General features: G+C 42.0%; 2 protein-coding genes across 3 annotated transcripts; both read right to left on the minus strand.

Moving 5' to 3' along the window:
- Positions 1–1,268: 1,268 nt before the first annotated feature.
- On the minus strand, positions 1,269–5,066 carry PHLDA1 (pleckstrin homology like domain family A member 1). The gene has a single exon (XM_048938585.1). It carries the CDS (start codon positions 4,973–4,975, stop codon positions 4,505–4,507), a length of 471 nt encoding a protein of 156 aa, XP_048794542.1. The 5' UTR covers positions 4,976–5,066; the 3' UTR covers positions 1,269–4,504.
- A 2,826-nt stretch (positions 5,067–7,892) lies between these two features.
- NAP1L1 (nucleosome assembly protein 1 like 1) lies at positions 7,893–39,848 on the minus strand. Of its 2 annotated transcripts, none has more exons than XM_048938536.1 (15): positions 39,718–39,848; positions 26,117–26,149; positions 25,414–25,502; positions 22,983–23,085; positions 20,542–20,683; positions 20,016–20,096; positions 19,642–19,767; positions 19,076–19,147; positions 18,287–18,426; positions 17,056–17,201; positions 16,941–16,960; positions 16,034–16,156; positions 15,061–15,093; positions 14,654–14,704; positions 7,893–12,900 (listed from the first exon to the last, which is right to left on the minus strand). In XM_048938536.1, the coding sequence occupies exons 2-15, from the start codon at positions 26,131–26,133 to the stop codon at positions 12,865–12,867; spliced, it is 1,179 nt and encodes a 392-aa protein (XP_048794493.1). In that variant the 5' UTR covers positions 26,134–26,149; positions 39,718–39,848; the 3' UTR covers positions 7,893–12,864. The 2 variants fall into 2 exon arrangements, with proteins under 2 accessions (XP_048794493.1, XP_048794488.1); XM_048938531.1 differs by having other exon boundaries at positions 19,642–19,770; positions 39,718–39,847.
- Positions 39,849–72,089: the final 32,241 nt, after the last annotated feature.

The following is a 72,089-nucleotide window of genomic DNA, read 5'->3' on the forward strand; positions in this document are numbered from 1 at the left end:
TTATAAATCAATGCAGATTTCATCCTATCTTTCTTTGGATCAGGAAAAAAAAGACTTGAGAAAACCTTTTCAAAACAATATTCTCCAGTAGGAAAATAATGGCCCCTTTTCTAGGTCTACTGCGCACACACAACGGAAGTGTGGGCAACCTTACTTCCCATCCTTTAATCACAACTTAAAATGGAGAAACGCATCTTCTAATACCCCTTTGTAAAGGCATCATCGACACAGCAACAGGAACTGTGGCAAATAATGAAATTCTTGTTCCACTGTGTTTGTATCCTTTTAGAGATGCTTATTTACTGTTGTCACAAGGGACATCTTTAAAAGCGACAGTGGGCACTTGAGTAGGCAATAAAGCCAGGGATACTTAACTGCAAGCTTCTCAAAGCTGCTGACAATCAGTGTTTGTGAGTTTTATTCTTTAATATTTGATCCATAAGCAATGCTTGAAGCTAAAATACCTATAGTTCAGATGTTTACTAAGGAAAAAGAGAATCTTCTACTTATTACAATAACCTTCTTATGGCAGAGGCTGCTGACATATATCCAGGGAAGGCAAGCAGTACCAGTGAGCCCAGGTCTATGTGCTCACTGGATAACTGAAATTAATGTGCTTTCAGATAAGGCTCAGAAACCAACACCTTTTGCAATTCAAACATACCGCATGGGAGTCAGAGGCATCAGAACAGCCACAGTTCTGCAGAGGGCCCAAAGCAGCAGCAGCCACCCCACATTTTTCTCTTTGTACCTCATTTCTTTTCACACAAAGCTATAAGAAAATGTGTCACTGGTAGGAAGGTATACCCAAAGTCGGAAGCGGTCTTTTGGACTACTTTCAGGTTACTTCATATTCAATCACAACACTTCAGATGCATAAGGAAAAGGCAACACAGCACGTGTAATGCTTCACTTTAGGTTCCTGCTGTTCTATGAGGTGAGGCACTCATGGCTTAAGATTATGAGCCCCAGAACCGTATTCTTAAGGTCTGTTGCGTGTGCATTGACTTTGAGGCCAAGTAGACAGTGCAGATTACTTAAATTGGTGGGACTGGGTGTGGGTGATCACATCTCACGCAGCAAGAAGCGAGTCTACAGCTCAGAGCCTCATAACTGAGCTATGTATAGTGGCTAAATGATCAGATCTCTTCACAGGTTTTTAACACAGGTTAAAAGCATTCCTTTTTGGCCCTAGGACACAAGAAAAGCTTAGGTCAGACCTTAATCATTTTTAAGCAAGAAAACAGCCCGAACAACCACTCATCCAACACAGTGAGAATTCTTTCAATAGATACCTCTTTATTTGAAATGGAATGCATCTTGAAAAATATGAAAAATAAATCACATCTCTCAGAAATCATTTATGAGTCATATTTACACACAAGTTTTTTGATGACACTGACATTTCTGCTCACAATAGGTTATGCCAGAAAATGTTTGGTACATCGCCACAGCTATAACCCAGAAGCTGGCATGCGCGTACCACGAGCCATAAGAGAGGAATTACTTCAGGATGTCACAAGGACCACATCCATTCAATCGTTCTTTTTCCCCCCAATTTCTATATTTCCTTGGTACAAAACAGGCACCACAGCTTGAATTTTCTTGTTGAATCTTGCCCCTCAGCCACTCTTTTCGTTTTTAAATAAAGACATACAGTTTCAACCTTCTGATTGACAGCTGCCAGCAATTTTGTTACCCATACCAAGCATTCTCCCATTCATGTTTTACTAACCAACTGTTGTTTAATCTCTAAGAAATTTACATCAACCATACACTGTTTGTGTGCGTTCGCTTGCTTTCTTGTAAGGGGATAACGACTTTTTCTTGCAAATAATCTCCAGAGATGGCTATTAGAGCCTTTTCCTACGAGGCGTGACAGACAGTACTTAACCGTGCAGCTCCAGTGAAGACTGTGCAGTGGAACAGAGGGAAGCCAAAAAAGCACAACTATCTCACTGCATAACATCAAACCAGTTCTGGGTCTAAAATGGCTATCAGCCACGGGCACTGGAGAATTTAGAGCATGAGAAAGCGATGGGGCTGACGACGTCAGACGATGCAGCCTCCTTAATGCTGACACGGCCCAAGCCACACGATGCAGCTGTCCCTAGGGGACCCTGCCTGATCCGCTTCCCTTTGCTTTGCAGCAGGAATGGAGTCGCCAGGAGACACTGGGTGTCCTTGGCCCATTGGTTCAGGCTGAGACACAGGCGCAGCCTGAGGTGGGTGCTGTGATGTGACTGTCTGACTCTGGAGTTTCACAACGGCAATGCAGTGGGCAAGGGTAACAGGCAAAAGTTTGTCAGTGAACTCAGCAGTCCAGATGGCTTTTGGAGAGCATCCTTCAAAGCAACTTAAAACAGGAAGCCTGAGGTGAAAGACAACATCGACCTTGAACCATCAACCTCGACATTTTCAATTTCCTTTGCTTTTTCAACCTTCAGTCTCAATCACATCACTGAAATTGTCATCTTTCATTTTCAAACTACAAACATCTCCAGAAGAGCAGTGAAATTTCAGCTTCACAACGGATCTATGGACTTCGGTGAAACTCTGATGTTCTACGTTCACATAGAATATGGCTACCTGCCTCCGCCAGAGAAATGTGCATGTCTCTGATCACGTAGGAACGTTTTCCATCATGTACATTTATTCTTCAGGAGGCTAACACATTTTAGTAGGTGAGCTACCAGCAATATGTCTATCTGGAAAGGTAGATTAGTTGCTCAGTACACCGTAATTAATGACTGAAGAGAGGAGCCAAATTACAAATTACAGCCTATTTTTAAGTCTCCAACTAGCTCATTAGAGAATCCCCTCGCAGCTCTAACATCCAAGCATTAGCAGAACGATAATGGCAGATGTACAGAGATGTGGAAATTGGCTATTGTGATTGCCAAGACAGCGATTCTAATCCTCGAAGATGCAGGGCACCTTCGACTTCAATTAGACCCCAAGTGACAGCTCTGTTAGGACAGCTGTAACCTGCCCCCTCAGCTTGGCCACAGTGTTTTCAAGGCCAGCGCAGGGCCAAGCACAGAGGAGCGGCTGCAGAGGAGTAGGCAGGACTCAGCACCAGGTCTGTGTGTCTGGGGATGCAACCTGCACACCTGTGGCAAGGGATGGAAGAGGAAAACAGTAAGAGATCACCATTTGCTCCATATGGGGCTGAGCTGGAGCTGAGGGTGCGCAGCGGGCCCTAAAGAACCACTTTGTACAGCAGCAGGTTCTGATTTCTCCATCAGTGTCAGCTCAGTTTTGCCTGTAAGCGATTAGAGAACAGCTTGCACCATGAGACTGCAGGGTTTTACAGACAGACCACGTCTCAGTTACACAAGCAGAGAAGTCCTGGATGCACGGCTTCAAGAGATCTTGTTTACGTTCACGTTTGTAAAGGGCCTCGCTGCTGTTCTCCTCACACATCAGTTACCACCAACAACCCTGTGCTGCTCCCTGCTCCCCAGCTCAGCCCCACTGCACAGCACCCAGGGCCGGCAGCTCCCCACAGCTAGCTGCCAATCCCTATGGGATGCACCTTTGTTCTCTAACTTCATGGCTTTGTCAGCGCCTATAGAGGCAGGTCACACATCTCTGGCAGCTCTAAATACTAATAGAGCAACTTTCACCTTATGGAACGGTGACCAAAGTAATCCATTTGATCACTACGACATATAGAGGATGAATTTTAAACTAGGGGCTGCTTTAACGCAAGACATTTAAACACTGCCATGAGAATCCAACCAAGGTGGAGAGCCTGCAGCACAGATGGAGCCCCAGGAGCTAAGGGACACTCCTAACGCTCCCCAGCAGCCTCAAAGCCAGGTAGAGCCCGGCTGTGACCCCACACCATGGAGATGGGGCTGGGCCCCCCAGCTCATGGACCCATCAGATGGGTTTCACCTCCCAGCAACCAACACCCGTGACTCTTGTAGAATAACCGAGCGTGTACAGAGCGTTGTTGTTGGCCACCGCACGTTTATATGTTTTGAAAGAGAATTGTTAAATCCTAAATCCTAATTTTCTTCTCATTGGAAAGAAGAGCGCGGGTTCCAGCCACGTTCCAACCACGCACTGCATGCCCCGTGTTTGCAGAATACAGTGTATTTCGGGCACAAATGAAGAACTCTTTCTGCCAAATTGCGTGCGGCCAAACTACACAGAGCTTCCTCAGGCAGCCAGCACATATACATCGTTCTTTGCTTTGCTTTTTGGCTACGGCCTACATTCAGAAATGCCTTGCAAAAACAAACAAACAAACAAACAAAAAACCCCACAACCTAATAAATAAAACACATTAAAATAAAGTTACAGTACATCACGTCTCCCCGAAGTCCCGTCACACCCGAGGCTCCGTCCCGAGGTCCATAAATAAAAGGGCTGAAACGCTTCGGGGCCGCGCCCGGCTCCGTCCCCAGACGCCGCGCTCGGTCCCGCCGCGGTCGCTGCCCCGCGCAGTGCGGTGCAGCAGCGCGGAGCGGCTCGGGGCGCCGTGCCGCCGGCACTAGGCGGAGTTGGAGGCGCTGCGGAGGCGCGGGCCGTGGGGCTGCTGCGCCAGGTGCTGCTGCTTCTGGCGGGTGGAGCGCACGGCCAGGATGGCCTGGCGGTTCTTGTACTGCACCATCTGCAGCGTGATCGCCGCGTTCCAGCCCTGCTCCTGCGCGCATCGAAAGTCGATCTCCTTGCCCTCGGCCATCACCACCGTGAAGTACACGTACTTGCCCTTCCGCTCCACGCAGTCCACCGTCTTCATATTGGAGAAGTGTAGCTCCTTAATCTTGGCCGTGGGCTCGGTGCTCGGCGCTGCGGGCGGCGGCTGCTGCTGCTGCTGCGGTGGGGGCGGCTGCTTGGGGGGCGCGAGGAGCAGCCCCTCCTCGGTGAGGATGCAGCGCTTCTTCTTCCAGAGCTGCAGCAGCCCGTCGCTCCTCTTCTCCAGCACGCCCTCCTTCACCGCCTTGCAGCCGCTTTCCAGCATCCTCCCGGCCGGCGGTCCGCAGGGGCAGCGCTCGGGGCGCAGCCGGCACCAGCCCAGCACCCTCCGTCCGGCGCCGGCCGCGAGGCGCAGCGCCCCGGCCCGCAGCGAGCGCAGCGGCGGCCGCCCGTGGCGCGGCGTGGCGGGACCGCTGCCGGAGCGGAGCGGAGCTGTGGCGGAGGGCTTCTCCCGCCCCTCGGCTTTTGAGCGCGCCTTTCCCACCCCAGAGTGACACCCAGCGGAAAAGGCGGCCCCGCCGGCAGCGGAGGAGCCCGGCACCGCCCCGACCCGCAGCAGCCGCCCGGGAGCCCCGCGCCCGGCCGTGCCGCCCCGCAGCGACAGCGACTCCGCGGCTGCCGGCTGAGAGCGACGGCCGAGCGCGGCCCCGGGGGAACGGTACGGCTGCCCACCGCCGCGGGCGGGCGGCGCTGATTGGAGGCCAGGAGCAACGGCGCCGGCTGCTAGCAGCACCGCAGCATTTACAGCCACCGTAACGTTCGACAAAGCAGAGCCTCACACACAGCCTTCAGCGTTGTTTTAGTAACGAGCTGATCTTGGGGCGGGAGAAGCAGCTTACAGGAGGTACGTAGTGATGGAGGATATATATGATTTACATTACTTGCACGCATCCCTCTCACCGCCCCCACCTCGGGGAAGCCCCGTACTGGCAAACTTTGACAACAGACAACAAATGAGTCCGAATTAACAAAGAGAAGATTCTTTTTTCTGATTGTTGTTACCACAGATCTTCATAGTGGTTGGATTGCTTCTCCGTTCCTTGAAACCACGTGAGTAGAAAAACCAAGTGACCTACAGCAAGCCTTGGGTATCAGGCATAAAAATCAAAAGCTATGTAACTGAAGTTAGTTGACGACGCCACCATAAACTGAATGCTGGAAATGGTGTGTTGCTGAACATAAGGCCATTAAAATAATACACAAAAGCAAAAATCAACTCCCCCTCCTCACACTGCTCTTAGCAGGCACAAAGCAAGTCCCACATTGCACAGGTCCATAGGAGCACATTGAAAAAAACTCACTATTAATGATTGTATTAATGGAGTTTCTCTCTGATAAAGCTCTTTAAAGTTTTCTTCTGCATATCTTGCAAATTATAATCATTTCCTCTTGAAGTTCAAAGTTAATTTTGATAAATTGCTGAGAGGTAAACAATTAAGGTAGTAAAAGCAATTAAAATCAACTCTTCTAGCTGTTTTTATCTTTCCTGTGGTAACTAGGAAGAAAGTCAAGTCAGAAACAAAGGTAACACACTGACCACAGTTCCAACAAGGGGTGTGTGCTGTAAAGGTCTGCTTAACTGGACAACAAGTGCTTCCTCCTTACAGCTCAGTATGTACACTAAAAATGGAGTTCATCCTCACCAACCGCCTTATGGTTATTGTAATGGAGGCATTACAATACATACACGTTAAGAAGAAGCAAGCATCATTTGCAGTTGTCTCAGTCTGCAGCTCATTGCCACCTGAACCCAAATGCCCCATGCAAGGATCTGCACTTTCAGCTCCTGCTGCTCACACACACACACACAGCCTGCATGGAGCAAGAACTACCAGGCTTCTCATGTGCTTTGCATCTACTTTTCTCCTGTCACATGAACATGGACTTAGTTTTGAAACTGTCAAACCTTAACATACAATCAGTCTTATGTCAAGCTAAAATGTATTCATCTACATCAAATATAAAGGCACAGGACATTGAACTAAACCCACAAAGCACAAGCTTCTAACAATTCCCCTATACATTTCATTTACAAGTGATAGTCATTTGCTTCCTAGCAAATGCCCAAGCCCATAGTACAGAAACTAGGGCCAGAGCCCTACGTATTATTTCTGCAGCAGGCATTCAGGAACTTCTCCCCTGCAACCACAGTATTTAAGTACATTAGCACAATCTCTCTCATTTTTATTCGAGTGGTATCACTTTTGTTCTCAGTGCCAGTAGTAATCGGTAATTAATCAAAGGGGAAAAAATTGAGATGGGTGAAGAAGGCTGAAGAATTTCATCAACTATGTAGGAGAACAGGACTGCATTCATTCCACCTCCATGGTATAAAGTTCTCAGTTCCACTGAGGTAAGTGATGAGTGTCAGCTTTTTAACCCAGCTCTAAACACTGATGGACATACTCTGCTGATGTAGAGACTCACAACCATTTATTCCTGGTGAAATTCACCTCAGCATGTGGATCAGAAGTAAACATGCAAAACATCCATTTCAACTTGTATTCTCTATGCCAACAAATATTAACAGCCATTTTAAATACACTACATTTGACCAAAAAAACACCAGAGCAGTCAGAACTTGAGGGACTTGGGTTGGAGGAAACACTGACAGAGTCCCATGGCAAAAAGAACAGTTTTATTGTGCAGAATTTACCAAAGGATAACAAATATATTTTTCCTACATGGAATTCAAAACAGATCTTCCCGAAATGCTGTTTCTTTTAACTCGTGTTTTGAAAACCCACATTCAACATGGTTAAACCCACTAAACACCCCACTGAGGTTTTGATTATCTTTTCTTTAAACGTTTTCAATCCATTGCAATCATATCACGTGTTCTGGATCTGCTACCTTTCCTGAAGTTCCACTAAATACTATGTTTGTTCTGCATTGCCCAATTAGAGAAAATTCTTCTGGAACAGCTGGTGCACAGATGCCTCCTACTGTCAAACCTGAAGTACTGCCATCTGAAGGAAAAAAAAATCTGAAAACCAGCCACTTTTCCTTGAAAGAATCTACATCTAAGATCCACTTATTCCTGATTGTTTCTTTGTTTACATACAAAGTTAAGCAGTGGTAACAGGGATGCTTGGCTGTTAGGTATGCTTGGTCTTCTGCATGATAAACTTCCTGACTTAGAGGCTCAAGCAGTGTGTAAACTTCAATGACTCTCGCTGCAATTATTCTTTAAAGCATGGTGCTGTGTTGGTTTTGTTTTTTTTTAACCCTCAGGCAAGATAAAAACTGTTTTGGGAAGTCACTGTGAAAGACTAAGCAGCCTGTAATTTTAGTGTTCTCCTGGATAACAGAACTGCAGAGAGCAGCAGCACTGTATCAACTATCAACTCTTAATTTTAGAAGGATGTGAAATGCACATGGAGCGATAACCCTCAACATCATTCCTTCTATTACACAGAAGTAAATAGCTACAGCAGCAAAAAGGGAAACCTAAAAGCAGCATGAGCCAGACACTGCTAAATGGAAGGAAGACAGAATAGCCTACTGTTGAGAAACACGTGACAGATGAAGTGTAGCAGTATGCCACTAAAACGATTAGACAATAAGTGGTTACTTGGGAGCTTTTTTTCTGACCTTTACCATCTCCAAGTTATCTTCCAGGAACTTCCTGCTAACAGAACACTTGGAGCACTGAGTGTGGAATCTGGTGGCAATCTCTTACGAATTCCATCTCACTGATACCTGTGCACGCCTTACAGAGTTCACAAACTGATAAAATATTGACCAAAACTATTCACTGTATTGCCTCAGGCCTTCACATTCCTTACAACCCATAGCAGTATCTAGACACAGATCACCAGCACTGCAGCTGCTCAGGCCTGACTTTTCCAGAGCCCCTTCCAATCCACAGTCAGCTGACTTCCAAACATGTCACAAAGTGGTAAAACACATATTAGAGAGCAAAACCAGATTGTAAGAGGTTTAAGTGACATGAAGAGTCTCAGATTTGAGCACCTAGCACTGGGTAAAATGTGCCGTGCATTTAGAACAAAGTCTGCTTTTCATTAACACTAGGATTAAACATCAAGCTTGGGTGTAAAGTTGCAACACTTACTTGAACATAAAAAAGTACTTCAAACAACAGCTAAATAAAGGAGGAAGCAGAAGAGACCACTCTTCCCATCTCAGCACACCGTATTTAGGTATTTAGGTTAGATATTTATTAAAACAAAAAAGCTCTTCTGCCAAACCCTCACACTCTATGCACACCCACTTGTAGTGTACATAAGGAGATGCAAATGCAGAGCAGCTTTATCTTTTGCTTGGTGTGCTCCATGCTGCCCTGCGCTGCTTGTTCTAGTTTTCCTGCCAGAGCTGAAGGATGCAGAAGGCTAACATGTCCAACAGAACATTTAATAAGTGACGAATGTGGAACTATCACTTCACTCGGTTATGCAGACAAGCTTCCAATTCTTGATCTGAGAGGGCACAAAAGTGGGACTTCCCACTCTAACAAATGGATTTATTTGCTTTGGGTAAGCATTAGAAAGTAGAAGTCACTACTTTGACGTCTTCTTCAAAGTTTGAGAATCTGTGCATCATGAACAGAACTGAGCAGTTCAGAAGTGAAAGCAAAGGCTGGGTGAGTGGCAAACATTTAACTAGCCTGTACAAGAAAAGATTTTGACAGGGTTGTACCCTAACTGAAAGTAGCTACGTTAGCACAGAATGAAGCAGGAACTGCTGTAGAACTAAATCCATCTCCTCAGAAACATGCACAGCTCAAGCTCCAACCAGCTGGCCATCAAAGCCATCATATAAAGAAATGCCTTAATTATCAGACTGCCCAATGCATACCAAGTACAGCATTTTTGTCACTGAGAAGAACACAGTGCAGTTCTCCCATCTAACACAAGGTATCTGAGAAACAACCACTGCACAGACATTTCTGAATAGAAAAATTACCGTTAGACATACAAACTGATGATTAGCTCTCATGCTCTACTAATTGATGAACAAAGTCTACAACAATGGGACTCAACAGAGAGGAAGTTTAAATATCAGCTTGAAGGCAAAGATGAATATGTTACACTCCTGCAGTTTCTTACATTCTGTTGTGTTTTTTTCACTTAGCAATTAAAACCTTAAAAAGTTAAGCTACTTGCTATATAGCTTGGGAAACACTGGTTCCAATAATCCAATTAAGAAATCTAAGCTTATCATGCTAGTTATAGAAAAGTTCAGTAAGAAAAGTCAGATCCTTCAGAGTAACTTACAGTTGCCAGAAGTATAGAAACAACGAGCAGCAGCTTGCTTAGCGATTAGAACTAGACAGAAAACCCTCATTGAAGTTCTAGTGTACTATTGCAACAACTCATCAAGAAATTCAGTTTCTGGTGACACATTTTCCTAACCTGAAATAGTTAGGTAACAAGGTAATTCCTGAAATACTAAATAAATAGATTCTCTACAGCTGGTATAAATCCACAGGAAGTGACAAGAACGAGTCACAATCATTGCAGAAAGTTTAACGTTCCTGCTCCATATTGCCTTTCAGAACTGCTCAAGAGGAGTGTTGTTGATCATGAAACTGTGTGAAGCATCAACACAGTTAACAAACCAATACCTCAGGGACTGGCACCTCAACTTGAGCCCAAGCACTAGCTAGCCAGTCTAGAGACAGCTTACCAGAATCTGCCCACAGACACGCATTCATAGTTCTGGATTTTGCAATCCATGGATGATCCTTAACATTTAACAACTCCTCTTTCCAAATACTGTATCATATTGCATAAGATATCAAATAAGAAAACAATTTAAATACAAGCCACATTTCATATGAACAACAGCTTGAAGTGTGCTGGAGGACTTCCTACAGCACTTTCTCCACCTGGGAGACTGTTGCCAGATACTGTTAGAAAAATGGGCTGGATTTAAGTAAGGACTTTAGATACTTTGGTCTAGAAGTATGAATCCCAAAGCCCTTCCTTAGTAACTGCTAAATATCAGTTTGGTCTCTGCCTACCCTGAAGTTCAAGCTGAAACAACCAGTAGTTGGTTTTCACTTGATCCTGGGAGACATTCAAAGAGACAAAGATAGCCAAGTGAAACACCTGGCAGCACCAGTGTCTCAAAGGATAAGCACATTCTATCAGGACTAATGTTATCACAAGACCACAACCACATCTACTTTAAGACACAACAACTAGAGATACTGTTGTTCGCCTCCTATTATTATATTTTCCTATGCTATGATGTATAGGTTATCAGAAAAACATCTAAAAGCACAGCTTTCGCATTTGTTTTCTATACAGCTACAGATAACAAGGGTTCCTTTTCCCATAGGTATCTGGTGAGGAGAAAGATGACATCTGACAAGGATTCTGTAATTAATCACCATAGTATTCAAGACACCAAGGAATAAAATAAAATAACAGTTTTGAGCACACTAGACCATCCTCCTTTCAAAGGGGCTGAGGATTAAGAAGAGCACTTGAGATAAGCTTCATTACATATTACCTATCCTCTAAGCAAGAAACTTGCAAGATTAACATGGCCTCCACAACTTCATCCTGACATAGCAGTTTGCTTCTTGCTCACCCTGCTCTTCTCAGTCCCTTAACTCTTTATGCCTACCTCATTATATTAGTGGCAAAGAGTAGCTACTGCAGAAACACATCCACAGCTAGCTGGACACTTCACTGTCCTGAGGACCTTCCCATTCTTCAAAAAGTTATCTGCATACTTGTTTAAGTCAGAACTTCTACAGCTACGTAATGAACAAGAATCTAGAGTACATGAGTGTCCTTTAGACTGGAATAACTTGCATGAAAGATATCAGTTAATAATCTCCTCAATCTGAATGCATTTAAATTCACACTGAGAACACATAGAGACAAAACTAATAAGACAGGTCTAGCACATGGTTCAGCTGACAGAGAGCATCCAGGATAGACAACAAATGAATCAAATCATGCAAACAAAGTGAACAGAACATTAGGTGAGGAAGGAAGAACTCCTTGGGGTCTGGTTCCTCCTCTGTAGATGTTTAACACCAAGTTCAAATTAGAATACAGCCAGATGTTCTAGCAGTCTGTTAGGTTACAAAGTAGATTTTGTTCAGGACAACATAGCTCTGTCTACGCAGGCTGGAAATCCACACTACTTTCTTCACTCCAGATTTCATGCCAATATTCCAATTCTCTATTAGAATCAGGCATGGCAATATCCAAGTCCTTCATTAGATCTAGCCCCACTTCTAAGAACAATTGTCTTCTCTAAATGGCAGTGTTGACCAACCACTGAAACATGTAGATCAGATTCACAGGTATCACACTGCAAGTAAAAAATATGGATCAATATCTATCCAAACTACTGTTTTTAAGATGCTGTAGAACTTTTCAATAATTCCCAATTTCAGTTTTAGCACAGTGAACTAACTGCAGCATGAGATACGCCTTATCAGTTTACACATGCAAAACACACCATAATAAAACAAGACTAGCTTCTGAAAATACTAGGTTTTATTCACACCCCGTGGTAAACAATAACCTTAATATGATGGCTAGGTTTCTTTTGTAGATCACTATGTCACATAAAATACAAAACCCATAGCATAAACAAGCTGACAGGTATGAATGTTTAATGTGGTCTCATTGGAAATTAAACAAGTTATACTAGTCTTCTCAAGTAGTCAAATTCAAAACGCATCATCATCTCCTAGTTAGTACAAGTCACTGCCATTTCTATAACAAAGTAATGAAGGCACAGCTAGTGCAAGCAGACTTAAACCCGTTCAGACTACTGGGCTGAAAAAATACTTTGGTTGGTTCTTCAGGAGAGAGCTTTCTCTAAACAAATATTGGTCTCAGTTAACAGTTCTGATAATCTTCACAGCTGCAGTCTAATAGCTACATGACAAAGACTTCACAAGAACCAAACTATGTAGCAATGAATTAACATTCATGCTTTAGGGGATTTACTGCATTCTACATATTGGCAGAAAATTATACTGTTAAAATGTTAGGTAGATTGAACCTACATTTTAAACTGGTTCTTATGTGTTTGATTCCATTTTTTAACAAATTGGTTACTTAATTCTACCAAGATACAAAACATAAGGCTGTAAGTAACTAATAGTTGTGTTTAGGCTATTACAGTGCAGGTAATCCTCAAGGCCACATACACACTGCTTCACTGCTGCTTGCATTCTGCTGGGTTTTGATCCTTCTGTTGAGGGGGAAAAAAAAAAAGGAAATATCAGCTTACAGATGTCAATACTTCAGGAATTATTCAAATCGTTAACATACTTCGTCAACTTCCAGCAGTCAGACTTTTCTTGCATCTCTTCAACTGAGCTAACTGTCCAATATTACTAGTACCTTTACATGTGCTAACATTCACAACACTTTTTTTTGTGTATGCGCATTGAGAATAAAAATCTGTTCAGAATCAAGCACGATGGTCATACTCTGAATGACACTGAAACTAGACAAAGGGCAATAAGTTGTATCAAACACTGGCACAGAGACATCCACACCTTCTAAACAGTTTGAAGCAAAAAAACCCACAGCCTTCATTTTGATTGACAAGGGCACAGCCTTACTTCAGATCCAACGTACAGGAGCGCAATGAAACAAAAATCAAGGTATGCTCTTAACACTCAGGAAAGATTTTTTGAAATAAATTACAGTTGCTAGAAAATTTTCAAGTAGATATTACAAACTCTTCTGCAGTGAAGCAGGCAATCAGCAATACCTCACAGTAACATGGGAATTTATTGAAAGGGCTTTTGAGGGTGAAGAGTTGCAAGTTTTTGTTGATTGCTATTTTCAGACTGCAGTGCTTTCATGAACTCATCTAGTTTCCAGTCTGTGATTAACTTATGATTATCTATTCTTTCCAAAACAGCATAGTACCACTACTGTCTACCTCTCTACAAGCCTACAGCAGTTCTCTCTGAAACTGAGCATACAATCTTGCCCTCAGTGATACAACTTGCAAAAACAGTTGAAGTGTTAGAAATCAGACACCCAGTTTGCAGCAGTTTCATTTTGATTCCAGAACTATATTGAACTGGAATACTCTACTGCAGATGAAACACCTCCAACAAAGTCATACATTGTTATTAGTAGTTCCATAGCCCACATCTTTTCCAGTACAATGCTAGAACTATGGTACTACTACTTTCAGATAGAAGTATTCCTACTGAAAAATATACCGCCTCTAGATTAGAAATGGGAAGGATATTTTGTAGCACACTTTCAACTTAGCTTGACTTTCTGACTATAGCTTTCCCTTGACCATCAGATGCTTTCAGCTGGTTAAGGATGCCTTCCCCTCAGCTAAGAGAAAGCTCAGAATTTAGTTGCTCACAATCACTTTTCCAGTGAACTGAGCTTAACTACTCGTTTACTCTGACCGTTAAACATGAAACACAGCTGCACATTGCTCTTAGTTGCCCACATTCAAGTGCTTGGTTGTAGATGCATTCCTGAAGTTTGACATATGTAGCCTCAAGAAATACAGGCTCACTATCATCTCACTTGAGGAAAAAAAAGAAAAAAAAAAACCCACTCCAGCACAGTACAAAAACCAGATTATGGCAAGTTCCCCAAAACTGAGCGTTTATTACTTGTACTTTTCTGATTACTAGTAAAGAACACTTACATTACTGAACTAAGCCAGGAATCTGCTCCAAATTAACAAAAAACTGAGCTTGATAGATTTCAGCATTCAAAGTAAAATGTCACTTCACAGAAAGTTTCTTAGTGAAGGAACTTCAAAAAACAAACAAAAAAAAGAAGTTGCCTTACACGTATTAGACCATCAGAACTAGAACCAAAAGTCTCAGCCAAAAAACACTTACTGTAAGAGCTATTAAATGTTTCAACTAAAACTTGATATTTAACCTTCATTAAATAACAGGAATATGAATGCACATGCACACTTTCTCTTGTGAAACATTCTCTTAATTTCTTACTTTTGGGTCAAAATCAGGATCATTTTCTTCATCTGCTTCTTCTTCCCCCTCCTGAAAGAAAACAGTTGTTCATATTTCACTGGCTTATCCACATTCAGCTTCCCAAGCCATCCTCAAGAACTCTGATGAAGTTCTACTCTGAAATACTTTCACTACCACTTCAATTTATGCATACTGACCCTCTACAGCACATTTTTCGACATCAGTTACAATTTGATTTGTAGTATTATTTTTCTTGCTGTTTTGTTTGTAATATTCGCTCTGGATCACAGAATACAAGCTGTTGCATCTTACATTCATAAGTATAATTTAAACTTGCTTTCACAGGATTTAAAAAAATAATGGAACTTATTCTACACAGGCTACAGGAGAGAAGATATTTAAATCAAAGCAATCTGTCAACTTACCTCATCATCTGCTTCTTCACCCTCTTCATCATACTAAGAAAGAAAGAAATAGTTTTGACTGTCATAAACGTAGTCATTACAGACATCAGTTCATGTAAGATAACTTAAGTTGATGCCAGAAACCATACACACAGTACTATGCTTTAAGAGAACATCCTATATTTGACTGATTAGAAATAGCTTTATGAATCAGAATGAGTAACATTCAATCTCAAACTATGCTCAGGCAGAGAACACTTCCTGCCTTGCATTCCTTACATACAACACTGGAAGAGATTACTGAACTGGTAATACCTCTGTCCAACAAAGTGTCTTGAACTACAAAGCAGTCCATACAGTCACTTCCATCTTCTACCCATCAACTGCCACAGTACTGGACTAAAGGTTACCATTCTAAATTCTAAAAATTCAGCTCAATGGTTGACCTAGCTTAGCTGAATCAACTCAATAGATTTAGTAAATTTGTCAAGTTCTTGGGTTCTGCAGCTTGTTTTTCAGCTTTAGCTTCTTTAATGCATTGAATGCTTTTGAAGAACCTGCTTTCAAAAAAAAAATTTGCTCCCATTTTCTAAAAAGCCCTCCTGAAAGTCTGAAGCTCAAGAACTTAGTAGCCATGTAGGTATAATAAACAGGCTGACCAGCTACATAAGTAGACTGATTTGTTCTCTAGCAGCTCATTTTTCTATCCAAGTATTGTGTACATCACTCTAGGAATGACTTGTACACAAACTTTTATTCAGACATCACTTTAAGTGGTCATCTATTAGTACTTTTGCCACAGAACTCTGAATTCAGTACTTGGAAGATTAATTACCTTCATGCTGTTCTTTACATAACATCCTAGGAAGTCTATCTGAAACTAAAGTTAATACCTCCCATTCTAAGGATACTAACAGTAACTTTAGGAGTCAGAAGTTAACAAAAAACAAGCAACAGTATATAGAGGCTTTTAGCACAGAAGGACATTACTTACATCATCATCATCATCTTCAATAGCTTCTCCTGTGAAGTACAATACTGATCGGGGGACAATACGTTCACGTAAGAAATGACCTATCTCAAAGTCTGCAGCAAGGATTGCCTCAGCATCATCATCCTGCATAAAACAATTTAATGTTCTAAATCATAAGTTGATAATCACATTTGACTGCAATTTATATTTAATACATTACTGTAATGTATTACATTAAACATTAAAACATTACATTACATTAAAACATAAACATTACATTAAACAATACTGTAATAATAATACATTAATGTAATACATTACATTACAATAAATACATTTGACACAAGCTGTACAAATTTTGATGTGGACAGATTTACACAAATCCCCATCTCATGAGTTTTTGGTTCAAGGCAATTATAGAATTGAGACTGTGAGATCAACTTTTATACTTCAAGCATTTACACACATTATGGAGTTCAGAGTTTGCTGCTTCAGCAAACTTAGCCATACAAAGCCCTGGAGTTTAAGTTTCCTTCTTGCTCTACATAACTTAAACCATTTTTCTACTTAAATGTAATATCACCCATAGATTTTCAGTTTGCATGCACAGCATTAAGAACTAAATACTAACCAGGTTAAACTTTCTAAGTATCTTCATGATTCTCATTGATCACCCCAATGTACAGCATTTGCACACCTAAAAAATGTTCTCTGCCACAATAAGCTGTTAAAGTGAAATGAACTGGACTTTACCATCGTTCTAACAAAGAAAGACTATTTATCTATTTATCACAAACGTTCCCAAGTTAAGTTAAAACTGAAACAATTTAAATTCCCAAACAAATCTCAGAAAGCACACTGTATATAAGTGCCTTTCACTGGTGATTCCCTCACCCCCAAACTCTTCTGATAAGACAACTCAACTTACCAGGTCTCCACTTTCAGGAACTGTGAGGAAAAAAAAAAGAAGAAAGAAAGGAAATAAGTGAATGAATTATATACTACATTTAAAGTTAATGTAAATACACAAATATTTTATTTACCTTCAGGAGGACTAAAGAAGTTAAAGAAGGAGTCATTGGAAACAGTTTTTGTCACTGTTCTAACTGTTCCACGACCCTTGTGTTTCTGCTTCTTTTTAATTGTTTTCAAAGTAACATTCTTGCCTTTTTTCCAGTCTATTTGGCAGCTGGGGAAGAAAGAAGAAAGGTTGTAGCTTAGAACATCTCCGCTTTCTACCAATACTTACAGAAACTCACAGTTTTAAGGAATACACTGAGCATGAAATATCAAGGTTATTTGCTGTTTACAGAGAAAGAATCATACCCACAGGCTTGACTGACACTGTATTCTGGGAAAAGGTAAATGCAGTCACAAAAATAAAGGTGAAGGCATTTCTTGACTAGATCTTTTACAGATTCAAAGGAAAGAGGTGAGTTGTTTAAGGATAAGAAGTTGCTGTCTTAACATTCCCAGTCATTGCTCTGCATAAATCATTTTCAGAAAGGCAGAATCATCTCACAGGCACCTCTGCCAGGAGATATGCTCTTCAGTAACAGTCCGAATTATGGGAGTTTGATCAAATGTACTCAAGCAGACTAATTCCTACAGGACATTTGTAGCAAGGTATTACATTAAGTGACTGGGAAACAAAGGGGAAAGCATCAGTCAGTATCAGTAAGAGCACAGTACTGCATGGGTAAAACCAGCCCGAAGTGACAGTGAGATACTCTAGTTGTTACTGCTCAGAAGAGTGTTCACAATGGATATGTGCAGAACAGACTGAATAATCTAAGGAATTATAGCTAATTTAGAACAGAAGAGACCACCAAATGTGACATCTTCAAAATCATGAGAAAATTGGACTTCGATATGACTGTTCTCTACTTCTACTAGAAGAATACTATCCAGCTTCCAATTCAGCTTCAGTTGTTGCAGAACACAATTTGCAAAGAGTATTAAATTTAACTGTATGTATATATAGATGCTATTTATGAACTTACAAATTGCATCAATGTTTAGATTACAAAATATATAGTTTTTTCATATTTCTATATTACATGATAAAAAACTGAAATTAGCACTAGGTGGATACATGAGGAATGGAGTCAGATGTTTCAAACTAATGGGAAGTTAAAAGATGGCAGTTTTCAATAAGTTTTAACCTCAAACTTGAGCCTAGCTAGTTACAATTCACTAGGTAATTAAAAGCTTACTCTTGGATAATGAGGAAGAAACCGTTACATTACCTTGTGGCTATTCATTAGCACTTACCCTGTACAACCCATGATTTCTGGTCCATCAAAGGAAAAGGGATCAGAATCATCTGGCTCTGATCTCATTCTATACGTCTTCGTCAACACTTCATTTGTGAAGTAGTCATTTGGTTCAAAGTGAAATTCTAATGTGAAACTCTTAAGAAAGAATTGCAAAGAGACAACATTAGAAATTAAAAGTATGCGTTGCTAGATTGCTAAATACTTGAAGATCAAAATCAAAAATAAACATGCAAATGAATATGTCCATCTCTACCAACTCTGAAGTGGTGCATGCACAACTTATCCTAGCATTTGCTGCCTATATTGTGTAGTAAATATTCAGATGCTTACACTTACTATGCTGATCTCATGTCACTGGTTCAAGCAGTACGTTAAGAAATGAGCACAAGATCTCACATCACATACAGACTTCCTGGTGCTACTTTCCTGATTATAGAGATACACTATTTTTATCTTTGCAAGTTATTTGGTCTCTAGAAAGGAAATTATATTCTCTTATAGTAGTTATACAAAAAGTGCCTCAAATTCTCAAACTTTAAAGGTAAAATGAACTAATCAAATACTAAGGTCAAGTTATTAACTCATTAAAATCCAAACGTTAAGTTTGAATTCATACAGATGGTACTTCAGAATTAGTCTCTGTACTGTTTTACACGGGACAAGAAGCTAGCTACACATTTCTCAGGATTGCCATAAGACAACTGCTTATAACAGACCGTGTTGTTGATACACAAATACAAGCCTTAAGATAATGCAGAACTCTTGTTTAGTAAATTAAACTAACCATAGGCTGTCCAGCTTCTGAGAACTTCACTTTTATATCTTTTAAGTGTTTCAGGATAGGTTCATCATGTTCCTGTAAATAAAATGTTAATGAAATTTTCATAAGATTTGTACGCAGAATTAAGACACGGCAGAGATGAAAAGGTATATTTAGAACCAATGAATCTCAACAAGAACCTTGTCCAAGTACTGAAATATTTTGTTCCATGAACATGACCAGCAGATGGCAACAACAGCAGCTCAGTTTTCACTGCAGCTCACAGCTTAAATCTCATGCAAACTAAATACAAATTTTAGCAATAGTACATATTTCATGCAAATACTCCTATATATCTTACTAATGGACTGTCTATGCAAAGTTGTAATTTCAACAAATAAGAACAAAATAAGACGACATTTCAGAGTGCTCTCTGCTCTGAGTTGAATAAGTGACCAGATGACATCCAAACACTGGCTCAAATTTTACTCTCCAGAAGACAAGTACTGTAAGTGTTTGTTCTCCTTCCTTGGAGAGCACACTTGATTAAATACTAAAGCAACATCAAAGCAATCTGATCTACTACCTACCTGAACCATATCACTGAGCAAGTCCACGTTCTTAAATACTGTCAGCCAAAATTCAGGAATTCCTTTAGGGTCTTCCTTTTCTTCATCTTTTTTTTCTTCTTCAAGCTTGGCTTTCTCTTTCATTTCCTCCTTGATAGAATAAAAACATTAATTTTTCTAAACTTTAAAAACCATCCTCCATCAAGTTTGTTCACTGTCTTTAGCTGATAATAGTACACATGAAGTTTCATGCAGATGATTGAAGGATGTAGTTAATAATACGCAGTCAATCGTTACAAAAATTCTCCTTTTGAGAAAAAATGTATTTATCTATTGAATCTAGTTTCATGCTAAAGGTGGAGAATTGATTGGTGAGAATTGATTATGATACTCACTGAAATTTCTTCTTCAGCATCTGCTTTCCATTCACATTCTTCCTCTGTAGGTTCATAGATTGCATTGATGATCTCACTTCGCTGAAAAATTGAACCAAAGATACTTATGTTTTAGTTATTCCAATTAGCAATACTCTAACCAATAAACTGCTGATTCTAGTCTCACATAAAGCATTAACTACTTAACCGAATGCTTTCTTCTTGCTCTAGAAAGACCCAGCAGTTAACAATGTTATACATAACACACTGAAGAACCAGCATTCCAGAAAGGTTACCACATCACCTAACATCTGCTCAGTTAACATAACGAGGCCTAATATACTGAAGTGACTTTGTTAACCATGGAACAGACAACTTTTCTGCTTATTCTTAGCTGATATTCACACGGATGGTGAAATAGTGTCAATTCAGTTGAACAGGCACACTGGAGACCAAGGTAATTCAGAACATACATAAGCTTTCAGTTTATATTCCCTTTTGGTTTAGCTAAAGCTTTTAAGTACAAATCAGACAAGCATTAGAATACCTTGTCAAATAAGGGCTGATAGAGAGCAGCATATTTTCTTTCCAGCTCATGAACTTCCTCATAGAACTTTGCTTCTATCTGTGCACACTGAACTTGAAGATTCTTGAGAGCATTCACACGTCTTTTAACAACTTTAGGCAAGCTGAAAAATACAGTGACAGAACTGTTACAAACACTGCATTCTATGCACATGTTGACCGCTCCTTAACCAGCTCCTTTCACCAACATGTATCAAAACATGTTTCATACTACATACAACACTAGAAAACTGAGGAAAAAAAGATATGCATGGGAATTCCAATTCCAGGACATCCAAATAAGGATTGTAACCTCTTTATTAGAGAATCGAAATCTTCCACAAGTGCCAGAAAATTTTTTCCCCTCCCCCCCAAGTCTGTGCCAACTAGTTCAAGTTTCAAAACTTGTACACCCACTACACTGGTAAATCCCATACTTTTTAAAAAGTAGTTTCAGGAAAAAAGCAGCTAATGCAAAACAAATCCAAAATGGCAAAAAGAGATCATGAAATCTGAACCAGACTACCTTAAGTACAATAGTGGCAAATAAAACTTGTTCTGAATACAAGTCACTAGCAAATGTTGCAATCACACTAGAATCCAACCTCCAGCTCACAGCTGAGGAGAATCCACGAAAGAAAACTTAAAATTAAAATCATTGTACCCAGGTGAAGGTAAAAAGGTGAGCTATCAGAGTGTGGCCAAACAATTTGCAGATTTTAAGCCCAAACAGACAGATAAATCTTTTCCTGGAACACGTTTAGCTTCTCCACCAGCTTGTGCACTAGTTCTTTAAGAGCCCACACAACCATCTTTTAGGTACCCAGATTCCTTCTGACTTCTGTGCCACCTCAATGGTGAGACTTTTTTTTTTTTTTTAAACAAACTAACTTAAAACAATATTTGGTAAGACAGATAAGAAGTCCCTGTAAAGCATGCTTAGATCAGCATGCATATGTTAAGGAAGCATAGATTCAAGTTACACACTTTCCAGCTATTTTTCTACTGTAAGTTTGGCAAGCATTTGGTATAGCAAAGCTGCAATGCTTTGCAAGAAAAAGCACTACAAGACTTGGAATATATGAAGAAAGGTACAGTATCTTAGAGAACAGCTGACAGGGAAAATACCAAGTAAATTCATGTTATGACTTCTGTTCACTTCTTACATCTAGGACCCGAAAGATTAGTAGAGATAAATTAGTATCTGTCAAAAAAATGTATTAGATATAGAAAGCCTTATTGTACAGCATATAGAACACAGTGTAAAGAACCTGTGTAGTCCCCTTGACTCTATGCTCTTCCTAGACCTGTAGTTACTAGGGTAGGCTATTAGTCGCCTGTGCTTTTCTCCTATGCTACTGGCTGTAATAAAGGAAAGTGGTAGGAGTAGCTGGAACAAATCCTGTTATTCAGTAGCCATCTCAGTTAACATCAGGAGCGACACAGGATCCTATCACAGTGAGATAGTTCTGTGCTTTACAACTCGTGTGCACATGGTGAAAAGTTCAAACAATTAGAAATTACATGGAGAAGCTAGATAAATCTGTTAGAGCAGAAAACTTTAGTAAGCAACAGATCGTTTCAAATTTTGATGCATAAGGAGTCCACATTAAGTACTGATACAACACCCCCAATTTGTGGTTATAGCACGACCACAAGTGACCACATACTTGTCCATGTTTCAAATTCAGGCAAAACTGAGGACACATTCCGGGAAAAATGTCTGTACGTATGTGTCATGGTTAACCATGCAACATCTCTCTCCTCCCTTGGGACAAACGCAGAGGGAGGAAGAGGAGAAAAAAATCCAATTGAGATAAGAGAAATGGATTTATTAAAAGGAACAGGAGATAATACTGAATAACTAAGAGCAGTAAAGCAAAAAGAAACAAAAATAAAACTGGAGGAGAGAAAGAATCAGTCTGAGTCCTTATCAGCAGGCCCTCACAGCTGGTGTCCCAGAAAAGACAACAGAGCTCTTCCCCATCACCCAGAGATGGAAATCACGTGGAGGCTCTTGGGATGATGCAGTACATCTCAGTGTATCTTCCTCTTGGAGAGTCAGAATTCACATGAAGCTGCTAGAGAAACCAGGAAGTACAGCTCTGCAATGCAGTGTGCATCTGCACCAACAGCCTGCTGCATGATGTCATGACACGGAATATACTGATAAAAACAGGACAGAATGACATTTTGCAATTGCATGAAACATTATCAGACACTAAATATTTTTGCATTCTTTTCTTTAAAAGGGCTCAAATAGAAAGCCTTCTAATTTGAAATGCATTAATGCCTGATTATATGTTTCCTACTACCTAGGCAGTGCAGTGGTTTATGATTATTAATCATTTTAAAGACAATATTGTTGAGAAAGTGAAAGCATTTATATCACTCTGCTCGTACTGAATTAGAACAAGTATTTACCTCTCTATATATCCTGTAGATGTTCCTACCAGACCATCAAGTCTTTCCTGAAGAGCTGCAAGAATCTGAGGATTTTGCATCATCTGCACAGTCAACTGCCGAGCTAAAATCAAAATGAAAATTCTGTAAATGCAAAGCATATCTTCTAGACTAGGTTTGAAAGAGATTTAAATACTAAGAAAAAATAATACATTTACTTTATATTACTCTAAGAAGAAACATGGGCAGAATTATTTCAAATGTCTCCATTTTAGATGCATGGACCATAGAACCACTAAGACTGGAAAAGACCTCCAAAATCATCCAGTCCAACCATCCACCTACTACCAATATTTCCCCACTAAACCATGCTCCTTACTATAAACAAGTCCACCCTATCACTAGATATCACTAGAGTTGGAGTTTTCATTCCATCTCAGATAAATGGAGAGAAACAAGACTGTTTCAGACTTGGGCATAGAACTGGTTTACAAGTCTATGCTTACATATTATTTCTTGCAAAAAGAATAAATTATTCATTAGAACTATTTTTTTCCTGAAGGAATAGCACAGCAATCCAGTCAGCTCAGTCTGACATATCGTTGATTACAGAACAGTGTTGAAGTCTTGATCTCTATTATCTACATATTTCAAAAGTAATTTGCCCTAATGGATAACTGTTTCAAATCATACGATAGAAGTACACTTTGGAAAACACAAATTGCTAGCCTAAGTGTTCCCATTACCCATAGTAACATCAATTCTTTTATTTTAGCTCAAGGTCTACATCTCAGTAACCTGCAGAAAGGAACTTAAATTCATTTTTAATAAGAATTTATGATCATTTATAATCATGTGGGTTTTTTTTGCCTTCTTCCCTCATCCTCAAGATTTACAGGTATGCAAACAAGTATTCTGTATTTTTTACTATGTTTGTATAGCATTCTTTTAAAGGATACCTTGAAATAAAAGCAGAGCTTTTCAGTCCTTCCTGAAGTTACGTTTTTTGGAATGTGATTCTCTATTTCTATGCCCCTTTCTAGAATAACTACACGAATATTCTCTTCTGCTTTTATGCTCTAGCACTGAAATTACATACTGAAAAAAATTATATTTCAAGTGACATCCAAAAAAGGATGCAGTTTATATTTTAGCAGTGGAAGCTGTAATTATGTGTTAATCCACATTAGTCAACACCACCCCTCTTGCTATCTACATTTTCTCTGGTCTACCTATTAATTAGTCTTACATTTAAAAACCCACTCAACACTGCCATTTGAATCTGTTGCCAGTTATTGTTTGTATCATGTATATATTAGGTCGGTGTTACAGGTGGCATGTCAATACCAACAGCCCCACTCTCTTTAACTGAAATCTAACAGATATTCTGTTTTGCAAGTTCTTGGACAGCAAGAACAAGTCCGCAAACGTTCCCTGTGAGGTTTTTCCCCAAAAGCAAGAGTGCTTGACTTAAGCATTTATTGAAAGAACTTCAAAACATTTAAAAATAGAATCAACCAGGTAAGGAAAAAAAAGATTAAGATCAGCAAAACTTAAATTATGCATGCAAAAAATTACTAGAAAACTAGCAAAATAATTGCTTGATAACATCATTTCACAAATCATTTTAGTTCCCTAGCAATGAAACATGTTTCTTACCTAGAAAACTCAATTTCTCTCCAAGATTCATATAGCGTAATTACTCCTCTCAGATCCTCATGTACAATTGCTGGGATTAATTACTAAAAATACACATTACTCATCTCTAGTTTCCTTTGGGACACTTGAGTACTTACCATTTAATTAGTGAAAGCTTTTCTTTGGCTGCCCTGTGTTATTCACAATTTTGCAATCCAGTTTTGAAAGCGCTTTCAGCAGATACAAAGCCTCTACTTTTTTTTAGTGAGATTTTTTTTTACTGTTACCATTCTGCTTGAGCAATCACAGAAGGGAGCATTATCAGTGATCCAGACTATCATCTCTTGTAACAAACTGTTACTTTCTCTTTCGAGTACTTGCTCTTCAGGGAAAGGATGAAGGACTTATTTCTAAGACTGGTAACAACATTTTAACTCCAGTCTCAAACAATTCAGCAGCAAATTACTAAGAAATAATCAAGATAATACAAATACGCAATTGATTTTTTTTTAAAGCATTTAACTGCCATTAGATTTGGAACCATCCGATGATAACAACAATCTTCTCTTTTCCACTTATATGTCCTTACAGGTGGCCAGCACCGCTCGCACTGTTACTGACCACAACTAAGATGAGTAATGCAATTGAGACAACAGAAAACACAAAGCTGAAAAGAAGTCATTGCTTGAGAACTCAAAGAAAGTGGTTTATCAGTAGTTATGATTCAGCACTTCCCTTTAAAATATAAAATCCTTTTAACATTGATTAGAAACCAGTTCTGCAGCTACTTAAAAAGCCTTCTTTTCACTGTTACCTTTGCTGTTGGCATCTTCACCAGTTTCTTCTTCTTCCACATCTTCAACATCTTCCATATCTTGCTGATCGAGTTCAGACTGTTCTTTGCTGTTAGGAATATTTAATAATAGGATTGAAAAGTTTGCGGCTTTTCTTTTTTAATCTACAACAAGTTTAAAGAGTTCAAGTTAGAGACTGCATTGGTAGAAGCAAACAGATTTTTGTGGATTAAAAGCTGATGCTTGAAAGTTTTAATAGCTAAAGACAAACTTGCCTTTATAAAGTCACTGTAACTTTCAGACTCTGTATGGAACTAACACCTTTTCAGGACGTTGAAGATTCCTTTTCACAAAAGAATTCCTTCAGCTCCTATCAGCATGGACAAGTTCAAGACTCCCCTTCTGCCCTATACATATTCTTTGCCAAGCCATGCAGGCCTTGAGAACTGAGATTAGGTTCACACAAACAATACTTCAGGCACCACAAAATACAAGCAAAGCACAGAAAAAGCTACACGCAGTGAACCCATGAACCTATGCACAGTGAACCCATGGTCATGAAGAACCCAAGCTCTTCCCCTGTGCTCTGAACTGCACATCTTGCCATAATGACAAGATCCCATTGTAGTAGACCCTGCCCCTCAAGTATCTGGAGATTGTGGCTACCTGAAGCATAGTAAAGGACATCCAGTTACAGTCTCAGTAACCTACAGATTTACTTACTTGTCGATGTCTGCCATTCTCAGATTTCGAACCCTAGAGGAAAAAATGCAACAGACATCACTTACAAAGTCTACAGGCAAGTGCCATAACACTGAAAAAGAAACAGACTATGTTAGCTTTTAGAAATAAAAAGTACTGCAGTCTAAAGAGTGGCATACCTCACATGCAAATATTTGGGGCTCACTCTAGTGTATACAGAAGTTCTGAAAAGCATCACTGTGGTTTAGAAACGATGGATCTACTGAAATTTAAATACTAGCAAGATGACACACCGCATTTTGTATCTGTACTAATATGAAATTTAGTCTTGTCTAATTGAAAGTAACAAAAATACAAAATAGAATCTGAGGAAAGAAGTGAAGCAACAAGGATGCTAGAAACCCTTTGTCAACTCTTTACTCACTTTCAGCACCTAACTGCAGACAAAGCTCTTAATGCCATCTTTTAACAATAAGCATGTCTTTTTGTGAACTCATTTTTAATCCCAACTTTACAAAACCAATCCAAGTAGTTCCACAAAATACCCGGAGAATTGCAACATTATTAAGTCAATTTGATGCCACTGTACCAAGCTATTTAACCTAGCAAAATTTCACAAACTGAATTGCCAGAGTTTTCCTAACACCACAGCATCACCATAAGCATGATCAAGACCCAGTAACTACAAACAGTAAATGTTGAGAACACTGTAAAGCTTGCATACAATGAAATGCCCGTGTTCTCAAATGCATGACAGAATGGATAACATTTTCCACCAGCAAAATAATACTTCAACATGGCCTACAAAAAAAGATGTTTCCGGTAGCTTAAAGTCAGAAACAATATTATACACAAGAAAATACTATACCATTACTACTGTCTTAGGCCCAGTGGTTTAGGAAGCACCAGGAATAATCCATTGGTTCAAGAAACTTAGAAAGCACCATTTTACAGTCCTCATGTTAGCTGCCACACAGTTAAATTTATTTCTAGAAATTCAGCTCCTTATGTATTCCAACAAGAATTTTAACCAAAGTAGGTTGGCTTTGCTTTGTTTGAACCGACAAAAAAGCATATAATGAGCATATAATCCCTACATAATAACATGAGCATATAATCCCTACAATCAGGATAGTAAGGCTCAATATGAAGAGATATTGGAATCTCAATTCTCCCAAATTTAAACACCTACATTCAAAATAAAATCCAAATGTACTTTTCAACAGTTACATGGAGAGGAAGAATCCAATATCTTCCTGACAATTAAGCATTTAGGAGGTTGCACATAATCACAGCAATTCAATTCCCTAGTTTGTGGAAAAGCTAGAGAACCAACTGTCTGTCAATCCACTTCAGAAAAATAGAGTATTTGCTACCAAACAGAATGGCAACACTACCATAAGCCAAGCATTCTTGATTTATTACTGAATTGTTGGAGTTCCAGTAACATTTCTGATTCATTTTTAATTTTCATGTGTTTCAGACATTTGCCCATTCTGTGACTTCAGGTTTACATCCAGATACAAGCTGCCTGTAGAAGTTCCATACAATCTCCTTTGCATATCATTCTCAGAAGAACGACAGCATGGACCAAAGACCTACAGAAACTGGGAACATACAGCAATTACAGCTTAGATGTCTGCATTTCTTGAACAATATCACAGTTAGCATTGTTTCTGACTTGCTAAACATTTTAACTATGCCAAATATACAACTTTTTCCTTATGCACTGTTAACTTGTTCTTCATTCAGGACATTTTCTAGGAGACCAGTAGCCTCAATTTGTAAAAGAGCACAAAGTGCCCAGTGAACCTGGCTTTTCTGCATTTTCACGTAAAGGTGACAGACAATCACATCAACTATTGCTGTTCCTTATAGATACGTTTGCCATCTCCATTTAACATCATCTCACTTTCTATTCTTCAAAGGTGTACCATATACCACACAGCACACATGGTCTTCCCAGGCCAGCAGGCTAGGTGAAACAGCAGAAGTACCTTAAACACATTTGCTGAAACAGACTGACTCCTATAGTTCAATTAAGCTTTTTTTTTAAGAGATATCATGAGATTAGCTATGAACACATCAGGCTAAGAATACCTTTTAATAAGTACTCATATCATCCCCAACAGCAACTACTAGCAGATATCTATTTAAGAACAATGACATGGCAAAAATTCCCCCATAAACTCTTCCAGCTTTCAGCTATGTTCAGAAAACAAACACGTAGGCTTCAGAAGTACACATATTTAACAGCCCTATAATTATTCTATTTCATAAACTAGTCCTCATCCTCCCCTGAAATCATGCAGCTGAGCTGATGTTATCATTCACATAAAACACTAAAATCCTGGTTTTCTGTTGCAACAATCAGCTCAGAGCTCTTATATGAAATTCTCTGGAGCGTGACCAGAGAAGGGCAGTGAAGCTGGTGAGGGTCTGGAACACAAGTCTTATGGGAGCAGCTGAAGGAGCTGGGATTGTTTAGTCTGGAGGAGGCTCAGGGGAGACCTTATCATTCTCTACAAATACCTGAAAGGAGGCTGCAGTCAGGTGGGGAATCAGTCTCTTCTCTTGCATAACTAGCAATAGGATGAGAGGGAATGGCCTCAAGTTGCAGCAAGGGAGATTCAGGTTGGATGTTAAGGATTTCTTCTCAGAAAGACTGGTGAGGTGCTGGAATGCGCTGCCCAGGGAGGCAGTAGAATCACAATCCCTGGAGGTGTTCCAGAAGCATCTGGATGTTGTACTAAGGGATATGGCCTAGTGGGAAATAATGATGGTAAATGACATTTACCATCAGTTGGGCTGAATGACCTTGGTGGGGTCTTTTCCAACCTTGGTGATTCAATGTTTTTCCTATACTAGGCAAGAATGGCAAGTGAAGATTCACCAGCAACATCCATGTTCTTGAATTTCCTTGCAGGTCCTTGTCTTTACAATTCTGAACTACCATCTAACATCAACAGCCTTCATCCTTTTGCTATTCCTTTTCCCAAGACCACACTGAAAGACCATACTAATGACTACAACAAAAGCATTCACTGCAGCACAGAACCCTGCAGAAATCTCACCTTCATCTACAAGGGGCAGATCCGTTGCTGTCTTGCTTCTTAGTTCGTATGCAAGCACTGCAAGCACCTTTATCAACAATGGCCTAGTTTACTCCAAGACTTTTGAGAAAGTTGCTAAGTTTGTTTGCAATTCAAGTAGATTATGTCAAACAGCTGTCAACTTTAGAACTTCCCCTCAGTGTGTTCATATCTTCTTCACCTATTTTTCCTTTTGCTTTCCTGGCATTGGCTTTTGTCATACCTTATCCTTTAATCTGCCCTCTGCTTACACAACTCTGTATCAAAACAGTTGCAGTCAGATTTCTTCCCCACACTGAGGAGGCACTACTTTTGTCATGACACTTCATCTGTCAGCAATAGGCAACTGTGCTTGTGTTATGAGGCTACCAGGCACTATGCCAGCAGAACTATGTTGGCAGACACTTAGACTAATCTCTGCATCCAAACAGCACGGATATAGAGCTGCACCACATTTAGTTTATTGTCAATTACTTAAACAAGCACAAGCTTCTCTACAAATACAGCTCTACTGGTGAAAAGCTGTAGAGGCACACAGCTCTCCAAAGCTAACTCTTTGGATGTAGTACTCCTAACACTTGTCTCTCCACAAGAATGTCATCACAGCCCTCCTTCCTAGCTTTTTTCATAGGTACATTTAAGACTGTGAACAGCAGCTGCACCTTGATATACATGACTAGAGCAATTCACTGGTAGCACTGCTTGAAGCTGCCCTTGGGAGATGCACGGGAAGGCTCACAACACTAACAGCATAGCTTCCACTTCTCAAAATGCAGCCAGCAAATATATATATATACACATTTTTTTTAAAGCACAAATCAGGACGTCATTTCCCTGTTATTTGAACTGCTATTGCAAAAAACACTGAATTACCAACAAATATAAAGGTGCTCCAAGGCTTCACTTGCATACAATAAAAATAAGAAAGTGGATAAGGATCTCATCTCCACAGGACATTAAAGACAGCACATGGGAAACACTACAAAAAAGAAAAAAAAAAAAAAAAAAAAACACCAAATTCCAGTACAAGCTTTCTAAAGGGTGAGGTTTCAAACTTTCATACAGATGGCCCGAGCTGCCATAGCAATGCGCTCTTTCTCAAAACTGAAAGGTCAGGAGACTGATAACCAACCACAAATTTGGTCAGTTTTAGTAACTCTACAGGATGTACTCAGAAAGTTAGAACCCCTTAAAACCTCAAATCTTATCAAAACTCTACTAAAGTTCAGTGTTTGTCATAATGTTTAAAGTACACTTTACTTTTAACTTCTGTTATAACATTATTTCTTAAAACAAAAAAGTAGAGTCATGTACAAACTAAGAAAGACATCGTCGTGCATTTGTTCACATTAACCTAAAAATCAAAAGCTGTTTCTTCACAAAGTGACTTTGCACAAGTGAGGCTTCAGTGAGCATTGAGTCCTTCCCAGGCAAACCACCTGAACTTTTCCCTGCCCCAGCCTCCCCTTACCCTTGCAGAAAACAGCCTGAGCTTGCACAACAGCACCAGCCATGTTACAGCTAGGAGCGAATGTCCTGGTGAGAAACCCTTCCTTTCTGAAGGTCAGCTCTGAGCACCCAAAGGGAGAATGTAGCTATTAGATTACCTGACATCCACTCAGCCTCAGGAAAGTGAGTCCCAGCAAGGTGAGCTGGGAGCCAGCTGACAGGGTATAGCCCTGAAGGCTGTCTGTGTGCCAGCAGCCCCCAGCTGCCAGCATCCTTGTGGGTACCTGACTGTGCATGGTACCCCTCTGTCCCTTTCAGGAAACCTCATTTCCCCCCTCTAAAGGAATTACTCAATTAGCTTGCAATACCAATGAGTACAAGTTTCTCAAGCAGTTCAAGGGACACAAGTAGGCTTCTTGAGAATACTAAATCCAGGCTACAAACAAGTCTTGTTTGATCACACCTTCAGAAGAAGCCTACTATTTTGTCACAACTAATTTCCTCAACAGTCAATAACTCTTGAGTACTGCAAGTCAGTCAGTCCATCCATAGCACGGCAACCACAGCCTCTTTCTGTCTCTGGTAAGCCTTGGGCAACTGAAAGCAACACATTAACAGAAAACCTCAAACAAGTGAGCTCTGTGTGCAATTAAGAAGTTGCAATAGAAAAATAATAAATTGAGTGGACTAAGTCAGATGTCAGTAAGGAAAAGAGAGGTCCAGCTGGAAGACAGCTAGTTGTAGTTAAAAAAAAAAAAAAAAAAATCAGGATTAAGTACTGTGAGCTGCTATTTGCAATGCATGCAAAAACCTAAGGTGCCAGACAAATTACATCATACCAGCCAAGTTCAACTCACTGAAGACTGGGAAACTCAAAAGGAATACATTCCCTGATGGTTCTTTCAGGCTGCTGTTCTTGCCCAGAACAACTTGAGCATTTTTCTTTACATAAGCTAGAGCCAACCAGCCCCCCCAAAAAACCAAAAGGAGCATAGAGTTCCACCACAAGACTGTCAGTAGATGTTTAAAATAATTGTTTCAGGCAGCTTGCTTTCATTGCTACAAGAGCTTTGCAACTCCAAGGACCTCAGATGCCTAATGCTTTTTCATTCACACAAACACAGAACTAGCTGACTGGTTCAAAAAGTACATGCTACTCTACTGTAAGATGTGTAACTTTGCACCAAATTGTTAGGTACCAAGACCTAAATATATACATATACAGATTATATTATATATAGATATATATATACATATATATCATTCATTTCACAAGTGTTAGTAGAAGCTCTGGAACCAACTGCTAGGTAGAAGAGCTGTTACACAGGAAAGGATCACAGCTTAGGAACAGTTGAGGGAGCATTTAGCTTCCCTTCAAAAAGGAACAACTGAATAATGTATAAGATTAATAATAAAAAAAAAAAGTCGCTTCAAAAGGGAATTAAGCAGAAGACCAAATATTTTCTTTGTTCTTCTGTGATCAAATTCATGAAGTATTTATTATCCACTTTTAATTAGCATGGAAAGTGGCAACAAAACAAGAGGATATCGCACACATCGTTAACATGGCATACAAACTTATTACAAATAGATATTATTCATGTTACAGAAAAATGTCTTCCTGGGAAAGCTGAAGGTCAAAAAAATACCAGTCTCAACTGAGATGGGGAGCCCTGCACTAGAACATCAAGACAACACATCTGTTTGATGAAAGACGTTACTAGCCGCTGAGCTCTCTAGGGAGTATTTCTGTTATTAGTGCCTCATATTTCTTCTGCTAACAAAAGGTTTCTGATTGTTATTGTAGGAGAATAAAAATTAATACATTTAGTTAAATTTAAACCAAAAGCTAGAGTAGATAATTAAGATTGCCTACCCAAATGCAAGCAGAGAATGAAGAGTATGGGCTAACGCTCAAGAAAGCACTAGCATACTACAAAGACTGTCAAAGTGTGATGAAGGGACCAAGGATGTAATGGTCAGCACAAGCAAGGAATCTACATCCCTCAGAGAAACAAGGTGCCACTGGACCCTCACAGTCAGACCAAACCCATCTGCTCTGTTTTATTTTATTGTACAGCAATCAGCTCATTTACCACGTTCAAATAGCCATGCAGCCACTAGCCAGAAACACTCACTGCCACAGGGATAGATGGGAACTGTTAGCAGAACCTTGAGTAAGACCAGTCAGAATTAAAGGGCAAGAAATTCAAATGAGCAGTTGTGTTTCACAAAACAGATTCAGAACTTTTAACTTGTAACTGACTAACATGGTAAGTACTCAGGTCGCCCCAAGGGAGATGCGTGTCTTTGTCAATGGCAGAAACAAGTTTCTTTGCTGACAGTACAATTTTCCAGTCAGCTAAAGCTATACAGTTGGCAAATATTGCCAGAAAAGCTGGCTCTAGTTCTTCTTCAGCTGTGCATACCCCCTTCTTTTCATGAGCAATGGGTGAGTAACTGGAAGATTAGAAGTGACAGATAATTTCTCTTGTACAGCCAGATACGCAAGAGCAGGGTCAGGAGGAGGACACACAAGTGAGATACCTTTAAGAACAACTCAGGAGTCAGGTAAGACAAGTTTGGAGTTACTGTGAAAACATACACTACAGCATCTTGCCTCCTGATGGCAAGATTTGGAACTCTGCACAAGGGAATAAAATAGTCATGACACTGCTGACCCAAGTAGCACAGCATTATTAACCAATTAACTGTAAAGGCCTGCTCGCTGCCCTTCAACCTGCCGTTTTTGTTCTAACAACTACTCCAGTGAAGGCAACAGTTGCAGCCATTTGCAACTATTTCACTAGTACTTACAAGCCTCTGCACAATGCATGTTGTGGCGTGCAAGCAGATTTCTACTCTAAGCTCTCAATGTGAACTCCAGTTACACGATGAGAAAATTAATTCCTCAACATAAAGCAGAATGATCACATACTTAACTCATTTGTTATTAGCAACTGCAAGGCTTCCTTTCATTTGTGTGCAACACTTCTCAGAGCTTTTACCTTAGCCAGTCTTTAAATAAGGAAACAAGAGTCAGCAGACAAATACTGAAATCCTCTAGTTTTGTAACATTTTTCTTATTTAAGATACTGTATCTTTTCCTGCAAGAATAAAAATGCAAGTAACCAAAAAAATCTACACAAGAAAACAGAGTACAGAATTACAATTTGAAATCAGAACTGAATTGTATCTGCAAGTTTGTCTCTGCTACTGATCTGAACTCCCTGATCATGTTCAAAAAGGCGATTAAACACACAATATGGTCTTTGTTCTGGATGCCAAGATTCTGTAGCAGAAAACACACCAATTTCTGTTTAGGATAGTCTTCCCTTATTGGAAAAGTAATCCAGAAATTTAAATTCATCTCTGCAAAACCAAAACATGGATTTACTCTAAACAAACTAACCAGAGTGGCCTATTGCAGTATCTTCTCTTCCATCACTGATAAAACACCTCCCACACTGAAGGGCAAAAATTGGAATCTTCATGTATGAAAATATCTGGAGCTTCTTAAAGTTTTGGCTCTTCAGCCTGGTGAAAAGGCAGCTCCAGGGGACCTTATAGCAGCCTTCCAGTACCTGAAAGGGGACTACAGGAAAGCCAAAGAGGGACTTTTTATAAAGGCAGGTAGTGACAGGATAAAGGGAAATGGCTTTACACTGGAAGAGGGTAGATTTAGACTAGAGATTCAGGAAGAAATTCTTTACTGTGAGTGTGTCAAGACACTGGAACAGGTTGTCTGGAGAGTCTGTGGATGCCCTTCACTGGGGGCATTCAAGACCAGGCTGGATGAGGCTGTGAGCAACCTGGTCTAGGGGAAGGTGTCCCTGCATACAGCAGAGGGTTGGAAGTAGGTGATCTTAAAGGTCCCTTCCAACCCAAACCTTTCTATGATTCCAAAGGGAGTACTTCTCTATGCAGTTTATGTTGGTGCAAATACCAATTTCTTAACAATGCCAAACAAGTAATACACAAATTGGGTTTTAACAAAGTATTTTGGTGGCAGAGAGTGTTTTAACAGCTGGGCAAGATAAACCTGCATACATCAAAGCATCAACTGAAGGAGAGGGTCAGTTGACTACTGAGACTGCAACATAATCAAACACAACCATATTGGCAGCTACGCTATCTGCAAGACTCTGCACCACAACATTAGTGTTTTTAACAAATTTGATTTAGAACACATGTTTTTCCAGCCTCATCCAAGAAGTTAAAAAGGAACTACTTCCTTACGGTTTCACTGTTGTTTTTTTGCTGGAACATCTGATGAATGCAATGTAGGAAATTCATTTACTCTGAGAAGTCATTGGAATTCATAAAATATACTTAGCAACTTTCTTGCTACCTCCGGTTCCATTTTTTTTTTCCCCATAGAAACGAAGCCATTGCTACACTGCAAACCCCCCCCAAACAATCAGTTTTCAAAGAACCCCGCTCTTGCTGCAAGCACCTTTCAGATACTGGAAGAGAGCAATAATGTCTCCTCTCAGCCTCACCTGCTCCAGACTAAACAGCCCCAGTTCCTTCAGTCTCTCCTCATAAGGCATATTCTCCAAGCCCTTCACAAGCCTCGCCGCCCTTTTCCTTGACCTGCTCCAGCACCTCAATGTCCTTTCTGTACTGGGGTGCCGAAAACTGAACACAGTATTCAAGGTGAGGCCTCACCAGTGCCAAGTACAGGGGCAGGATGACTTCCCTAGTCCTGCTCACCACACCACTCCTGATACAAGCTAGGATGCCATTGGCCTTCTTGGCCGCCTGAGCACACTGCTGGCTCATGTTCAGCCAACTGTCCACCAGTACACCAAGGTCCCTTTCCATCAGGCAGCTTTCCAGCCACTCCTCCCCTAAAGCCTGTAGAGTTACCTGGGGTTGTTGTGACCAAAGTGCAGGACCCAACACTTGGCCCCACTGAAACTCATACAGTTTGCCTTGGCCCATTGATCCAGTCTGTCCAGGTCCCTTCTACAGTGCCCTTCTTCCCTCAGGCAGATCAACACTCCCTCCCAACATGGTGTCGCCTGCAAACTTACTCAGGTTGCACTCAATCCCCTCATCAAGATCTTTAATAAAGATGTTCAGTAGAAGCGGCCCCAGTACCGAGCCCTGGAGGACACCGCTCGTGACCAGCACCCAACTGGATTTAACTCCACTGACCACAACTCTTTGGGCCCGGCCATCCAGCCAGTGCTTCACCCAGCTGAGTGTATGCCCATCCAAACTGTGGGCAGCCAGATTCTCCATGAACAAATTTTACAAACTTTTCAAAAGCATTTTCTTCTGAATTTCACTCAGCTGTGATCTTGGCAACAGCAGCAGAACTCAACCAACTCATAACAGCAAAGAAGGCGATAAAATAGTCAAGAGGCCAAGTCATGAAGGTCTCACCAGTTCAACAAAGGCAAGCACATTCCTGATGGCACTGCTTAGCACATGTATGGAACAGAAGTGCTTCGACTGGTACATATTTCACATCCAAAATTGAGATCAGTAATTTCCAGAAGCAGAATATCATAGAATTATGAACTGTTTAAAAAGGCAATGTAAGCTAGTTAAAAGAAATAGTACTAAAATCTAAAGTACCATGTATTAGAAGCAATTCAAACAATTCTATTATTCAAAAGGCTGAGAAATTGGTCTGCAAAGATGCAAGTATAATGGCATGCAGCCCACTAAAGACTTCTATTCAACATGCAAAAGCAGGCAAGATCTGAATTGGATGCCTGGTGACAGAAACAATAAAAACCACGATCGTTAGAGTTTCAGTAATACATCCTTCATAAAAATACTGTATTTGCTGCTGAACACTGTGTCAGAGATTCAAGGCCTAGCAACATGAACATCTGAAAAAAAGAAATAGTTTGAATCTGACATTAATAGCATTTCACAGGTGAGCAATGAGAAGTGACATAAAAATACACATGGAAGTAAAAGCAAACAGACTGAAAACTGTTCTGGGTGTAAATAAGTATTGTGGGTATGCCTTTGGTGGCTTTCTGTGTTTGTTTGTTTTTTTTTTGTTGTTTGTTTGGTTCATTTTTCTTTTCTTCTTGACAGGGTTTTTCTTCCTCCATTCCCACCTCCAAACTTAATCTCTCAATGCTTAAGCCAGCTTTTCAAACTAGAGGCACAACTAAAAAGGAAGCTTTCCCTTAAGGACAACTCATCCGCCAAGAAGCACAGAAAAACCACCACTATTTCTACGCATCTAGTATTAAAGGCTATCTAGAACAAAGCAGTGGACTGAAACGCATCTTACTGCATATTCAGAAAAGACAAATATTCATGATTCTACCCTGTTACGAACTTCCTGCATTATTTTTAAACATTTGATTATTCAGAAGGTCTTCAAATGAATCACCTAACAACTTCTGTGACACCTTCTGGGCACATCTGGTTTTCTAGACAAATACATCAAGGCACCAACCCTACTCTCCAGATTAACAAAGTCAGGTGGTGAGGAAGTGTACTGACCTCCGAGAGGAGCAAGGATCAGATAGATTACATTAACTACATTATAATCACTTCTGAGCTCAAAGTAATTCACAAAAACTGACCTACAAACATTAGTCACTGCAATTGTTTCTCAGATTAAACACCTCCTGTAGAACACAGTTCTGTTCTATTACTTACTAACTGGTTCCTAATGAGAAGCTAGACAGAAGGCAGTCCCCAGCCAGAAGCCAACTCAGAAGACCCCAGAGCTCCAGCGAAACACAGTCACCATTGAGGAGTCTTGTTTCCGGCTGCAAAGTAGGATCTTCCACACGAGTGCCTACTATACCACAAATCCAAAAGCAGTATTAATTCATGGAAGAAAAAAAACATCATTGAAGTTACACTGAGTGTTTTTACAAATACAGAAAAACAAACAGGTATTTAAAAAACACCTACATCTCCATTTTCAGCAACCTGTCCAGCTCCTGAAGCTTTGCAAAGAAGAATCAGACCTTTGACAGTTCTGTTTGAGACACACCATCTTTGCAGCTGGATAAAAGGACTCTTAAGATGAACTGGGTTACTGCCACAAGAACAAAAACAAATAGATACTATAGACATCTTCATTATACCTGTTGGCCTACTGGAACAAACTGGCTTTCACCAAAGGTTCTGATCAAAAATTGCAGACAGAAGATACTTGTCTTACTTCCCCTGAGATTTTCCCTTACTGAAACTCAAACCCTCAAGCTATTTCACTCCCCCGAAGGGATATAATCTCTGTCACAATGAATTAAATTCTCCCTGTTACAAGTGCTTCAATTTCTGGGAGCTAAGTGGATGATTTATGCCAACACTACTGACAGAACAGTAAGCCAAAGTTTGCCTAAAGATCTGCAACTCTGTTGTTACTTTAAAGGAAATGGTGTCTGCCTGGAAGACTTGGGTCTCCCTCAGCGTCGTGGAAATTCTTATAAAAAGCTTCACAATGTAAATAAATGCCCTACCATGCTCTGCTTTCAGTTTCACTTGCGCACAGCTGACAATGAGAATGGGAGGCAGGAGCCAAGAAAAACCAGACCACCCACTTCAGGGCGCTCGCTAAGCAGATCTCCATAACAATTCCCCTGCCTGCTCCCAGGAGCCCCCAGTCTGAGCAGCAGCACAGCCAGCCCATGGCTGCTAGCGCTTCCTGTAGCACCAGGCTGACGGCACAACCGCAGCACTTCCGCACGTGTGCAGCAGTCCCAACGCTTTGCTGCCCTGAAAATGTAAAAGGATCGGGGGCTTTAAGAAGCGACGCGCACAAGGCCCTCCTGCATACACAGATAAACAGTCCCCAGTCACCAGAAGCCAAAGCACACAGTGTGCACAGTACAGGAAGGGAGACTGCTGTTAGGTACCTCCCACACAGCACTGAGGGCACACAAACACAGCTTCAGCTGGGGCCTGTGCTAGGCACTGGTAACAGCATTCTCAGGTGCCCAAAGCCTTCAGTCCTAAGTTTTTGCCCGGCAGAGGCACCTACATCACCCAATTCCAGCGTGTGTAGGCTCCAAATTTTATTTTGCCCTAAAAGTTAGGATAATTAGAAGATTTACAAGAGAAAGGATACCATTCAAGCTCATTCTCATCCATTAAGGAGTTCACCAAGAAGGTTTCAGCTGCTAATGTGCCCCTCAGAACACACCTACAGCCGTACACAGCCTCCAGCCTTCCCTCTTCTCTCAAGCTTTATTTCATGACTGCGGTGAAAACAAATCAGGCGCTAGCCCTTGTTCAACCGATACGGTACCCTCTGCCAAAACCCAACTCCAGCCCAAGCCGTGGGCGCACGGTGCATCGCATAGCTCCATTCCACTCTCACCTTTCTCGAGGGAAGGCAGAGCAGGGACCGCCGGCACATCGCACGGGGCTCCAAGCACCAAATGGACACGCACAGAACTGCAGCGTGCCTGGAGACGAACCGCGCAGATGCTGCCATGTTATCGGTGTATCAGCGTGCAGAGGGACTGTGCCCACTCTTGGGCACCGTACGGGAAAAAAGCTGAAATGCTGAAAGTCTCGCTTGCGAGTGTCCCGCAAGAACAGACAGACCCGCGTGGCACACAGGTAGATAGATATGAATGCGAAAACGCAGCCCAGCCGTAGCTCCCAGCTCTCTACGGCAGCTCCTTCGCCTCTCGGCCACCACCCGCCTGCCGACACCGCCGGGCGCACCGGGCCGAGGCGGCGGTCCCAGGGCACGGCCAGCAGCGACACTCGGCCCGCGGACGAGCGGCGGGAGCGGCCCCGGCTCCCGCCCGGCAGCCCCCGCCCCGTCGCGGGGCCCGGCTCCCGCCGCCGCCATGTGCGCCCGCCGCCCTGCCTCCCTCCCTCCCTCCCTTCCTCCCGGCCTCCATCCTCCCGGCCGGCCCCGGCCCGCGCGGCGCCCCGCCGCCCCACGTGCTGCCGCGGTCCCGCCTCCCGCCGCGCGGCCCGGCTCTCCGCGGGCCGCGGAGCCACGCGCGTTAGGCGTGGGCGGCGGCGGGCAGCACTCCGAGCGGGGCCAACCCGCTCCGCGAGCCTCGTACCGCGCCGCGCGGAACTGGGCCCTCGGCCTCCCCGCGCCCCCCCGCCCGCGTCCCCACGCGGTACCTGCGCGGGCCGGGACCGGCGGTGACTCAGGAGCGAGGCGGAGGCGCCGCGCGGCTGGCGGTAAAAAGACCCGAGCTCCCGCCGCTCGCGCTCATATAGAATTAACGTCACCACGTCACCCCCCTCCCCCTCCTCCGCGCGCCCCGGTCTCCTGGCAACGCGCGCGCGCCCTCTTCGCGCTCCCGCCCGCCGGGCGCGCGCAGGCCATTGGCCGAGGCGGTTGTGGCCGGGCCTGCCCTGCTCTGCTCTGCCCTGCCGTGCCCTGCCTTGCCCTACTCTGATCTGCTCGGCCCGGCCCGAGGCTGTGCCGGCTGCACGGCGCTCCCCTTAGAACGCGTGTTGTTCTTTGTGCCGCTGCGCTCCGGGCCGGGGCGTCCGAAAGCACCGAAGAGCGGTGCTCTGTCACGCAGGGCGGGTTCGCTGGAGCGGCTAAAAGCCTGAACACAAAGGCTGCGGTGCCGCTAACCGCAGCCAGCAGCAGCTCGCCTCGAAAGGCCGCGCTGGGAGCTGCGGTGTGCGGTGCTGCTTCGTCGGTTTCGGCCTTGGACGGGATAGGCGGCCGGGGGCAACCGGAGCGCAGCCCTCCGGTCCTAACCTGCCCCGCTGCCACGGGGCGCACAGCCGCGCTGCTACAGCGCTTGACTCCGAGCGGAGCCTCGATGGAAACCGATGCTTTCTGAGGCTTCTCTTCCACGTGTGTGGGCTTGAGCAACAGCATCGCTTGGCACACTTGCAGGATGCATCCATAATCTGCTCTAAACTGGCCATCCGTGAGCCCCTCTTAACTTCTCTCGGCTGGGACGAGCCGAGGAGTTCAGCCATTACAGGATGGATGGACACACAGGGTGATGGCACAAGAGCTGTAAGGATGAATCACTTATCAGATGCTTAACGTGTGGTCCCTACATTATATTGAATTCTGGCATCTGTCTAGTTTGCAGTCTTAAATGGAGCTTTGTAAATAATGGAAGTTGCAACAGACAGCAAAGGAAGAGAAAATCATGGATCTGCCTGATAGGTTCAGTGCCATCTATGTTAACAATTGCAAAAGATAAGGGATCCTTTCTTCGCTGTACAGTGCCACACCAGTTTTGCTGAAGTATGTTCCAGTGAAATCACAGGCCCCAAAAGCAGACGTCTCTGTGGTAAAAAATAAAAACATACATATCCAATCTTCAAAAGCAAGGTTCGTGGAGAAGATGCAGGGGTATGCTGCTCCACAGCGCACTGAGTTTGAGGAGAAGAGACTGTAACAGCACACAATTTGCCACAGGAAGAAACCACAGAAATGAAAGGAGGCAGAGGAAAGATCCAGGCAAAAGGTTGTGCAGAGTAGTCTAAGCGAGAGACGGATCCAGATAACATGTGGTTCTAAAATAAAAGTACCTGTAGCCTCTTGTAGCTCCAATTTTAAAATCATACCAGTTGCTAACTTGCTTTTCTGAGGTGTCCAATGTTTGTTAATATGAAGAGAACAAAGGTGTACAGAAGGCATTTAATAAAAACAAGCAATTGATTGGTATTTATTGCAACACTGATTATGTTTCATTGCAGACATTCCCTTTATGCAATCAGCTAAAGTGGCAATCAGCTGTAAACAAGTGATGCAGAAGGGTTAGATTCATAGGAAGGCTGGCCTGTCTTGTTTCCCTGCAGCCTGCACCTCATGAGGTGAGCCCCAGCGACCCCTCTAAAGGAGTGGGGTACGTTAGAGATTAGAAGCACAAAAGCCAAAAGCATTGAGCAGAGGTTAAGCTAGCTGACACAAGAGGTCAAGGAGTAAGATAAGCCCTCAAAAGAAATTCAAACTTAGTTCTAGGCTGGAGGGAACGGCATTTTCATCCAAAACTCAGTGCTAAATATGGCCTCAGCATTGCATTGAAAGATAAAAAAGGGAAAGGAAGTCACCTGAGAATGCATTAGATGCCAGTGCAGGTTTTCTTATGTCTTGTAAGTAAACTTTTTTAAAGCTTTAATATGCATCTGTAAGAAACATGCAGGTGTGGACATCGAATGCAGACACAGTGTTTTTCATAGACTCGAAAAGCTTTGTTAAGAGACACTCCGTATAGTGTGGCTGCTGGGGCAGGACTCCTGGGGATAGTGACTTGAGGTGAAATCACTGGTGCAAATCAGAAGAGGAGTTTGAACTGTCTCATCCACATGCTGCTTGAGTATCTTACTCACGGAGCTATTAAATATCAGGGAATCTGATATGTCCCTTGAGTACACAGACCTTATCAGTTGTGCTCACTTTTGAGCCCTTCCCTCTGCAGTTTGCTTCACTGACTTGCGTGTTTGCTGTGGGTAGAGGCTCAGAGCAGTGCTTGTCTCTAAATGGAGACCATGAGAACTCTTGGGGACAGAGCATGAACATGGGTTTGTACCTGGAGGGGTCTGGAGAATGTCAAGCTCTGAAGCCTTTGTAGAAGGCCATCAGTATTTGTGTAACAGCCTGTCACTACACATGGGTTTGACACTCGCATCCAGGCTCAGTCCTCCTGAGCACATCGTGCATCCTACGTCCTTGAAATGCAGTCAGGCTATAGCAAAGCTAAAGCTACACTGCTATAGCTAAGGAAAATGTGTAGGTCATGGAGGTCGGTATGCTTCTGATCAAGAACTCCTTTGTAACAGGGGCCTGTTTATCATTTAGACTGTTCTCAGCCCCTCATACTAGAAGAAATATGCCAAGTTCTTTGGTATGGACCTGAACCTGATTACCTGGATACCTTGTTACCCCTTCTGAGTAGTAGACTCACCTGGCACCTACCACAGGCTCAGTATTACATGACTCGGGCACTTCTCAGCACTGAAAACCTGTAGCACAGGAAAGACTATGACCACATGTTCACTTCTGACCTTAGATGATTTCAAGTCAGCTCACCCCAACAGTTCTTCACAGCACTGATTGCCCAAGGTTACCCTCTGTGGAAACCAGCTGGCAGTGCACCTCATGTGAGCACTGAGTTACAGTGAGGGATGGTGTGAGTGCTCCTTTTTTGCTCCTGTCTGTGGTAGCCAGTTTAGTTACAATCACCACAGAATCTATCATCAGACACTGAAAATGAGAACATGCTCACTGAATTACTTACAAAGCTAAAAGCCTAAGGTCCCCCAAGGGCCTTTTCCTCAGTACCATTTCAAGCCCAAGAAATTCAGTACAGAAGTACTAGATTTACTGGTGCACAATGAAAATAGTGAATCCAAAATATTGCTTATAAAACACTGGATTGCAAAAAGCATTTTTTCAGTTCTTACAGAGTGACAATTCCAAATTACACAGCTAGCCAATAAATGATACAATACAAAGCTGTTGTTATCTCTTCCATGTATTTTTTATTTTCTGGGGAACTACTTGTTTTGTAAAGGAAAGTACATAATCCCAGAAAGCAAGTGGTAGCTTTTAAACAGTGCCACAGACAGCATAGAAAGTTCTGCTGAACTATCACATGGCAAGTCATGCAAATCCCTGTGCAGAGCTGAATGAACACCTCTCACTGATTTGTGTTTTGCACTTGCTTCTGCTTTTGTGAAACGAGAGCAAGTTTTTCCCTAGGGAATGTATTTTCCGGCAGGGTAGCAGCAAACTGAAGAAATCCATTGTAGGTAACCTTTGAGATACTGTAATAAATGGCAAAGAAAAATGACATGGTTTGCAAAAAAATCAAAAGATGAAATGTGATTATACACTTTTTGACATAATAAACCTTCAGCACCTTTCATTCCTTAATATTTTTAACTCACCAGGGATTAAATCGTGACTCGTCTTACATTATAGGGATTGCTCATAGATCCAGCAGGTATAAATCAAAAGTAGCAGGAAAAAAACCTACAAGACAGCCGATGAAATAGGGGTACAGAGTGGAGTGATACTGCGGAAAAAAAAGTAAATGGTAGAGATATATTGAAATCAGTGACAATATGGATGCACAAGTGCTTCAGATGTACTACAGAAGTTAAAATGTTGAGTACAGTGCACTTGGTGTTTTTAGGACCTTTCCTGGGAGCTGAAAAATACTGATTTATTTTTAATTTTTGCTCACCGTTAAATAATTCTGTCAGGGAAAAGGAAGGGAAGGGAAGGGAAGGGAAGGGAAGGGAAGGGAAGGGAAGGGAAGGGAAGGGAAGGGAAGGGAAGGGAAGGGAAGGGAAGGGAAGGGAAGGGAAGGGAAGGGAAGGGAAGGGAAGGGAAGGGAAGGGAAGGGAAGGGAAGGGAAGGGAAGGGAAGGGAAGGGAAGGGAAGGGAAGGGAAGGACACAGTGGTGCTAATTGAAATATTACTGTAGAATTGACCTTTTTAAAATAAGTTGTATGTGGAAGCTGGTAAATTATTAATTTATTACATTGGAGTAAATCTTCTCATAATGCATATAAAGTAAAATTGTTACATAAAAGACAGTAAGTAGAAGAATCTGGTATCTCATTTAGTGCTTCTCGTCAGCCTTAACAGATCTAACTATAACATGACAGTGAAACTCTATACAGACAGGTGATTTTTTCCAATGTCATTGGTTACTTCATATGATAAAATGCCATGAAATGTCACATAATGGTTGTTTTGCTGCGGTCTTGCAAGGATGTGGTATATTGTCCAAAGGCTGCACAACTTCCTCATGGTTACCTTATAAATGAAAAAATCAAGGTCATTCCCTTGAAGTTCTCTGGTTCTTTGGCATTTGCAGACTTCATGGTTAGGAGTTCTTTTTTTTTTCCTTTTTTTTTTTTTCTTTTTCTTTTTTCCAGGGTAGCACAGTGTACTATCCACTGCCAGAACTCTCTGTTACAGCTAAAAATGCCCACAGAAGCACCCCTGGCAGGAATGAGATATATATTCAGCTCCAGTCTGGGCAAGAAATAGCTTCCCTGTGCCATGAACAGTTCTGAGCTCTATGGAAAAAGTAGCATTCCAAAAAGGGAGTAGAAGACAATATCGCAATCCATGGGCTGAGATCTTGCCCTTCCTTTTCTCTCCCTGAAATCACAGATGGTACAAATCCAAACATTCTATTTACACAAACTTTGATTGCTTTATTTTGATTTTTTACCACTTCAGTATGCCTTTGCTTGAATTAATTCTGTTTCTGCAATTAAAAATCAAAGTAAATCCAAAATCTTGCATTTTATTATTTTTAAAAGTCAAAATGACACCCTGACAATTTTGGGACATTTTGTCCCATGCTGTGTTTTAAATATAGTTGAAACATTCACCAAGACTAACTCTTTTGAACGAGCAATTTTTCATTTCCAAAGAATTGGCAATTACCAGTTTAATCTCTGACCTTGCCCTTCAAAAAAATAAGATTTCCAGCAGCTCTAGTCAGTGTGATCTGACACAGAAGAGTTAGTTCCTTCCTCCCTGGCAACTTGATTTCTCAGAAGATGGTGAATTTTAGTAATCACAGACACAAAAGCAGGCTACTTACTTTTCCCAGTATATTTTTCTAAAACTTTGGGTTTTTTTCATCAACATAGACAGTATTTTTGCCTGAAGACAACATCACAAACCATCACGGAGTACAGGTTGAAAGGACTGCAGCTACTCAACTTCAGTCAGCAAAAATCTTAAGGCTTTATATAATTTAGTGTCTCAAAATTATAGTTTGAAACACTGCAGCACTTCAGGTGGCTGACATTCAAAGACTGATCACTCACATAACTAAAGCTGTCTGAAGAATGTCAAAGAAGAGATATGAACTAGCTGAAGTAAATTTGTAAGAGAAGGAGGATATTTAGATATTCTTTGTGACGTCATTTTCTATCTTTAATCTTGCACAGCTTCCTCTATATCATTGACCTTAGGCTGGAGTTGGGTGGTAGAAAGAGGAAAGGGAAGAGTATTCAGCTAAAGGTCTAAGAGTTTTTGTCAACATCAACAGCAGTATCTGACATTCTCTCTGCTAGATCCACCCCACTCTGTTGCTGCAACCCTTGGGTAGAAAGGGCCCAACACAGGGACCTGACCTCCTCAAGGAGGTTTGCTGCTTAGTGATTCTCAGGTCCAGGATGTTGTTGAGGTCTGACAGTCAAACTATTTCCTGTTGCTCACCAGTGATGTTACTGCGGAGACCTGGAGTTTATCAAGCATTGCTTTGGACAAGGGTGTGAGGGTCTTAGTGGAGTGTTGTGAGGCCACTCTCAATCATCTTTGAAAGGCTGTGGCAATTGGGAAAGGTTTCTCAGGACTGGAAGAAGGCAAATGTCAGTCATGGTCAGGAAAGGCAAGGAGGAAGACGCAGGGAACTGTAGACTAGTCAGCCTCACCTTGTTCCCTGGGAAGCTAATGGTGCAAATCCTCCTGGGAACCATTTCAAACATGCAAGACAAGAAGGTGGTTAAAAGTAATCAGCATGAATTTACAAAGGTATTGTGCCTGCCCATCCCAGTAGCCTTCTATGATGAAATGACTGACTTGGAGAATGTAGAAAAAGTAGTGTATGTTGTCCATTTAAACTTAGTGTTTTGTAAACACAGTTGATAGCTGATGACTGATGATTAAATGCATGGACACTGAGGTTTACTGGAAATGAGCAGAATGGCTGGACCCAGAAGACTGCAAACAGCATGAAGTCCTATCAGAAGCCAGTCGCTGGTGGTGAACCTCAGCAATCAGCACTGTGGCCAGTGCTGTTTAATGTCTTCATTCATGACATGGGTGGTAGGACAGAATGCACCCTTGGCAAATTTGCAAATCTTAATACAAAACTCAAATACAAAAGAGTGCTGGCTGTTAAATCAGATGGTAGTACTGCCATTAAGAGAGACCTTGGGAGGCAGGAAAAATGGGCTGGCAGGAACTCGTGAAGTTCAACAAAGAGAGATGTAAAGTCCTATGTGCAAGGACAAGACTGGGGACAGCAGTCTGGAAAGCAGCTTTGCAGGAAAGGAACTGGGGGTCCTGGTGGGCCCTTACCACACAAAAAAAAGGCCAGCAGCCTGTCGCATGGCATTAGGAAAAATATGGCCAGCAGGTCAAGGGAAGTGGTTCTTCCTCTCAGCTTAGCCCTTCTGAGACACAGCTGGAGTGCTGAGTTCAATTCTGGGGTCCCCAATACAAGAAGGACGTAGATATAGTAGATCAGGTCCAGTAAAGAGCCATGAAGAAGGCTAGGGACTGAAGCATCTCTCCTGGGAGGAAAGGCTGAAAGTTCGGTTTGTATAGCCTAGAGAAGAGAAGGCTTGAGAGTAATCTTTTCAAAGTCTGTGAATGTAACATTCAGACTCTTCTTAAAAGTGCCCAGTAAAAAGAAAAGAGGTAATGGGCACCAACTAAAAAAGGGAAATTCCACTTAAACATATGAAGAACTTCTTCACTCTAAGGGTGATCAAACACTGGAAGAGGTTGACCAGAGGGATCACGAAGTCTTTATCTGTGAAGATATTGTAACCCCAATTGGACACAGCCTGCAGCAGCCTTTTCTAGCTGTTCTAGCTTTGAGGAAACTCTTCAGAGTTCCTTCCAGACTTGGCTTTTCTGTGATATTTAAAAAACACTTTGTTGCATTTGATGTCTGGGGAGGTAAGGTTAAGAAGCTATGAAAGACATCCCAGTTAAATTGCAATGAAAAATGCAACACAATACCATTAATTTAAAACTACTATAACAGTGACACAACACGTATAACATAAACAGCACTCACACATCTGCCTGATTAATTACAAAATGTTCACGTAAAAGGTGGACCAAAGTTATTCTCCATGATTTAGATGGCAGATTTGCATGGAGACAAAAAGTCTTCCTATTTGGGGAAGTGAAAGTTGGCTATGTTGTCTGCTGTTTATGTATTTATTTTAAAGAAAGACATGCTGGCTTCTAGTCACAAATATAGCATTTTCATGTTCTGTGGAAGAGCAGATTGCTTCTGCACCACTTAGTCTTATCATCTCTATGTGTTTCATGTCATATACATAGGCTCATTTCAGTAATTTTCTTACAAAGCATAACCGTTCAAAAGCTGACAGTATTTATGAAGCTGGTTTATGTGTGGTCGTGTTTTGTTGCCTAATGTTGCTGCTTTTACTTTTCTTCTTTCTCTGTCTTCCACTACGATAAACAGTAGTGGAAGTGCCAGTCTGAAAAACTGTGTGGTACTGCTATATTAGATAAAAAAAATGAAGGGCAGAAATGGGGCAGCAACATACAGGGAAGTTGCACAGGATGGATAAAGAGCAAAAGAGAGGAAGTTTGATGAGATCTGTGGGATTTGCTACTCACAGTAAGCAAAGCCTTTAAAAATGAGGGGTGGAATTAATTCCACCTAAATTCAGATGGCCTCATCTACAGTATCTAAGCTTCCTTGGCTGGTTCTTACTAGTGGACAAAGATAAGCTCTTGTACAGTGCCATTCACCCGACCTGTTTTAGTTGTCTGTTTGAAGGTGAGATGACTCGTGCCCTAGAAATGCCTCCTTCTATCTACTAACAATACAGAAGACTGGCTCAAGTGTAAATGTGTACATTTACTGAATGTACACAAGTTCTCTAGCAGTATTTTGAACACCTGAAAAGAAAAGGAAGCCAAACAGCAGGAATAGGGTGGGTGGTTTGTTCTTGTCAGAGCTCATGTCTGCAGTGTGGTGCCACAGAGCATCTGGAACACAGTTGTTTCAGATCACCCAGTATTTGTATTTTGTGTGCTATTTGCTAGTGCTGTTTTTTCCTTTATGTTTTCCACAGTTGTGCCTAGATCTGAAATGCAAGAAAAGCCTAGTCTGAAAGGCAAGAAAGATGGCCAAGGTTCCTGAAAGGTCTAGAAGATAGCCTTTGGCTGCTATAGAGAGAACATGTTTTGGAGGGCAGCATGCTGTAGAAAGATAGGAAAACTTTGTTGTTTAGCATCATTAAAGCACGGAGAGTTTATCCAAACAAGATGCCACACAGGTGAACAGGTGATCTGATCCAGCAGCGAAGTCATGCAGGAAGAAAGGACAGAAACCAGACTTGATAATCCAAATAGGCACATGTTACAAAAACCTATTGAAAAAAATCACTTTGCAATGGCTTGTTTTCCAACTCCAAAGGGATAAGTGATTGTGGGTAAAATAACAAGGAACTCAAAAATGGTGAAAAGAGGCTTTCTGCAAATCCCTGAAGAGATTCTGAAAGAAACTTTTCCTTTGTATCAAAGACCCAAGTACCAATTCTCTGATTACTTCCTAATAGCTGATCAGCCGGTCATGAATTCACTGCTAATGCACAACAAAGAATAATATGATTTCAACATAAATAATTCATAAGCACCAGCCATCACTAGCAAAACAGATGTAGTTAAGAATGATTCCCACCTTCAATTTAGGAAGGGACAGGCATAATGAAATTTGTTCCATAAAAGTGATATGTTCTCTGTAAATGCAGGATTACATAAATGAATTGTATGGCAAGTCTTCAGTAAATTCCAGAAATGTAGAGAACATTTTTTTTTTTTTAGTTTCTAATCTATTAATCTGTTTATGAAATAAATTGCATTCCTGAGCTGTTACACTTAGACTAACATAGTGTTTTAAAATTACCTGTAACTATGCAAGCAGTAGCATTCCATATATCAATATATTGGATACTATAAAATAGTAACATAAGCATGTACTGCTATAAACTTCTACATTTTATCTTGCTAGCTTCCAGTACTTTTTTTTATCTTGTTCTCTATTGATGTTTAGTCATGAATATTGCAGACGTTACACATTACAGAACAGTTTATTACATCAAAGTGGAATTATTTGTGTTAGAGCGATAGCAATACAATAATTAAATCATATATTAATGGGATTTATTTCATAGGCAAGTGCTGCTCCTGCTATTTATAAATGTCCACAATGCCCCAGCCCTAGTTCAATCTGAATGGTAAAATCCTAATTGACGAAACACTGCTTTGCAAATGTACATTCTTGACATTCAGTGCACTGGAGGAATCCTGCTTCATTAAAGTGAGTCTGCTATCGCTTACTCCAAAAATATCCGAATCTGCAGCTATTCTTCCCAAATCCCAGGAGGCAGGCAGGCTGTAGCCCGCCACCTGGGCGCTTCCCAGTCTCTGAGGATCTCATTAGCTGCTGAGCACACCAGCCACTTTCCTGTTCTTTTTGCTCACATTGCCACTCCTAACCAGTGCTCTGAGCCCAGCCCTGGCACTGTTTTGTCCAGGAACAAAATGTGCAACACAGACTGCTGCGCCTCCAGATCTTGGCTTGGCCTCTGAGCTCAGTCTTGCGCTGCTCTTGATCTGTGATGCCACTGAATGTGGGGTGGCCACAGCCAAGAGCCAGCTCAAACCTCTGTCCCATGGGGCTGCCATTGGTTCTGCACTGCAGCTCAGGTCCGTCTCTACACCTAGCTCCAAGCACGGTTAGCCCTCTGTTCCAGTAATCAGTAACAGATCAGTTTTCCAAGATCAGACTGCCTCATTACCATTACACATAGTTTATAGTCCTACAGTCAAACTGAAAACATCTGCTAGATGGAGGCTGAGAAGGCCGAGGCACTGAAGTGCATCTTCAAGGACTTGTGGGCTGTGAGCAAAGATGCGCAGTTTTATACGACATGAAAACAATAACTGTTTTCTGTTTGAATCTCTTTTCCTGCCCTTTGTCTCCTGTTTTGTGATGGAGGCAAGTGCTTACTACTTCACAGTACATGAATTATTTTCTCCTGAGAGCTTCAGGCAATCCAGAGAACACCTCTGCTGCCACTGAACCAACATGACCAGGTAGCAACCCCTCCCAGCACTCCCTGTTGGCAGCAGGCAGCACACGTGGTATTTACAAGAAATGAGTCCAGAGGAAAATGCCCAAACTTCTGAAGCTCCCACATGTTGTCATGCAGTGACACAGGTATTTAAATATTGTTTAAATATTTGGTACCTCAGTACTCATAATAAAAGACACTTTAGACCTACCTAAAATGGGAGAAGAGCTTCTCTGGAAGTAAAAATGTGTGGCCTCCAGAATTTTAATTCACCAGCTGCAACTAACTTGCTACTTGCACACTATGTGCATATAAATACATTCTTTACTCTTAGTAACTTACTCATCACTGAGGTTTGTGGGGTTTTTGTTTTGTTTTGTTTTGTTTTGTTGTTGTCCTTTCGCCTTCGGGGTGTTCTGGAAAAAATTGTGTAACACAGGCAGTGATAGATGATTGTAGGCTTGCTGTCCTTCTTTGTACATTACTCAGCAAAAAAATTAATGAAGCTGGCTCCTGAACTGTAAAATGTTGTTAACGTGTTGCTTTCAGCTAGTGTGATACTGTCAGGACTGGCTGATGGGCTGGGAGAGGTGTCTGCACGCTCCAGGGAACCTGCAAAAAAAGCAGCTCCAAACATCCCTCACAGCCATTGCACAGGGATTAAAAATCCTCCAGAATTAAAGCTCACCCAGAAGGCTGGGGACTCAGCATGGCACTTTCTCACTTTGACAGCGTGCCCTTTCTGACACAGGTAGATGCACATGGCACAGGACAGCAACATTTTTTAAAGGGAACTTTATTTTTAATTTGTCAGAGGCTGACAGCAAGCAGGAGGCAGAGGATGCCTCGCAAAGGAGAGTGACGCATTTTTGCCCTGGTCCTTAGATGCACTTCGTCATAGATCCTCATAGAGCAGCTCATTGTTTTTCAGTGATAGCTAAAATTGTTCCCTGCTTTGATTTTTCATCCTGTTAGTTTGCAGCTTTGTCTCAATCTCAGCTGGGGCAGAATCGTTCCCTTCAGAGTGTCAGGTATAATGCTATGTTCTGGTTCTAGGAGAAAAACAATGTCAATAATACACCAGTGTTTATAGCTGCTGCTAAACAGTGCTGTACAAGCAATTGCTTGTGCACCACTTGTCATAAAACCTGTTATATGCATTTTTATACATAGGTGTATCTGTCATAATTGTTATCCTTTTCATTTTCCCTATCTAAGTAAATAGTTTTATCTCAACTCATAAGTTCTAATTTGTTTTTTCATACTCTCCCATCCCACTGGGAAGGAGGGGAATGAGTGAACAACTGTGTGGTGCTCAGCCATATGCAGCCATTGCTCAGTGCCACTGAACAATACAATTGAAGCATTTTCTTACATAGTATGGTTGTGTTTGTCTTATCTGCCTCATCTGCTTTAGTCATGTTTGCTGGCAGTACACAGTCATTAAGTGGGTCACTTGGAGCAGAAATGCACTGTACCTTACTAAGTAATGGCATACCATCAGCTGCTCACATACAGTCCTTCCCAGTTCTCTCTCATACTGACTATGTTGATCCATTTGTCTTCATGGGCAGGAGATCAGAAGTGCTGCTCTGTCCAAGCGTTTCTATCTAGCAGCAGATGTTACGTATTATCTTATATAATAGCTTATTTCAAAAAATTGCTTTTTTTCCTACTGGAAATAAGAATTTCTGCTTGTAGCTCTGTTGACTTCAGAAGAAGCTGACACTTCTTCTGTCCCCTCCTCCTTTCCACAGTATCCTGGTGTGCCTCAGAAGGTTGTCAGGTAGACAAGTGGCTACTAATGGCCACACTAATTTTTGGTATGTAGGCTGTGTATCCCTCTCTTAATTAAATGAGCATGACATGCTTTTCCAACAGTTTCCTGGAACTGTTCGGTTTCTAGAAGTCTCTTGATCCTGCATTCGATCTGTACTTTAAATGCAGACTATCTGTGAAATACAAGTGTCATTTTTAGGTGCCACAAATGAAATGTACAATGGTGAAAAATATACAAGAGGCAAACTCTATTTTAAGGTATCTCCAGTAAAACCCTATAGATATTTTGGGTAAAAAGAATAATGTTGTAAGGGTTTTCTGAAGGGAAAGGATAAGGCTGCTGTGAAAATGAAACTGCTTCCTTGTTCTTGATTTTCTTTTGCCTTTTCATTCCTTATTATGTTCTTAATCAGCAATACAATACTTGTCATGTAGCTTATTCTGTCCCCTTGCAGCGTGAATCTGAGAAGTAGGAGATCCCCTATTAAGCCCAGTCATTTCATTATGACAGCATCCAGCCCAGAGCCTTCAGTAGAGGACCACATAAAGGATCTGTCTGAGCATCTAGCAAGGATTTTCTGGATTACAGCTCAAGCCGACTTCACATCAGAGATGAAGTTAGTAAATGAGCATAGAGAGTAGGATTTCTGTCTGCTCATGATCTTACTGGTACCATGCAAACCCTGTAGAGGGCTAGCCAGTCAGCACTGCTCAGCCTGAGGGAAGAAGGAGGCCATGCATAGTGAAAGTGCAGTAACTTCTCCTTGATGACTTGAATAGTTCATGGATAAAGTAATGCCCAGACTACAGATGGTTTCAAGTCCCTAGGTGAGAACTGCATGGAACTTCAGAACAGAAGCACAGGTTGCAGTTAGATGGGAAATTCAGGCAGGATTTTAATGGCCAGGCAGATACTTGCAGTCACAGTACCATCAAACGTAATTCCATTTACTAAAGTATGGTTGGATCTTATAAGCAGTAAAACTCAGGTTCTTTTTTCTAAACACGTGGTGTGAGAAGGATCAAAAAGAGACCAAAATACTATGGGTAAGAAATTTCTGACTCTGCTGACTTCACTGATGCGCTCATTAGCACCTTTTCAATTATTAATTGTTCTGGTTGCTGCAGTTATTACTGATCCATATTAATCCTCCAAAGAGCAGGAGATGACAACACTGGGTCATGATGACCTTGTCTTTCCATATGCTATGACTGATCTGGAATTTTCCAGTGAAACAGCTGTTCATTAGAAAATGTGAATCCTCCAAAATATTTGCTTTCTTTTTCTTCTTCTTCTTCTTTTTTAATAAATATACATATTTTTTCATACATTTCAGTTGAGAATATCTTTGTGGATTAAACACGGCCTTGCTATGGCTAACACTCACAAGGAGGTTTTGCCCTAACGATAACCAGGTCATCTTCCTGTTAGTTCAAATACAGTGACAAGAAGGAGGATAAGGAAACCCTAGCACTGCATGCATTTCAGGCTGACTCAGCTTTAAGTCCAGTTTTGCCTTCCCTGGTTGCTCAGAATGAAAATAGATCCCATTTTTTATAAAAAAAAAGTTAAAAATTGCTGGGATAAGAAAGATGTTTCATGTTTTTCTGCAAGGAGAGCTAAAAACATATAGCAGATAAGACAACTCCAACCCTTTTAAAAAGACAACAGGGAAATAGTATCAGTTTTTGTCATATTTTTTTCATAACTGTGTGTTACATTTTGCAAGATACTTGATAAGAAGGAAACTGCAGTGATCAACCTTCAGACACTATCAGCACAACCAAATATTGAGTTCAGTCTTCAGATAATTGCTTTTCAAGATACTTAAAAATCTAGCACTGCCATCTGGTTCAACACATTCTTCCCAAAATCCCACTAAGACATAGTAAGTCTTGGAATAACACATAGTTCTCTGTGTGCACTGACATGCTTCATTGTTAAAGAATATTTGTTTTTCCTTTTATTTTTTCTTTCCCCTGCCTAAATCAGTGCTCTTTCTGCAAATTCAACAGGATCTGTTACATTCCTGTATTGCCTATGAGAAAATCTGCTGAGACATAGAACACAGAGCAAAGACAGTACTAACTCAGGCTTTGTCATCATCAAAGTTTTTACTCATCTTTGCACCCAAGATGAGCATGCTGAGGTCTCCAACCCTTGTGAGGCTCCATCTGGAGTACTGTGTCCAGGTCTGGGGCCCTCAAGACAAGAAAGACAGAGAGCTGTTGGAGAGGGTCCAGAGGAGAGCCACAAAGATGATCAGGGGACTGGAGCATCTCACCTATGAAGACAGGCTGAGGGAGTTGGGCTTGTTCAGCTTGGAGAAAAGAAGGCTGCGGGGTGACCTCATTGCAGCCTTCCAGTACCTAAAGGGAGCCTACAAACAGGAGGGGAGTCAACTCTTTGAAAGGGTAGATAACAGCAGGACAAGGGGAAATGGTTTTAAGTTGAAGGAGGAAAGGTTTATGTTGGATGTCAGGGGGAAGTTCTTTACAGAGAGAGCGGTGAGGTGCTGCCCGGGATGCCCAGAGAAGCTGTGGATGCCCTGTCCTTGGAGGTGTTCAAGGCCAGATTGGATGGGGCCCTGGGCAGCCTGGTCTAGTATTAAATGGGGATGTTGGTAGCCCTGCCTGTAGCAGGGGGGATTGGAGCTTCATGATTCTTGAGGTCCCTTCCAACCCAAGCCATTTTATGATTCTATGATTCAGTAGGTTCCAGAAGAATAAAAAGCATTGTTCTTTCTGGTGTGAAAAGCGAAGATCAAGGAGAGCAACTACACAACCAGTGTTTGAGTTACAAGTGAAATGAGATATGAAAGTGCTAGGAAGGGGTGGTAAATGGAGTAGTATGTAGATGGATGAAAAAAAAATAGATGAAAAGCCAGAAAACAATGTTGAGTGTGAAAATAAAAAGAGAAAACCGAAATCTAGTTTTCTAGACTGAGAGATGTCAGGCACTGTCATTGTTATTAATTGTTATTAGTAGTATTAGCATTGGTATTGGTTTTGTTGTTGTTTCTTTTATTTTTTCCTTAGTGATAATATTGCTAACAGTGTGAGGGCTGGGTCAAAAGTCTCATAAAAACTTCAAGAAGGCTTTAAAGGGCAGAAATCTATCAAACAGTTATCCCTTCCAATTGTTCAGATGTGTCACATTTTCTATTCAAAGATTAGGAGAAAATTAATTTTTGTGCAGTGACTTGGAGGCAGATGTTATCTGAATGAAGCATTAGGAGGGTTGATCAAATAAATGTGAGAATTCCCTTCCCTTTCCCCAGTTTGCTTTTTACACCTCCTTCAAAACTCTCAGGATTAGTAATTTTCAGATTGCAAACAGAGAGGAGGAGGAGGGGCCACTCTCCACTTGTGCTAAATAAACCACTCCATGAAGTTATAAACCTTCTAAAATGACCCTGTGGTTTATAGCAGGATTACAATTAGTTCAAACGTAGTGATAAAAAACAAGCAAACAAAAAAATCCCACATCAGATTCTGTCCTTTATAACTTAAATTTGGGCTTCTTAGAGGTTATACTTGGCTACCGAACACCACTAACCTGCTGATGAGCAAAACGAGGCCTGATGTTTCCAGTATAGAAACACTTTGTTTATGAGATCCATTGAGCCGCTAGGCGTTGCAGCAGATGGGACTCTCGGTGGGCTGAGCCACACGAGGTGTTGACTCTTCCTGGTGCAGGAAGGATCCTCAGTGCAAGTGTTTTATCTTCATTCCCAGATCAACAACAGAGACTCTCTGGGGGGATGGTCGCATCACAAACCCTCCTCCTTCTGCTCCAAGCTGCACAGCTCTTTGGGAGCTGGTATTCAAGGTACCTCTCAGCCCAAAGCCCCAGGGGTCTGGAGTGAATCCCCTCTCAGGCACTCAAGGCAAAACCATAACTGGCTTTTGGGGAGTAGGAAAGAATGACTTGCTTTCACTTTGAATTTAGATACCATTCAATATGTGTTTTTAATTTCATTTGATTTAAGCAGGGTTCAGAAAGCCAAGCCCCTAAATATTTCAAATTTTAAAAAAACAGTTGACAGGAACAGGGATTGTGGAATGGAGATGTGATACCTTCTTCTGCTCAAAGGAACATCCTTTCCTGGAAAGGATAAGGAAATAAAAACCTCCTAATTACATAATTGAATTCATAGCATTATGTGAGAACTAAAGAAAGGTAAGAACAAGGATTTGCAATAGAACTATTTAAGAAAAAAAATGGAGCAACTGAAATAAAGTGGGCATTTAGTCCTTAAAGTCAGGATATCATCACACAGAGCAGGTCCTTCCTTTTAACTCTCACAGGTCACTGCTTTTGCTATTCACTCATGTTTCTTCAGTTCTTTTTTATACCTTGTCAATGGAAAAAAGTTCTGTTACATAATCATCCACAGCTATAAATTTTCTGAAATGTAAGTACAGAGGAATTTCTTGGACTTTCAGGTTTTGTTCTCTTCCTTTTTTTTTTACAGCTGCATATCCACAGATGAGAAACCTCTTCCACACTGCGAGTGGCTTGCATAATCGATCCATTCTTATAGGAGGAAACTTCAGCATGATGGGTTTCAGAAGTAACAACTATTTGGAGAGGCAACAAATAACTCCAAGCAGTAAAGATTTTTGCCTTAAATTTCTTTCAGCCAAGGAAGGGAGGGAGGGAGAAAGGAGGAAAGGAAGGAGAGAAGGAGGTAAAGGGGGGACTGGGGGAGAAAGAAAAGGAAAAGGGATATACAAAAGTATGTTGTACCATTTCTTAGGTGTGATATTCATGTCAATTATTTTAAATCTTAATTTGTGGGATCTATATTGTTAGGGAAATAATCCAAACAACCTTAGCTTCTTTTCTGAAGGCAATCATTCTTACAAGCTCATAGTTTTTGTCTGCCTGCCTACCAGTCTGTCTCTTGTCTGTGCCATTCCTCCCACTCCATGCTGTAAGCCACTGGTGGATTTCAGCTTAGTTGAAAGCAAAGAGGAGAACAAAAAATGCTGTACAGTTGCTACCAGCTTTGTAAACCAGACAGGAGGGTACGTAAGAAAGACCAGGGGAAGAGCCATCTCTCAGATCAGGTAAGGTAACATCCCAAGTAGAAGAAAGCTTGAGAATGATTGTATTTTGAGACAACCTTCTGTGAGTGTCTGCAGTTAAAGTGAGTCCATAGGAAACCAAGTTCCTCAAGTTCAGTGTTAACTGTGCTGGTTCAAAAATCCTCGAATTCCTGTATCGTATAGAAAAATGTAATGTGTAGATCTGATATTATAATTCTGTATTTTGATGGCAATGACATACATTGTTTTGAATTCCTTATCTGTCTCCTACTCTCTTCATTCTCTTCCCTCTTCTTTGCTCATGGCATGTTAGCTGTTATACACATACAAATATACCACAAAACCTTGTAAGATTTTAGTTGTGGAGTGTTGAAGTTGAGAGTAACAGTCAGAGCTTTAGTGGAGAGGAAGACTGAGTAGGTATTTTAGCAATGGGACAGGACTCAAATAGTCAAGATTTAATTCTGCCTGCTCCGTATCCTTCAGGTCTTTTTTTTCCTTGTCTCTGTAATGGGGATGATTAAATTTCCTTTCTTCCACCTTTCCTTCATCTAGACTGTAATGGCTAAGATTTCACAGACTCAGTAGGTCTTATGAGGTCTGATTCCAAGTAAACATTGGGAAAAATCCTCTCTGGCAAGGAGGAATCAAAAGGTGAGTCACTCGGTTCTGCTGTCCTTATCCAGGCAATGGTCAGACCCAGAGGAAGCACAGCAGCAGGAGGACTCCCAGGTAAGAACCCAACCCTTTTCACCATGTACAAACATCACGTGCCTCTACTTGTGCTAGTACACTATCACACATTGCACGCTGTTGCTATAAATTATTAATTGTTATAAGTGAGCAAATTCTATCTTCCTTTTTTGCTTCATTTCATCCATTCAGTGCCCAAGATTGGATGTTGCATTAAAAAAACATGCTTCCAACTCTGAGCAGGCAGCCTTTGCAGCAACTGAAGAGATCATTCTGTCCCCATTCCCTCTTAGACTGCTGTTTCTATACATATTCTCAAAGAGGAAAGAAAATATGTGCAATACCACGATCTGTTTACTTATAACTTGCTAAACATTTAGATGGAAACATCTCAATCACATCTTACAAGACAAATAGAGAGAGAAAAAATATATTTGGAATGTTGTATTTGAATTAAGTAGACATATTATCCCAGAATTTCTTCACCAGTTTTATATCTCTACTGAGAGAAAAAAATAAAGAACATGATAAATTATTTTGTTAGTAACAACATACTTGTCTCTCATATTTGAAACTATTCTTGAATGGAAGTTCTTACTAAAAAAGATTTATTTTTAGCATTTTGATGGGAAGTAAAGGTACCAGTTTTGCACTTAGCTCTCCCACTCACCACCCCCGTTTACATCCTCAGCAGAATTTAGAGCTCAGAAGAGGTGCCAGACTGGCAGCACTGGAAACTTAGACACTCTGTTTTTCTGAAGGCTGCATTTTCATCACTACTGTGTAGGAATTTGTTGGGAAAGTTCATGGGTGGTAGGGCACCATATGCATTAGACATTTGCAAAGAGCACCTTGGATTAAGTGAGGACTGTTTCCTCCTTCAAAATCTCTGACTAAAGAGGGATAGAATCATAGAATCATCAAGGTTGGAAAAGACCTGCAAGTTCATCCAGTCCAACCATCAACCTACCCCCAGTATTTCCCCACTAAGTCACGTCCTTCAGTACAACATCTACACGTTTCTTGAACACCTCCACAGATGGAGGCAGAATGGGGATGAGGGTGAGCAAGCAATAATCCATACCAAAGCTCCACTGAACTTTGCTGCCTTGATGTGGTGGTGAGTTTCCAAAGTGAGAAGGCATTCGGAACCACTCTTTTTTTGTCCTGTCTTGGCTTTATATATAATGCATACTTCTCAGCAGGACAAATTAATGTGAGCCAAGTGCCATGTTGTAGTGGCTAGACTGCTTCCTTCCAGCTTGGTTCGCTGTAGCTCACCAGGCCCTGCTGCTCTGCCCCCAAGTGTGTTGGTACCTGATGGCATTACAGAACAGCTGTGGAAAAGATGGAATTTTGTTTTCTCCCTGGCAGTTTGCATCTCAGAAGGACAAAGCTGTCAAAACCACTGCTGTCGTTTCTGATTCCGCACTCACACAAGAATTACGTCAGGAGCGTCTGTAGCTGAGAATGAAAGAAATGCACTGCTCTGCGTGCAACTTGAAGCAGGAAACAGCGAGGGGCACAGGAATATCAGACTGCACACATGGGACTGAAGTATTTGGCACTATTCCAACATTTCTGATACCAGACAGTTTAGTTTTAGAAATAGTCCACCTTTTTAGGTTTGTTTGTTTCCTTTTTCCTTATCATACTGCATATGGAATCCATGCTGCAGCTTATTCTAATCCTTGCTGCCTTTCAGAAGTGCCTTGTTCTGCTCTTGTGCTGTGAAACACAAAAGCATAGCTGGCAGGATGCTGCCCTGAACATGTCTCCAGTACTTGTTCTGACAGTAGATTTCTGGTATCAATCTATGGTATACAACAGTGGTTGTAAATGATTTAAGACAGCCAAAATGCCACACACTGTGGTAAGTTGGTTTGTTAAACTATTTTCTGGTATTCTGTAAAAAAATTTTCCAGTAAGATATTGTCCCATCTCCCAGACTGTTTCACTGAATAAGACATCGCAGAGCTTAGGGGGCTTTTTATTCTGTGGGAGGGAAAGTGGATTTGGTTTGTCTTTTGTTTCCAAGAGGTTACATTTGAATTTATAGAGGCCATTTGGTTTCTTAACAGCAGTCCAGAAAGAGCAACTTTTAGAAGTTGGGTGGACTTTGGAGCTTGGCTGGACAGAAGGTCAGAACATGAACTGTGAGCAACAGTTCTTCAGAAGATGGACTGAAAGATTCTTACACTACTGATGAATTTCCAGAAAAACTGACTATAAAATGCTATCAAGAGTAAGTAATGATCACAACACTGTCTTCAATTACAAACCAGACTTTCCTGTCGATATTTTGGGGCTGTGCCTATGAATGCTACATAAAGATATGCAATATGAAAACATGAAAATAAAAGTAGGAATAGGAGATCACAGTCTGTTTTGGTCAGTGTGAAGAAAATGCTCATTTTTGCTACAAATTTAAGAGACTATTTTTCAGAAATTGCTTTTTATCCCGGGGAGAAAAATACATTTTGACATTTCAGGAATGAGAAAGAGTACTGCTATTCTGGGCAGCAGTGTAGTGGCCACAGAAAGCCTTAGAGGCAAGGTCTTTTTAACAACTAATAGAACCTGGCAAGCAAGCAAATAGGAAAGGCAAAATGTGGGCTGCTCAAAGAAGTACAGCATATGAATAAAAGACTTTCATGAAAATATTTTTATGTAGAACACTTTTCTCCTTGGACCTCAATTGAAAAAATCTGCTTTTCCCTGGGAGGCAAACCCCTACATTTCTTACACTGCTGGCTGATAGGCTCATTGCTGCAGCCCTCAGCTCACAGTTCTCAGGCAGAAGCATCAGGGCCTACCCAGACCTGTGAGCCCACAGGTGGATGAGTTCCTTACAGAATGACCCGTGTTTCTCCTGGGAGTGAGGGGAAAGATAAATTGTCCTTTCTGGATAAATAGGTGTTTTATCTTTGACTCATCCCAGGCTTGGATGAGTCAGCCAGGTGTTGTGTTTCTTGCCTGTATTTCCAAGAGCTGGACCTGACCTGCAAAGTCAGGATCCTGATCCATATGTCCTTACTTGATCTTACCCAAACAAACTACTGTCTTGACACATTTTTTTCTGGGCTGTTTTGAAGAGCCCTGTTCTAATGCAGCTTCACTGTACAAAACACCCTACCTCGTTATTTATTTCTTTGTGTCGTTGTACGGTTAAGATTTTAACCTTTGGTGAGCAAACTTCAGTTTTAGTTCACACTGTGCCCTTGTTTCCTAGGACTTACTTCCCCTTTTTTGTATCTCTGTATGGGTACAAAAACATGAGCCCCTCCAGGTCTTCCTTCCCACAGATATCTCAGAGGGCACTGCAGCAGCTCAGATAATAAACACAGCCTCTATCTTCATATTGACAAAATAAAATAGGCCAATGCTCTTTCAGTAACTGCATAAACTGCAAAAACTGCTGACACTGGGTAGAAGGAAGTAGGACCTAGAAGTGGAGAGGAGCCATAGGAACAATGCACACAGATGATTCATTCAGGCCAGCAGCCCTTGGCTAATGCAGCTCTGTCACTGTACAGTATCAGAGGCAGCCACTGCACCTGGTGAGGGGCTGTTCTACAGCAGCTTCATTCCTACCAAGAGGAAAGAAACTCAGGGGGTCTGAGGTTACCGGGTGTGCTGGGAAAAGCACCTGGGTGTCTGCATCCCCCTCTTTTGGGGTGGCTCAGAGCTCAGAGCTGCCCTGACGAGGCAGACCTTTCCCAGATCTGTGTGCCCTGCTGAGGACACAGAGGGAGCTTCCTTTAGCTGCATATTCTGTCTCATTTTTACAAGTGCATTCTGGAAAAAGAAAAATAGTGCTTTTCCTGCAAAAGTGCTTTGTCTTTGATTCTGACCCAGATCTTTCCAAACTGTCGCAGCTACAGAACTGAGTGGAATATAGCAAAATTCTCACCTAGCTTGGAGGAGGTTGGTGCCCGCTGCACCAGGGAACAGGGAAGGTTCTGAGGTTGTGAAAGACGCCTTCAAAAAGTGCCACATTCTTCAACGCTTAAACTTGCACTTGTATATTACTTTCATGTGGGAATTTCCCTATACGTGCCGTCCATGCTAAAACCCAGTGATACATTCTGAGTCTAAGATTCTCTGCAGGATACTGGTTGAAGACAAAGGCCATCTTCATACTCTCGCGCATTGTCCAAAGCTCATTTGAGAAACACAACAGAATGGGTGGGGTGGAATGTACCAGTGACCTTACCAAGGACTGAGCTCTCCTGAGCTGTGAGACAAGGATTCACTACCAAAACTGGTATTTCAAAGAGACACCTAGGTGAAATCCTAACCCAGTTGAAATAGATAGGAGCTTTGATCAGTAGATTTCCATTTTGTTTGTGTACTGTCACAGCTGAAGTGAAGCTAGCATGTGTTCACATTTCAAACCCTGCAGCCAAACAGTTAGCAAAGTCTAATAATAAATAAAAGCAGGACCTTGAGGACAGCACAATCAAGTTCTGTTTCCAGTTGTACTGAAGAGTGCTTGTACAACCTTGACAAAACTTGGCATAGAAACTCTTTGAGGCTGCACCGCAGAAAAGGGCAGAGCTGAAGCTTGCAGGAGGCAGCTGCTCAGGGATGGAGGTGGTGGCAAAGGGTCCGTGCAAGAGCAGGTGGTGAGCAGTGGAGAGGGGCTGCTGAGAGGGTGAACCAAGTGCTGCTGGTTTCCAGAGCTTAGCCAGAAAACAGCAGGTAAAAATGGATAGATGAAAGGAGAGGAGGCATGTTCTCCTGAACAAATCCAGCAAAATCTGTGCCTACTTTTGTCTTCAAATCCGTGCTGAACATGCAGAGCTCCACCAAGGCTAGTATGAAATATTTGGGCCTATTAGTAGGATTACATTATTATTATTTTGTAATGTCCACAGGAGTGAGAGCAAATGAAGGATCCTTTCTTGAATAAGCATCAGTTTTATTTTTCTCAGTTACAAAGAATCTTTCAGTAAAAATCATTCCCATGTAAGTGTTTACCTCCACTTTTAGTAAGGCTAAAAGTGCTGAAGAGAAACCTCAAATTTGTAGAAAACCATACAAAAATCAACTGCTTCGTCTGGTCACAAGAGAGAGAAGAGAAAGAAATAGCAGAGGTCTGTCCTAACTGAGCATCGGAGAATCAAGAATTGTTTGTTGAAATAGTTTTTCCTAGTGGTTATTATGCTCTCAGAATAGGGGAAAAAGCCAAAGTATTAAAAAAGGCTGAACAGAAATGAAGCTATTTCCATTTCACTAACCGTGATGAATTTTGAAAAGATGTTTCATCTTCAGAGCAAGACTAAATTACAGGCAGGATGACAGATGGGTTTTGGGCCGAGTACAAGGCTGCAAATCACGTAAATGGCTCTGCTAACATCAGACTGTGGGGATGCTATCTGCTTAGAAATTTGGAAAAGTTACTATCAAAACATCATTTATTGATTAGTTTGCATAAAAACATAGTTTGATAAAATGCTCTTTTTCTATAGCTGAAGTGTGTGTGATCTCCTCATCCATGCTGAAAAGTGCTGAAACAAATGAAATGACCCAAACCTTGCTCTGGCAGTGCAGCTGCTCTGCCTCTCCTCTCCTGGTCTCCCAGCTGTGCTTGCAGCTCAGCAGGCTCCCACCTGAACCCTTTGCTCCCTGACATGCTGTTCTCTTCCATGCTGGAGAAAAAACCTATGCTGGGCCATGGCATGAACATGGGGGTCCATCCTATGTAATATATTAAATTCTTGACCAGGAGGAGTCTTCTTGCTGAGCTGTGTCAACATGAAGCCCTGCAACCCACAGCTGATGGCAAGTCCTACAGGCAGCTGAGCCCAGTGCGTGGTGCATGGGCTGGGAAATGCAACCTGAGGACAGCACATGCTTCTGCTTCCACAGAACTGAGTCAAGAGATAACTATATGGGTGACCAAGACTGGAGGCTTTGGTCTTTCCCAGCCAGCCTTAGTGCTATTTTCAGAAGGTCCTGTGCCAGAAAGGTCTTGTCTTCATATTGTTCTATCAGAGCTTGCTTCTCGCTGCACCGTTTCCTGCTGTCCATCTCTTTCCCACAATAAGGCCTGTAAATTAGCTTGTTTTCCCAATTATTCTAACAACCCCACTGCTGTGAAACCTGAATGGTTCCTTTAAAGGAAGAAACCGAGTGCTCCTTCCTGCTTTGCATAGCGAGGTACCCCAGTGCCCCAGCACAGAGCTGCAGGGCTGCCAGAAGCTGTTCCTCGGTGAGCGGTGAGATCACAGCCTCTGGTTACATTTGGGTAAACAAGGACCTGCTTCATGTTTATCAAAAGCCTGCAGCAATTTGCTTCGTCATCCATCAGCTATTATATTTATAATAGAAACATTAATAGAGGACAGTGACACACAGTGTGTTATCTAATCTTTTAATGACACAAGACAGAAATCCATCAGTGGTCCTCACACCTTCAGTCCTGTCGCCATTCACTCTCAGGGTCATTTTTTTCAGATGGGCTCAGGGAACAAATAGAGAAGTTCAGTTAGCATGGAAATGCTCTGGTTCTGAGGTACCGGCTTAAGAAATGAAGCCTGATGATGAAGATGTTATTTTAGGAAATCAATTCAGCACCATTTTCAGGTTCACAGATATTCCAGATAGAAAAGACCTATTAGGTCATTTGTCTGTCGCTCCTGCCAAGAAGGGATTATGGCAGCCATTGATATCTGAATTTTTCTCAGTCTTTCCAGGTGCCCTCTATGCAGTAGCACAAATGTTGGCTGCAGGTTCCTCCTGCTTTGCAGCTTCTGAGGCACAGCCCTGTTGGCAGTGCTTAGGCTGCCAGTGGAAGCAGTGATGCAGCTTTCCAAAGGAAAGGCAAATCTGTGGGCAATAATTTTTGTTCCTCCTAATAGGACTTCTATATTCCTGGAAGAGAATAAGAAATGAGAGCGGCCCAACGGGTGACAGCTTTGTGCTTCGTTGTCTTCCTGGTGCCTCCAAGGCAAATCAGGTTTTTCCTGCTGTTGGGAAGGGATGAGTTAGACTTAGTTCTTGATTTTGTTATCCAAGACTAATCTCCTGAACTTTTAATTCTGTCCCTGCAATGTGACAAGGAAGTAACTATCTTACCTTCACATGCTTAAATATCATTGCCTCCAGCATACTGGCACTGCCTGTTGGACTATTCTTAAATTTGGTTCTTAAATTGCTTTCAGGAAGCAAATAGGTAGAGTTCAAATTGCAGAACGAAGTGTTTGCTTTGTAATGCAAATACTCAGATTAGAACAGACAGAAGCAAGAAGATACTTGGAAGCTTCTTTACACCCTTGTACATGCTTCATTGGAGACTGTGAGGGTTAACCTGATGCGAGGCTGCTGGGCAGGAGAAGACAAACGGGCCCCAGCAGCCCCAGCTGTTCTTCTCTTTCACTGCTGAGTCTCATTTCCTTGTGCCAATTACTCCTTGTCAGCAGCTAACTTCTCTTCCAGATTCTTCTAATGTTTCTCTAACAAGAAAACCACTGACTCCTGACAAAGGTCACTGGAAAGCTCACTGCAAGTACAGCCTCCTATCCTTTCCATGGAGAAACTTCACTGGGTGCAGATCTACTCCCTTCAGCTAACAGTGATGCATTGTAAGGCTGTATAAAATATCTCAGTGTGAGGCACAGGATGCCATCCAGAGAGACCTGGACAGGCTTGAGCAGCGAGACCATGAGACCATGAGGTTCAACAAATCCAAGTGCAAGGTATTGAACCTGTGTTATGACAACCCCTACTATCGGTACAAGCTGGGGGATGTAAAGATAGAGCACAGCCCTGCTGAAAGGGACTTGGGGGTACTGGTGGATGGGAAGCTGGAGATGAGCCTGCAGTGTGCCTCAAAACCCAGAAAGCCAGCTGTATCCTGAGCTACATCAGAAACAGCATGGCCAGCAGGTTGAGGGAGGTGACCCTGTCCCTCTGCTCTGTGCTGATGAGACTACACCTGGAGCACTGCATCCAGATGTGGAGTCCTCAGTACAGGAGAGATGTGGACCTGTTGGAGTGCATCCAGAGAAAGGCCACAAAAATGATGCAAGGGGTGGAACACCTCCCTGCGAGGACAGGCTGAGTGAGCTGGAACTGCTCAATCTGGAGAAGACAAGGCTCTGGGAGACCTAAGAGCAACCTTTCAGTATCTAAAGAAGGGCTGTAAGAAAGAGGGGTACAGACCCTTTATTAGGGCCTGTTGTGGTTGGACAAGAGGAAGTGGTTTCAAACAAAGGGAGGGAAGATGTAGACTGGATACAAGGAAAAAGGTTTTTATGATAAGGGTGGTGAGGTACTGGAACAGGTTACCCAGAAAAGTGGTGGGTGCCCTTTGGAGATACTCAAGATCAGGCTGAACCAGTCTCTGAACAACTTGATCCAGCTGTAGGTGTCCCTGTTCATTGCAGGGGAGTTGGAATAGATGGCCTTTAAGGGTCCCTTCCATCTCAAGCAGTTCTATGATTGTGTGATTATTTTAGCTAAGTGCCATGGACTATGCTTGCTCCTCTGCAGCACTGCCTCCACTGCAGTGGGCAGGGGTCAGCCATGCAGGTGTGTCTGGACAGGCATCCTGCAGCATGCTGCTGGGGTTAACAATGATACTACTGGACGAAGAAACAAATACAGTGAAAAGGCAGAGATTGATGCAATTACTCTGCCTTGCAGCACACCTAGGTGAGTAAGAAGAGCACAAAAAGCTGACCAGTAACACAGACTTTTTCCAAAAGACAAAGGCTCCTTTCTTTAATGCAATATTCCAAATTGTCACTCACTTTATTCAGCCAACCAAACACGATAACAGATGGAGTCCCTGTTTCTTCTCTCAGTATGTTCACAGCTGGAATGTGCAAATCCTTCATCTCTATTTATAACAACGTTAGTAAATGTATTTACATTCAGTGATGCAATGGAGTCTGAATGGTAAATAATGATGATCTCAATATATTAAGGTTGTTGACACAGTCTTAGTAATCTGGGCTCCAATACCTTTCTGTAATGCTGTAATGGAGGAAGATTTCTTTCAGAAAATACCTGTTTGGTGCATTAATATCTATGACAAAACATTTTACCAGTGTCATCCTGCTATATAATCCTGGGTTCTTTCAAACAAGAACAGTTCATTACATGATCCTCTCAGCATCACAGGGCATGATTTGCTAGTGGCCATTTAAGGGCTTTTAAGAATTTAAATGATATTTAAGAATACTTTTAAAGCCCAGTTTGGAATGGGGAGGGAGCAACAACAACAACAAATTTAAAAAAAAAAACATAACAAACAAAAAACTGCCACAAAAACCAACCACTACAACTTTGTCATACATTTTATTGTGCTGGATTTAAAGAAAGCATCTGTTACGGGAGCACCCCAGCATGGCAGATGAGCATGTCCACTAGGTGTGGTGCTGACCCAAACACTGAGGGTTTGGTGGAGCAGGGAGAGATCGGGAGTGATGGGGTGAACTGGAGGATGGAAGCAGCAGGGACCAACACACATGCAGCAGCCAAACTCAGGGTGAATACATGCTGACAGTGTGATCCATCCACTGGCACCATGGGAGGTATTTCAGGAGGAGGCAGGGAAATGTGAGACAGGGGCTATCTCCAGGTACCATAATTAGCTTAGAGAAGAAAAGGCTCCTGGGAGACCTCATTGTGACCTTCCAGTATTTGAAGGGAGCGTATAAACCAGAGGAGGAATGGCTGTTTATGAGGGTGGATAGTGATTGGATAGGGGGGAATGGTTTTAAACTGAGACATGGGAGATTTAGGTTAGATATTAGGAGGAAGTTTTACACACACAGGGTGGTGACGCACTGGAACAGGTTGCCCAAGGAGGTTTGTGGATGCCCCATCCCTGGAGGCATTCAAGGCCAGGCTGGATGTGGCTCTGGGCAGCCTGGTCTGCTGGTTGGCAGCCCTGCACATAGCAGGGGGTTGAAACTGGATGATCACTGTGGTCCTCTTCAACCCAGGCCATTCTATGATTTTATGATAATTGCTCAATACAAGCAATTCAATTATGAATATAATAAATATTGCAGATTATCAGTATGTCAAGGTTGAATGTTGCCTTTGGAGTATTGCTCCTGGCATGGCCACCACTACAGCAGAGCACTGAAGTCAAAGGGTCACCTCTTCCCATCCAGGCTCTGCCTCACAAGCCCTCAGAGACAGCCCTGCACCATCACCATCACAGCCTGTCCCCACCAGTGGAAAGGAGCGGGTATTTCAAGAGCTGCAGTCCATCTGATCCATTTCAGCCAGCTGCTCTGGGAGGAGACACAGCATGACCTGGAAGTGCCTGTTTCACACCAGCACCAGACAGCCACATCTGTTTGGGTGGCTCCCAGCCTGCAGCCCACAGCTCAGCTGGGTAAGTGTCGCTCTGCTGACTGCAGGAAGATTTTGCTCAACAAGCACATTCCTCTGCATGGATAACAGTTGGCATTCAATATAAAGAAGTATTTAAAAAATTCTATTTACTTTTTTTGGGGGGAGGTATTATTTGCTTAATTACATTTTTGTTCAGTGTTCCTTAGTAGATTTGAAGGGTGAATTTAGAGTTTGAATCTTTGAACTGCAAGTATCCATTGAAATGCTTCCTTATTTAAATATTTTTGCAGGAAGATATTGGGGATCTGCATTTCTTTCAAAACAAACAAACAAACAAAACTAGAGCAACATTTTTCATTGTTTGGTGAGTTCTTACACTTGTTCATAGAAAACTGAGAGTTAAAAATATATTATAATAATAATAATAATAATAATAAAGAGATTTCTAGCTTTGACCCAAATTAGCAAGCTGGATTGAAGTTTATGAGAGTCTCAGACTCAGATTTTGGATCTCACTTTATCATAGAATGGCCTGGGTTGAAAAGGACTACAGTGATCATCCAGTTCCAACCCCCTGCTATGTGCAGGGTCACCAACCAGCAGACCAGGCTGCCCAGAGCCACATCCAGCCTGGCCTTGAACGCCTCCAGGGATGGTGATCCACAGCCTCCTTGGACAACCTGCTCCAGTGCATCACCACCCTCTGTGTTGCACATATCCTGCCAGTATCTAGTCTTTCTTGGCTGACATATCTTCTGTGTCAGTATGGGATGACTGGGGAAAAGCCAGATTTTTACATCAGGATTGGATTTACATCAGTCTTGGATCTACACGACCTACGGAAAATCCAGTTGCTGTTTCACCTTTCTCATTAGGGATGAAAATCCTGATTTTGACAGAGGATGATACACAGTCCTGAAGTGATTTTCCCCATCAGTGCACTGGAAGCCAGGTTCTCACCTACAGGTAAATTCCCTACAGTAAGCAAATTTGGGAATGTCCATCCAGTCTACTGGAGACCAGATACAGATTGAAGATGTGCCCGCACTGGTTTTTATCGGAAAACAGGAGAAGGGTGTGTTTGTGGCAGATTCCTCTTTTCTGGCTGTGAGCACGCCCCTTCATCTATCTGGGCCAAAATGCCAGCCTTGTCTCTAAATTAGCAAGGCAGTGCTGAAGCATCATGGTTTGTACACCAGCTTTGACTCCCAGGAGGCTGTTTCTCCTGGAGACTTGCCATTGCTTTGAGGTTTCACCACTGTTTCAGTTATACTGTCGCTTGATGCGGACGGGTGTTCGGGCATGCACAGCCCCTGTGGGCAAAACAGATCTTGTGCCTCCTGTGCTTCAGACATCACAGGGGCTGGTGGCGATGCCCTCCTTTCCCTCCCTATCAGAGCAGGTTGTCCCCTTTGAGCACTGGTAATCGCCAGGTGCTGAAGAAGTCCTGCTGACATACATGGGTGTGAGTTTGTGCAATTGGGCCGATCGCTCTGGAAAATTTTGTTATCAAAAGAAAGGCAGCTCTCTGGATTCTTGTTTTTCATATTCATGAGAGACAGCAGAGCTGCAGAAGAATGAAAGTAAACACCATGCATAATTTAGCAAATATTCACTGCAGAAATATTTCTAAGATTACCTGAAGTAGTCCCAGAAAAACATAAATAATGAATGCCATGAAGTGTGGAAACCAATGGAGCCCCTCACAGCATTTCTGTGCTGCCTGCCCAACAGCCCTGCTCTCATGTCACTACAGTGGACACTGCTGCAGTGATGATCTCAGTGCAATTGCAGTGATCTCAGTGTGATTATGGTGACCAGGCTCACCAGCTGGCCTGCAGCAGTATTTCCACGGGCAGCCAGATATCTACCTTCCTGTCCTGAATGTTTATTGACCGCCAAGCTGAAGCTGGGTTATTGTGGGGTCTGCCTCAGTGTTATCACTGGGAAGCTGCTACACAGCACAAATGGGATAGGATGGGATGGGATGGGATGGGATGGGATGGGATGGGATGGGATGGGATGGGGTGGGATGGGATGGGATGGGATGGGATGGGGTGGATCTTTTCTATGGTTTGAGACTTGGGGTGAAGGACGGATAGAAAAAGAGACTGAAAGACCTGCTGAGGAAAAGCGTCTACCGTACACACTTGCTTTGTCATAAACAGGAAGAAATCAGAATGCGGAGTATGAAACACCAGATAGTAGCTGGAAGCAGAGGATTAGTGATAGTTGTTGCAACTGGTATTCCCTCAGAAGCAGGGCCCTCTTCCTAGGCCAGCTGCTTCTAATAAAGCACAAGGAACCTTGCTGCTGTTACTGAGAGGGAGCTTCCTCCAAGTAAAGCTTCTCCCACTGCATCCTAGGAAATGAGGGTCTACACTCAACTCAAAACTCATGTCTTTTAATGTTTAGCAACTAATGGCTTCCAACAAGATGAACAGAAATAGGAACCTTTTCACAGACATCAGGATGCCAGCATTTCAGTCTGGATATGTCACCTGTTTGATTCTCCTAGACTTTCAGGTTGGTGAAAACGCATGCTTGTTGTGAAATGAAGGCAAAGAAAAGTGAGAAAACCAGGATCTAACAGTGAGAGCACCACTCTGTGCTGCGAGGGGAAGCTGTGCTGGGTGGCCATGGCAAGGCTGGAGAGCATTGGGCAAGTCTGGGGCCTGCTCCGCTCCTGCAGCCCTGAGCCACCTCAGTACGGTGGGAAAGCGTCAGAAAATGGAGCTGAGCTGGTTATGCTGGGAACAGTCATTGAGCCACAGCAAATAAAAGGTCACTGTCTTTCTAACAGGATTGAAAAACATCCCTCTGATGAGGTGGGTGGTGAAAGAACAGAGCTGTTGAACTCCTGGAGAGGTGCAGTGGTCCTGGGTGATTCTCTCTTCCAAGAGACATTAGAAAAATTGGTTACACTTCTCACATGCTGGAGAGCCCAGGCTTTTCTGTTTGTTTTATTGAAGCACGGGCACTCCATTTGCTAGAAGAACGGGGAAGTCGCTGTGAGATTTGCAGGAAATTTGATCTTACAAGGCACCTCTTTCAGTAATGCTGACGGTAAATCCTCCCGAGCACCTTTAATGAAATGATCATAGCCATGAATTGTTTTTCACTGGATGCCAGATGCATTTAAAAGAGAGATGCCGAGTCGTGAGCGCTCCACAAAATGGTGAACAAAAACTCCCTGATTACTTGAAGATTGCCTTGAGTTACACAGATGCAATTAAAATTTCATTTTAGCTTTAAAAAAAAAACAATAATAATCATTCTTCGTTTACAAAGAGCTATTTTGCTATTTTTTAATTAGAAAATCCAGTTTCTGTTTAACACATTTAAGACCTGGGCTGAGTGGAATGAAGCGTGACAGATTCTGAACGTGAAATCTCTCCCTCTGGTGTTTCCTGGCTGTGTGGGCTCTGGATGCAGAAGATAATGCCACACCTCCATGCACCCTCCTTCTGGGAGCTTGCAAGCTCTTTGCAGATGCGACTTGTTATCTGGGAGCAAGATACTCAGGTGCTGTTAGTGCTGTTGGCTTGCAGGTAGCACAGAGGACATAGGGGTTCAGGGTTGAGTCCCACACACCCTCTATGCTGTGCATCAGGGTGAGATGAGCACCAGCAGCACATCTTGCTCAGTCAAAGACAGTAGTTAGCCCCTCTTTCTTGTCCAGAGCCTGGGTATGGGAACCAGCACCATGGCAAGGGTTGGGCAGTGACCAAAGCCATGAAAAAAGCTGAGTGCACAGCCACGGTCACCCCAGCCACAAAGTGCACAGTCTCCTTGAGGGATACAGCTGGGTGAGAAAACCTTTTCACACAGAAAAAAAGGCCTTT

The sequence above is a fragment of the Lagopus muta genome, chromosome 1 (genome assembly GCF_023343835.1).
Source record: "Lagopus muta isolate bLagMut1 chromosome 1, bLagMut1 primary, whole genome shotgun sequence".
Taxonomy (NCBI): domain Eukaryota; kingdom Metazoa; phylum Chordata; class Aves; order Galliformes; family Phasianidae; genus Lagopus; species Lagopus muta.

Excerpts from the sequence above, each read along its gene's own strand:
- NAP1L1 (XM_048938531.1), bottom strand. Across the intron at positions 20,097-20,541 it reads ATCAGCCCTTATTTGACAAG|CGAAGTGAGATCATCAATGC; the intron begins GTATTCTAATGC and ends TCAATTTTTCAG. Across the intron at positions 15,094-16,033 it reads TTGAAGATGATGATGATGAT|TATGATGAAGAGGGTGAAGA; the intron begins GTAAGTAATGTC and ends TTTCTTTCTTAG.
- PHLDA1 (XM_048938585.1), bottom strand. The coding sequence starts at position 4,975 with ATGCTGGAAAGCGGCTGCAAGGCGGTGAAGGAGGGCGTGCTGGAGAAG.